This window comes from Pipistrellus kuhlii, unplaced genomic scaffold (genome assembly GCF_014108245.1).
Source record: "Pipistrellus kuhlii isolate mPipKuh1 unplaced genomic scaffold, mPipKuh1.p scaffold_m20_p_17, whole genome shotgun sequence".
Classification (NCBI taxonomy): domain Eukaryota; kingdom Metazoa; phylum Chordata; class Mammalia; order Chiroptera; family Vespertilionidae; genus Pipistrellus; species Pipistrellus kuhlii.
This window is the reverse complement of record NW_023425482.1, coordinates 142,410-214,498: the sequence shown is the minus strand read 5'-3', so window position 1 is coordinate 214,498 and position 72,089 is coordinate 142,410. Positions and strand designations below refer to the sequence as shown.

At 37.8% G+C, this 72,089-nt stretch overlaps 1 protein-coding gene and 1 pseudogene across 1 annotated transcript; one reads left to right on the top strand and one right to left on the bottom strand.

Moving 5' to 3' along the window:
* The window catches only part of LOC118720630, a 992-nt pseudogene extending 392 nt beyond the window's left edge, over window positions 1–600 (bottom strand).
* A 33,271-nt stretch (window positions 601–33,871) lies between these two features.
* LOC118720603 (zinc finger protein 14 homolog) lies at window positions 33,872–54,127 on the top strand. Its single transcript, XM_045582480.1, has 4 exons — window positions 33,872–33,972; window positions 35,857–35,983; window positions 37,689–37,784; window positions 52,437–54,127. Exons 1-4 carry the CDS (start codon window positions 33,943–33,945, stop codon window positions 53,801–53,803), a joined length of 1,620 nt encoding a protein of 539 aa, XP_045438436.1. The 5' UTR covers window positions 33,872–33,942; the 3' UTR covers window positions 53,804–54,127.
* Window positions 54,128–72,089: the final 17,962 nt, after the last annotated feature.

Genomic DNA, 72,089 nt, shown 5'->3' with positions numbered 1-72,089 from the left:
CTTGCTCACAGCCTTGGGAGCACCAGTAAAAGCAGGGCTGATGTTCTGGGAAGCCCGTTGGCCATCACATCACAGCTTCCCAGAGGGGCCATCTATAGTCTTCTAGGTGGCAGTGATGGCATGGACTGTGGTCATGAGTCCTTCCACAATGCCAAAGTTGTCATGGATGATCTTGCACAGGGGAACCAAGCAGTTGGTGATGCAGGAGGCATTGGTTACAATCTTGAGAGAGTTGTCATACTTATCATGGTTTACACTCATCACAAACATGGGGGCCTATGCAGAAGGGACATATAATGACCTTCTTGGCTCCACCTTCTCCATGTAGCGAAGACACCAGTTGATTCCATAACATACTCAGCACCAGCCTCACCCCATATGATGTTGGCAGGAACTCACTCTTAGAAGACGAGATGGACTTTCCAGTAATGATAAGCTTCCCATTCTCAGCTTTGACTGTGCCTTTGAACTTTACATGAGTAGAATCATACTGAAACATGTAGACCATGTAATTGAGGTCAATGAAGGGGTATTTTGCCAGAGTTAAAAGCAGCCTTGGTGATCAGGCACTCAATGTGGTCAAATTCCTACCTTCACCATCATGTCTCAGGATTGTGGCTGCTGGCACTGCATAGGAGGAGAGGGTGTCTGATGAACAGGAGAAGCAGAAAGCCATTTTTGATAAAACTTTCAGCAAAGTAGGAATAGAGGGAACATATCTCAACATGATAAAGGCCATATATGACAAACCTAGTGAACATCATACTCAATAGGCAAAAACTATAACCATTTCCCCTAAGAACAGGAAAAACACAGGGATGTCCCTTTTCACCACTCTTATTCAAATAGTACTGGAAACCCTAGCCACAGTGATCAGACAAAAAGAAGAAATAAAAGTCATCCAAATTGGAAAGGAGCAAGTAAAACTCTCATTATTTGCAGATGACATGATATTATACATGGAAGATCCTGAAGACTTCACCAAAAAACTATTAGATTTAATAAATACAGTTGACAATGTAGCAGGATACAAAGTCAACACTCAATAATTGATTGATTTTTTATACATTGATAATGAATTATTAGAAAGAGAAACTAAACAAACAATCCATTTACCAATGCAACAAAAATTTAAGATACTAAAGAATAAAGTTAACCAAGGAGGTAAAAGGCTTGTACTGGAAAAACTGCAGGATGTTGAAAAAAGAGATAGAGAAATATATAAATAAGTAGATGAATATACCATGTTCATGGACTGGTAGAATTAACATTATTAAAATGCCCATACTACGCAAGGCAATCTACAAAGTCAATGCAATCTCTATTAAAATACCAACACCATGTTTCACACACCTAGAACAAATACTCCAAAAATTTATATTGGAACCAAAAAAGACAACAGAGAGCTACAGCAATCTTGAGTAAAAAGAAAAAAGTTAGAGACATCAAAATACCAGATATCAAGTTATGCTACAAAGCCACCCTAATCAAACAAGCCTGGTACTGGCAGGAAAACAGGCATATAGATCAATGGAACAGAACAGAGAATCTAGAAATTGGCCATTATACTCAATTAATATTTGACAAAGGAGACAAGAGCATAAAATGGAGTCAAGACAGTCTCTTCAATAAATGATATTAGGTAAACTGGGCAGATACATGTAAAAACTGCAACTAGACCATCAACTTACACCATACACAAAAGTAAACTCACAATGGATAAAAATACATTGTGAAACCATAAAAATCCCAGAAGAAACCATAGGCAGTGATCAGGCAGGCAAAGTGGTTAGGGGCGATTAGGCAGGCAGGTGAGTGGTTAGGGGCAAGCAGGCAGACAAGTGAGCAGTTAGAAGCCAGCAGTCCTGAATTGTGAGAGGAATGTCTGACTGCCAGTTTAAGCCCAATCCACAGAGTTGGACATCCCCCAAAATGTCCCAGATTGTGAGAAGGTACAGGCCAGGCTGAGAGGGATCCCCTGCCCCTGTTCACGAATTTCGTCCACTGGGCCTCTAATTAGTTATAATAGCCAAGGTCTGGAAACAGCCCAAGTGTCCATCAACAGATAGTGTATACAAAAGCTTTGATATATTTATCTACACAATGTGAAACTATGTGGGTGGTAAAAGGAAGAAATGTTTACCCTTTGCATGGATGGACCAGAAGAGTATTATGCTAAGTGAAATAAGCCAGAATACCATATGATCTCACTAATTTGTAGAATCTAATGAGCAAAACAAACTGATGAACAAAAAAGAATGAGAAACATGGATACATGGAACAGATTGCCTTGTGCCAGAGGGGAGGTATGTGGAGATGATTGGATAAAGCAGGTGAAGGGATTAGCTCAAGAACATATGCATAGTCCATGGAAACAGACAATACTTTGTTGAAGGCCAAGGTAGGGGGAGGTGGACGTGAGTGAAGTGGACAAAAGGCAGGGAAAGGGAAACAACTGCAATTATGTCAAAATTAAAAAAATAATAATAAAGAAAAGGAATTATAGGCCAATATGCCTGATGAACATAGATGCTAAAATCCTCAACAAAATATTAGCAAACTGGACCCAGCAAAACATTAAAAAGTTTATACACCATGACCTCGTGGTATTTATTCTGGGGATGCAAGGCTGGTACAATCTGCAAATTAATAAATGTGATATATCTGCAGAACCCTGTTTGTCCCAGTGAATAGAGCATCGGCCTGCAGACTGAAGGGTCCCAGGTTCGATTCCTGTTATGGGCATGTACCTTGGTTGTGGGCATATCCCCAGTGGGGGGTGCGCAGGAGGCAGCTGATTGATGTTTCTCTCTCATCAGTGTTTCTAGCTGTCTATCCCTCTCTCTTCCTCTCGGTAAAAAAAAATCAATAAAATATATTTTAAAAACAATAACATTAATGTGATATATCATATAAACAAATGAAAGGTAAAAATTGCCTGATCATATTAATAGAGGCATTAAAAGTATTCAATAAAATCCAGCACCTACTTATGATAAAAACTGTCAGCTAGGTCAAAATAGAGAGATCATCATAATAAAGGCCATATATGAAAACCTTCAGCCAATATCATGCTCAATAGGTGAAAATTAAAAGCATTTCATTTCATATCAAGAAAAGATGGAGATACCCACTTTTACCATTCTTATTCAACATATTACTGGAAGTCTTAGACAAAGCAATCAGACAAGAACAAATAAAAGGCATCCAAATTTGAAAGGAGGAAGTAAAGCTGCCATTATTTGTAGATAAAATTATATTGTACATCAATAATCCTAAAGACTCCACCAAAATAACTATTAGATCTAATAAATGAATTCAGCAATGTGGCAAGTTACCAAAGTTATATCTAGTAATTGGTAGAATTTTATACATCAATAATAAGTAAATCTAAGAAAACAATCCCACTTACCATTGCAACAACAACAAAATACAGTACCTAAGGATAAATTTAACCAAAGGGTTAAAAGACTGATACTTGGAGAACTATATGACATTGAAGAAAGAAATTAAGGAAGATGTAATCAAATGGAAGCATAAACCATGTCCATGGATGGAAAAATTAACATGATTAAAATGTTCATACTACCAGAAGCAATCTATTATATATATTCAATGCAATTCCTATTAAAATACCAATGGCATGTTTTACAGATCTAGAACAAATATTCTGAGAAGACCCTGAATAGCCTTAGGAATACTGAGAAAGATAAAGTTGTAAGAATCACAATACCAGATATCATACTATAATACAAAGCCACTGTGATCAAAACAGGCTGGTACTGGCACAAGAACCAACATACAATTCAATGGAGCAGAACAGAGCTCAGAAATCAACCCATTCCTGTATGATCAAATAATATTTGACAAAGAGGGCAAGAGCATACAATGGAGTAAAAACGGTCTCTTTGTTAAGTGATGTTGGGAAAATTGGATAAGTACAGGGGAAAAAATGAACCTAGATCACAAACTTAAACTGTACACAAGAATAAACTAAAAATATAAGTTGTAAAATCACAAAAAATTCTAGAAGAAAAGATAAGCAGTAAAATCTTAGACACCTCTCAGAGCAATATTTTTGTCAATATGTTTCTAAAGAGAAGGGAAACATGATAAATCTTAAAAAACCAAGGAGTACATTAAACTACAAAGCTTCTTAACAGCAAAAGAAACTATCAACAAAATAGAAAATGAATCTATACTGTGCAGGAGAACATACTTGCCAATGATTCATCTGATAAGGGGTTAATCTCCAAAAGAACTTATACAACTCAACACCAGGAAGACAAACAATCCAGGAAAAAAAAATGGGCAAAGGGTCCAGCCAATGTTGCTCAGTAGTTAAACCTTGACTCATGAACTAGGAGGTCATGGTTCAATTACTAGTCAGGGCACATACCAGGGTTGTGAGCTTAATAACCAGTAGGGGTTGTTGTGCAAGAGGCAACGGATTGATGATTCTCTCTCATTATTGATGTTTCTATCTTTCTCTCCTCCTCCCTTCTTCTCTTTGAAATCAATAAAAACATATAAGTAAATAAAAATTTAAAATCAATAAAATACCTTTTTAAAAAAATAGGCAAAGGACCTGGTAGACATTTTCCAAAGAGCACATACTGATGGCCAATAGACATGTGAAAAAAATGACCAAGGTCTCTAATTATCAGAAAGATGCATATTAAAACTACAATGTGATATTACCTCACACCTATCAGAATGGCTATCAATAAATCAACAAAGACAAGTGCTGGTGAGGTTGTGGGGAAGATGGAACCCTTCTGCAATGCTGATGGGAATGAAGACTAGTATAGCCAAAAATTAAAAGTGTAACTGCCTTTTGACCCAGTTATCCCTCTCCTGGGTATGTATTCTAAGAATCCCCAAACACCAATCAGAAATAATATCTGCACCCCTGTGTTCATAGCAGTGTAGCAGTGTTGTTTACAATAGCCAAGATCTGTAGACACTTCAATGCCCATCAGTAGATGTGTAGATAAAAACTCTTTGGTACATTTACACAATGGAATAATACACAGAACTCTCACCCTTTGTGACAATGTGGATAGACTGTATATTATTTTTTAGACTGTATATTATTATGCTAAGTAAAATAAGCCAGCCAGAGAACAACTAATATGTGGAATCTCATGAGCAAAATAAACTGATGAACTGATGAGACATGGATACAGCAAAACAACTAACATATGTCAGGGGAGAGGGGTGTGGATAAAATAAAGTGAAGTGATTAGCTAAAGATCATATATGCTTTGACCGTGGGTATAGGCAATAGTGTGGTGAAGGCCAAAGAAGGAGTGGCAGAGGCTGGAGAAGGTGGGCAAAGGAGGTAGAATGGGAGGCATCTGCAATAGTGTCAACAATTAAATAATTAAGGAAAAAGAAGTTGTGGTATACATATATAATGGAATACTACTCAGCCATAAGAAAAGATGAAATACTGGCATTTGGAACAACATGAATTTACCTTCTGAATATTATGTTAACTGAAATCAATCAATCAAAAAAAGCTAAGAACCATATAATTTCACTCATATGTAGGAGATAAAACTGAAATTTATATATCCAGACAATAATATTGTAGTTATCACAGAGAATGGTGTGAGAATGTGGTAAAGGGGGTCAAATGTATGGCAATGGATTATGATTTAATTTTGTGTAGTGGGCACATAAAGTAATATACAGATCATGTGTCATAGAAATGTGCACTTGAAACCTATGTCACCCTAATACATTTAATTTTTTAAAAATTAATATGAAAATATCTATTAATAACCATAAAAAGTAATAATTGATTCTGGTAAGAAACATCAATAGATGCTAAAACTATTGGGTGAAAGTTTGATGAAAAACAAGATTCTCATATATTTTTAAGTGTTCCTCCACAAAGATAACAATTACAGTGAAGAAATAGGACAAACACCACCTTAATCAAGTAATCAATGTTATAACCATTATGGGACAAAATGACATTCTGTACCTCCTGACAGAACTCCTTTGATATTTTATTCCTGCCAAAGAGAATAATCAGAATCTAATTATGAGGTAATCACAGAAAAATGAAAATTGAGCAACGTTCAGTAAAATAACTGGTCTCCAAATGTGTTAATGTTAAAAAAAAAAAAAAAAAAAAAAAAAAAAGACAAAGCTTGGCTGCTTTTTTTTTTTTTCATCCTAGTGGATAAGGAGCAGGTCCTGGAATAGACTTCTTTTAAATTACCTCATTTTCTGGTAAGTGCTATCTTGTTACCAGTTCTGGAGAGCAGGAGGGGCGGCTGCCTTGTCCAACTTGCTGTTTCTATTTGTTTTGATAAAAAGAGTCCAAGTTAGGAGACCTTGTTTAGTCCAGAAGATTCTCTCACCAAAAGCAAAATAGGGTCTGCCTGTCTTTCATTTTTCTTGCCTTATTCTTTGTGTTTGTGGAGCCAGGATGCAGTTACCTGTATGACAGGAAAGGGACAGAGTGATATCCTTTGGGCTTGGGCTGGAACATGTTGCTGAACACAAAGCCTTTCAAGGTGGTTCTGCTCAGCATCTTTAGAATTCTTATTTTTTGGTGTTTTTTACACACAAATCCAAATGGAAAAGGTAGGGCAGCACTCTACTTCACCCCTGGCTGAAGCCCCCACCTTGTCCCTGATTCAGGAGCTGCTAGAAGAAGCCCCTGTTAAGCAGTAGAGGAAGCCACAGGTCCTAGGGTATCACACACGGTACATGCTAGAGTTGTACCAGTGCTCAGCTGATGTGCATGGGCAACCTAAGGAGAACCGCATAATTGGGACCACCATGGTGAAGCTGGTGAGGCCCTTGGCCAATGTAGCAAGGACTCTCAGAGACCTTGGTGTATTCAGACCCTGGACTTTCCTCTGAGCCCAAACCAGGTCACCTACCACCTAGTCAGAGCCACTGTAGTTTACTGCCGTCAACTCCAGCTTCCACCCTTCTTGCCACTCCCAGGAACATTAGGAACCTGAAAGTAACCAGTGCTCTGCCATTATTTCCAAGTCAGATTCCACCAGCTGATCTGGGACTACTGGATCATTACTACCAATCTCTATACCGCAAACTACTGTAAGAGAGCCTGTCTTTGGGTACAACACTCTGGTCTCAATTCTCTGAATCATGCCATCATTCAGAACCTTGTCAATGAGCTAGTAAACCAAAGTGTCCCTCAGTCCTTCTGTGCCGCTTATAAATATGTTCCTATTAGCATTTTTATGGCTGAGGCTAATAGAAGTATCTTGTACAAGGAGAATGAGTCCTTCACATGTAGGTGACAGCACAGGTAAAGGTAGCTTGGGGGTTTCCTAAGAAATTGGAGTAGCGTGTAAAAAATCCTATCTAACAAAGATGTAATATGCTAATTAACCCTCTTACTGTCTCAAAGATGGCAGCACCCACAGCCAATAAGGAGGGAATATGCTAATTGATTGCCTGACCCTCAGATATGGCAGTATCCCCAGCCAATAAGGAGGGGATATGTTAATTGACTGTCACATCCTCAAAGATGGCAGCGCCCATAGCCACAAGATGATGGTGTCCAGTGCCCTCAGCCCCAGCAGGGCGGTAGGCACACAACATGGCTAGGCACACCCCCAAGCGGGTCTGGCTGCTCCACATGCCTGTCTCAGGAGTCCCCCAGTCCTCTCAGCTCCCCAGTTGCCCAGGGTCAGCCTGAGGGATGACCAAACAACTGAACAAGCAGGCTGTGTGGGGTGACCAGGCTGGCAGGGGCGTTAGTGTGTCTGACCAAATGACTGAACAAGCAGGCTGTGTGAGGCAACCAGGCAGGAATTGGGATTAGTGAGGGATGACCAAACAACTGAATAGCAGGCTGCATGGGGCGATCAGGCTGGTTGGGGGGGGGGGGGCTCTGAGGGGTGAACAGGCTGGCAGGGGGGCATATGGGAATGACCAGTCCAGCGGGGGGGCTGTTGGGGTGACCAGGCCAGCATGGGGGACAGTGAGGGGTGATTAGGCTGGCAGGCAAGTGAGTGATTAGGAGCCAGCAGTTCAGGATTGTGAAAGGGATGTCCCCTGAGGGGTCCTGGATTGGAGATGGTGCAGGCTGCACTGAGTCCCATCCCCCCATGCACAAATTTTGTGCACTGGTCCTCTAGTTATTTTTATAAAAAGTTAAAACTTGAGGAATTATTTCAGATTAAAGGAATCTAAAGAGACATTACAATTAAATGTAATATATGATCCTGGACCAGAAATATATATATTTTTTTCTCTAAAGGGTTTTGGGGCCCCTGTCTAGAGTGCACTGGATGTTCAAGGCCACTCTGAGCATGGGAATCCTAGTCAGGATGTTCAAGGCCAAGTTTCCATAGGCAGGTGCAAGGACATAGCAGTTTCACTATATGCACTGCACAAGTGTTCCCTTCTATAACTCAAAAGATTGGTGTCACTATTTGGCATAAAGCCTCTTTTGTGTGAGCTTATTTGAGCTTGAATATAAGTTACCACTTACCAGCTGGTGTGAGGCTACTGTTATATGGGGCTGCATTATGGAAAAGATGTATTACTGACCAGTGGTGCATGACTGCTTGGTCAGGCTACTTTGTTAGCAATGGTCCCTGTGTTTGCTACTTTATTAGCAAGAACTGCTTTGTCTAATGGCTAGTTAGTACCAATGGCTACTTGGGTTGCAACAAAGACTCTCTTATATACCCATGACTTCTCATGTCTCTTCTGTCTCCTAAGACCTGGAAAGAAGTCTGGTCCCTGATAGAGGGAGTTGGACCAAACAGTTGGCATAGTGGAGCAGGTTCAAGGAGTTAGTGCTCCACAATTATAGCAGCAACCAAAGGCAAGGAAAAACTTACTCCCTATCAAGGATTTAGTGGAACAATTGTAAACTTTGAATAAGGTCCATAGATCAATTAAAAGTATCTGTTGAGATCCAAGATGGCTGCCAATGGGACAGCAGGCTACAAGATAGTGTGTAAGTAAGAGAACAAAAGGAGACTGCTTAGACATGTAGGAAGTGTGTTTGTGAGTGAGGGACAGCTATATTCCATGGGACTCTTGTGGACTGGCAGACCAGGCTCCCCTGGCTGGGCAGCCTCTACTGTTGCTGAAATCTCTCCTGGAGTAGCTGGCTCTTCCATAGAGAACTCACCATCTTGAAGGGGAGACCAGCTGTGATCGGAATCCCAGCCTTACTTTTAAGGAGAGAGACCAAATATACCTCCTGGGACCCTACAAACACAAAACACAGGGACCAGCTGCTACAGGTGAGAACCCACAAACACTGGGACTTCAGCCACTGCAATTGGGTGTGCCTAAAAAATCTGTTCAGGAGGAGACAAAGCTCGGCTGAATATGTAGACGGGCCTTGCCTTCTCACAGAGCAGATAGAAGGGACAACAAAAAAGAACAACACCTACCTGGAATTGGTGAATTGAATACTGCTGGTGAGGCAATCCATGGATGGGAAGGTCAGATATTGCCTAGAGAAAGGTGAGATCTGTGGTCCAGGCTAGAGGGAGAAACATGCATAATGGGGACTAGAGTCTCAGAAAAAGACAGCACCCAACAAAATCCATGGCTGTTTGGGTCAGTGTAGCCCTCAAATGTGGAATGAAGTCCACAGGGCTGCTCACAAAAGGGGACTAAAGATATTAGCCCAGAAAAGCAGCCTGAACTTCTGTACTGGCTGTGCAGTGCCAGGGGAAAAAGATTTCCTTTGGCTTTTTTACTTCTTACCTCATTGCTTTTGCTTGATAAGTCCAGTATGTAGGATCTTCCAATTAAAAACACTCACCGAGATTCAGGGGAAAGTTGTTTTTGTGGAAAATGAGGAATAGAGGGAGGAGAGATAAGCAGGAAAGCAACTGTGGGACAGTCTGTCCCTCCAACCCAGTATTAAGTAAGGCAGGAAAAGAACAATCTAAACACTGTGTAGAGGGCTTCTTAGTCCTGGATATTAATACAGAAACACTGCCACCGAGGAATTGTGTCAGAAATTGACTCTTGTGTAAATATAACTGAGAAACAAAGGAAGCAGAGATCCCGCCTGCTTGAAAACAGAGTTGTGGCTTACAACATAGAGGAGTGGTGAATCGCAGGGAACAAATTAACAAACAATCAAACAAAAAGACAGAAATAAATTTAAAAAATGAAGAAAAAATTTGGAAAGTAAGAATATTAAAAGTGGCCAGAGAGAGACAGAAGGATCCCTCAACAGATCCCTCAACCGATTTCTCAACAGTAGAGAGAGAGAAAGATGTTGAAAACCTTTGAAGGAGTAATGACCAAAAACATCCCCCACCTGATGAAAGAAATAGACTTACAAGTCCAGGAAACTCACAGAACCCCAAACAAAATGAATCCAAAGAGGACCACACCAAGATACATCATAATTAAAACGCCAAGGACAAAAGACAAAGAGAATATTAAAAGCAAAAGAGAAAAACAGTTAATTACCTACGAAGGAACACCCATATCATTTTCAGCTGATTTCTCAACAGAAACTATGCAGGCCAGAGGGAGTGGCAAGAAATATTCAAAGTGATGAATAGCAAGAACCTACAATCAAGATTATTCTAACCAGCAAATTTATCATTCAGAATGGTAGGTCCAATAAAGAGCTTCACAGATAAGAAAAAGTAAAAGAAGCTCATCCCTTCCTCTCTATAAAAAACCAATAAAATATATATATATAAAAAAAACCACTTTGGTACATCTACATAATGATACCTATTCTATCTAATTAAAGAGTAATATGCAAATTGACTGTATCTCTGCTAAGTCCACAAGCCAATTAGGCATGAGTATGCAAATTAACTCAACCAAAATGGCTGGGGTCACAGAGCCAGCAGGAGGCTTGGGTTTCCCCGGCAATGAAAAGAGCCAAGCTTTCTTCTTGCCCTGCTTTCTCTCAAGGCTACGAAGTTTCAATTATAGAAGGTAAATACCTCCCCCGCCAAACGTTCCCCCCCACAAAAAAAAAAAATGCTGTGGTCACAAAGCAAGCAGAAGGCTTGGGTTTCCCCAGCAATGGAGGAAGCTAAAATTCCTGGCCTGCCCTGGACTATGCTTATAGCTAAAAAATTTAAATTATAGAAGATAAATAAATCCCAACAAAAATGGCTTTATAAGAAAGTGACATCTGAAGAGAAACCAAGATGGCAGCATAGGTAAGTACTTAAACTGCTGCCTCTCACAAAAATTTCAAAACAATAACTAAAAGACAGATCAGACATCATCCATAACCACAGGAAAGGTGGCTGAGTAGAAATTCTATAACTAGAAGGAAAGAGAAAATCTCACGGATTATCAGAAGAGCCACAAAGGGCTGAGGTACGGAGACACACACACAGAGGAAGGGCTGCCGAGTGCCTGGCTGGCTTTCTCTGGTAAGAGGGGAAAGGAAGCCCCCAACTGCACTGAACCCCAGTTCTGGCAAAAACCCCATGGACCCAGGCTCATACAGGTGGATTCTGGACTGTCAGGTAGAGAGAAGGGCACACAGAGACTTGGAGACTCTGAGGAGCCATGGTGTGCAGGGGTCTGGAGGCATGCTTGTGTGAGTGAGCACAGAGAAAAGTCAGAGGATGCCGCAGGCTTTCCCTAGCAGAAGGGAGTCAGAAGCTCCTGACTGCACTGAACCCCAGTTCCAACTGCACTGAAACCCAGTTCTGGGTGAACTCCTGGAGCCCCATGCTCTTACAGAGGGAATCTGGACTGTCAGGCAAAAATTCAGGGGAGCCACGAAAGGCAGAGGTCTGGAGACAACTGCACAAGGGCAGGGCTGATGGGAAGCCAAGACTGTATGCTCAGCCCTGAGACCCTGTCCCATCCATGCTGAGCACAGAGGATTTTGCAATTTTGCAAGTCTGTCCTATAAGGCTGTCTCCAGCACAGCAGTTCTTCCATTGTAGACATAGTGGGTTCTCACAGCTAATTGGCCTGGAGGTCAATTCCTCCCAGTGATACCAACAACAATCAAGACTTGCCTACAATAAGACTGTGCACACAGTTCACAAAGTGGTGAACCAAGAGTGTCCACCTCAGGTAACTGGGGAGGCTGACCTACTGGGCCATATAGGAAAGCTAGCTACCCTACCAACTTAGGGAAGCAGCAAAAATGTGGAGGCAAAGAAACATATCACAAATGAAAGAAATAGAGGAGGACAGACGATTGGCTATAGAATTCAAAACCATGGTTAGGAGGTTTTTCAAGAATTTCCTAGAAAAGGCCAATAAATTTAGCCCGACCTTCAAGGATATGAAAAAGGACCAACTAGAAAATAAACATACACTGGATTAAATAAAAAATGTAGCAGACTAGAGGAACACAAGAATCAAGTCACAGATTTGGAATACAAAGAAGCAAAAAACACTCAACCAGAAAAACAAAAAGAAAAAAGAATCCAAAAAGTTGAAGATAGTGTAAGAAGCCTCTAGGACAACTTCGAGCTTACCAACATCAGAATTATGGGGGCGCCAGAAAAAGAAAAAGAGAGCAAGTTACTGAAAACCTATTTGAAGAAATAATGACTGAAAACTTTCCCCACCTGGTGAAAGAAATAGACTTACAAGTACAGGAAGTGCGAAGAACCCCAAACAAAAGAAATCTAAAGAAGACCACACCAAGACACATCATAATTAAAATGCCAAGGGCAAAAGACAAAGACAGAATATTAAAAGCAAAAGAGAAAAACAGTTAATTACCTACAAGGGAGCATCCATATGATTTTCAGCTGATTTCTCAACAGAAACTATGAAGGCCAGAAGGGAGTGGCAAAAAATAATCAAAGTGATGAAGAGCAAGAACCTACAACCAAGATTACTCTATCCAGCAAAGCTATCATTTAGAGTGGAAGGTCAGATAAAGAGCTTCATAGATCAGAAAACGCTAAAGAAGCTAATCACCACCAAACCAGTATTATATGAAATGCTGAACAGTATTCTTTAAGAAGAGGAAGAAGAAAAAAGAAAAGATAAAAATTATAAACAACAAATACATATCTATCAACAAGGAACCTAAAAATCAAGTGAATTAAAAATCTGAGGAACAAAATAAACTAGTGAATATAATAGAATCAGGGGCATAAAATGGAATGGATTGATAATTCTCAGGGGGGTGGGGGTTTGGGGATGCAGGAAGAGACTGGGCTAAAATCGTACACTTATGGATGAAGACAGTGTGAGGGAGGTAAGGGCGGAGGGTGGGGTGGAACTGGGTGGAGGGGAGCTATTGGGGGGAAGGAGAAACAATTGTAATAATCTGAACAATAAAGATTTTTAAATTTTTAAAAAAGAAAGTGACATGTGAAAAGCAGAATCATAAATACTAATGTCTGTCTATTAGGAATTCTAGGAGGAGAAACCAATAATAAGGAAAAAGAGGGAATTTGATGAAAAAATAATAACATTTCTTAAAGTTGAAAAAAGGGACAAATTTTCAAGTAAAATTTATAGAGCTCCTTCTATTTGAAAGAATTATTAAGAATGTTACATGTATTAATTATTCTTCATAACATGGTTATAATTGGATTCTCATGTGACAGACACAGGGGCACAAAGAGGTACTGTAACTTATCCAACATCACAGAGCACTTTCTTGGATGAGGCAGAATACAAACTTGCTTTTTGTTAATATAACTCTTTCTTTCTTTCTTTCTTTATTTATTTTTAAAATATATTTTATTGATTTTTTACAGAGAGGAAGAGAGAGGGATAGAGAGTTAGAAACATTGATGAGAGAGAATCATCGATCAGCTGCCTCTTGCACACCCCCTAGTAGGGATGTGCCCACGACCAAGGTACATGCCCTTGACCGGAATTGAACTCAGGAACTTTCAGTTCCCAGGCTGATGTTTCATCCACTGAGCTAAACTCTTGATTTTGAAATAATATCAAACTTACAGAAAAGTTGCAAGAATTGAACAAAAGAAATTCTGCACACTCTTTTAGTATATTCTGCAATTGATAACATTTACTCCATTTTCTTTATGAGTCATTTTTTTTTTCTGAATAGTTGGAATTTCACTCAGAAAAGTCAGTTGATATATAAGGCTCCTTTACTAAGAACAAAAACATTTCTTCCATAATCACAGTACAATAATAAAAATTAGGAAATTGACACTGATACTATTTTATACCATTCTTTTTTTGTTATCTAAAGTTTTACATATATCTTGTTTTTCCCCAATTGACCGCCCCCTCCTCCCTCCCAGCCATTCTCATCCTGGGCAAGCCCCCACCGTCCCAGTGTCTGTGTCCATTGGTTATGCTGATATGCATGCATACAAGTCCTTTGGTTGTTCTCTAATCCCCCCTTACCATTTATCTCTGGATCTATTCTTGTTCATCAAATTATGTTGATCATTTTATTGCACATATGAGTGAGCTCATATGGTATTTATCTTTTTCCGGCTGGCTTATTTTGCTTAGCATAATGCTCTCCAGTTCCATCCATGCTGTTGCAAATGGCAAAAGTTCCTTCTTTTTATAGTAACACTATAAAATTCTTTTGTACAGAGTTTTGGGAGAAACTCTAAGCTTGATTTTTCCATTCTTTAGAAAATTGGAGTTACTCTTCTACTGTCTCCTTTCTATTATTCAACCAAGCTATTGAATTATTTAATTCATGTGTTTAATATCCAAGAAAGCAGATTGTATGTCTTTTTAGTTCAGTTTGGATTTATGAAAACTTTTTCTTTTCTTATATTTCAGGGACTAGTATTGAAGTAGGGTGGGAGATGTAGAGGCCTAATTGGGTTTTAAGGGCTTTGTTCCAAATTCTTGAGGTCCAGCCACTTTTCTACTGTTGGGATCCTCGAAGCACTCTTGTATTCTTATGATAAATCTCACATTTTACTTGTTACTTCTTTTTTTAAAGAATATATTTTTATTGATTCCAGAGAGGAAGAGAGAGAGAGAGAGAGAGAGAGAGAGAGAGAGAGAGAGAGAGAGAGAGAGAGAGAGAGAGAGAGAGAGAGAAGTAATGATGAGAGAGAATAATCAATTGGCTGCCTCCTGAACGCCTTCTCCTAGGGATGAGCTTGCAACCCAGACATGTGCCCTGACCAGGAATTGAACCTCAACCTTCTGGTTCAACCTTCTGGGTCGACGCTCAACCACTGACTGGCCTCACTTGGTAGTTCTTAATTGAAATGGTCTCATGCAAGTTTCTTGTAACCAGTATTTTGTTCTATAACATCAAAGTTTATTTTTGCATCAATTTTTTGTTTAGAATAGTTTAAATTTACAAAAATGTTACTAAAGTAGTACAGAGTTCCTAAATAATGAGCACAGCTTCCCGTTTGTTAACATCTTGCATTACTGTCATAACTAATGAGCCAATACTAATACATTGTTATCAAATAAAGTCCTTATTCCTTAGTTTGTATTTAGTGTCCTTCTCACATTCAGAATACCATATTGCATTTAGTCATCCTGTGTCTTTATACTCCTCAAGACTGTGATAGTTTCTCTGCATTTTCTTATTTTTATGTCCCTGACTGTTTTGGGGAATACTGGTCAGTTGTTTTATAGAATGTCCTAAAGTTGGGATTGTTTAATTTTTTTTCCTAGCTAGACTGGGATTTGGATTTTTTTTTTTTTCTGAGGAGGAAGATCATGCTAAGTGCCATTCTTAAAATATCATATTCAAGGTACATGCTATCAACATAACATCACTAATTCTAACCTTGAATACCTAGCGGAGGGAGTGTTTCCAGGTCTCTCACTTCAGTCACTTTAACCCCTGGGAAGAAGACTAGCACAGAGACACTAAGGACGAGGAATGTTCCTGGAGAGGTGAGCCATCAGATGATTTAGAATCCTTCCATCTTGGAGAGCTTTTAATTCTCCCCCACTTATTTATTTATTTATTTATTTATTTATTTATTTATTTATTTATTATTTTATTTTCAACCATTTATTTTTATAAGGATGGACTCATGGATATATATTTTATACCTGGGTTATAATTCAATGCATAATACTGTGCATTAAGATTCACTATTTGTGCTGTGATGTTCTATGTATTTGGGCAAATGCATAGTGTCATGTATCCACTACTATAGTAACATACAGAATAGTTATCTATCTATCATCTATCTATCTATCTATCTATCTATCTATCTATCTATCTACCTACCTACCTACCTACCTACCTACCTATCATGTGTTGGGCTGCTACAATAAATATCATAAATACAAAAAATTAAATATCATAAATACAAAATATTTAAATACAAAAAATAAAATGATGGGATTTAGCCAAAGCTAAATTACTCTAGCTTTGGCATTGTGAACTCTCTCAGTTGGCTGTGTCGCTTTGACATAATCCCATCATTTTATTTTTTGAGCACTTCCTTTCCTTTTTGGTACTATAAGATATCCCAGGCATATCTAGTATATTCTGCGCCCACCTCTGAAATCATCCATTTTCCCACAGAATTCTGGTTTCTTTCACTATAGAATGGTATTAGAAACAAAGATCAAAGCACAGGGATTAATCATTTTTCCTGGAATGTCATTACTTCTAGACCCTCTCAGCAAAGAGAGCTAGAAATTATATTTGTAATATACCAGCCTAAGTCTATACACATATCTATAATCATTTATATATTTATACATGTATATATAAATTTAGTAACAGTTCATTCTAGCTTTTCCCCCTTATTGTTCTGGAACCTTCTATTCTAAGACAGAGAAACCTGGCTTCTGCTGTCTGCCATCCATTTGTTTATTTGTTCAATACTAGTACACATGTACAGTGATTTCAGAATTGTTTACCCATACACCTTTTAAACAACTTTATTAGAATACAGAGTTGATATACATTTGTCTCTAGACTTTCAGTTTCTATTCATTTCCAAAGTTACTCAGGTCTTCCCTCCATCCTGGAATCTTTCGGATTAACCTTCTAAATGATTTAAAAATATATATGTATGCATTAAGATTCACTATTTGTGCCATGATGTTCTATGGATTTGGGCAAATGCATAGTGTCATATATCCACTACTACAGCAACATACAAAATAGTTTCATCAATCTAAAATATTCCCCTATGCTTCACCATTTTCAACTCTCCAAAATCCTTAAACCTTTGGCAATCAGTAAACTATTTTATCTACTAGAGGCCCATTGTAGGAAGATTCCTGCAAGAACAGGACTTCCTGCGGACTTCCCTCCCACAGCCACTGTCCCTCCCCAGAGCTTTCCCTCCCACAGCTGCCTTGCTTTCCTCTTTCCCTCCCTCTTCCTTCTATGCTGTCTTCTGTCTTCACTTCTCCCTCCCTCAGCATATGCAAATAAACTGCCATCTTTGTTGAGTTAATTTGCATACTCACTCTGATTGGCTGTGGACATAGCAAAGGTATGGTCAATTAGCATTTTTCTCTTTTATTAGTGTAGATTGATTGCCTTTTTCAGAATTTTATATAATGGATCATATAGACTTTCCAAATTATATTCTTTCACTTAGCAATATTCATTTATGCATGTCACTTCTTTAAGACTTGCTATTTAATTGCTGGATCATATGGTACAACTATGCTTGGCTCTATAAGAAATTACTAAACTATCTTTTAGAGTAGCTGTACTTATTTTGCATTCCCTTTAGAAATAAATGAGATTCATTTCCAATGCTTTCTATCCTTACTAGCAGTTATTATTATATATATTTTTATTTTAGTAATTCTATTAGGTGATTTGTTATGAACTGAATGTTTATTTTCCCACAAAATTTATATGTTGAAAGCCAATGTAATGCTATTGGGAGGAGGAGACTTTGGGAAGTAATTAGGTCATGAGGGTTACTGAAGTCTTTGAAACTGGTGACTGGAAGATCTTTTAGATCTCCTAATTCAGTGACTATGAAAAGGTGGGTTTTTTGTTTTGTTTTGTTTTTTGGTTGCTTTAACACATATCACCTTAATTAGTAGCTGCCATGAATGTAATTATTACCCTTATAAGAAGAAACAGGAGAATATGCTTCAGGTCCCTCTGCCTTCCACTCTTACTAATAAAGGTGAAACAAGAAGATGATCATCTGAAAACTAGGAAGGAAACCCTTGCCAACTGTCTTGATTTTGATTTGTTGACAAGCCTCCAGAACTGTGAGAAATAAATGTTTACATTATGCAGTTTATGATAATTTATTGTAGCAGCCCAATCTAAGACAGTTAGTGATACATCAATGTTATTTTAATCTGCAATTCTCTAATGACAAATTATGTTGAGCATATTTTCATACATTTATTTGCCATCTGTATATTTTCTTTGGTGAGGAGTGTGCTCAAAGCTTTTGCTCATTTTTCAAATGGTTTGTTTATTTTCTTATTGTTGAATTTTAAGAGTTCTTTATATATTCTGGATTCAAATCATTATATAGATACGTATTTGCAAATATTTCCTTCAAGTCTATGGCTTGTATTTTCATTCCTCTTAGCAATGTCTTTTACACAGCAAAATTTCAGTTTTAATAAAATTTAACTCCTCCCCCCCCCTACTTTAGGTGTTGCATCTAAAAACTCATTCACAGCCCTGGACGGATGGCTCAGTTGGTTGGAGTGACCACCATACACCAAAAAGTTTCAGTTCAGCTGAAACCGGTTTGGCTCAGTGGATAGAGCGTCAACATGTGGACTGAAAGGTCCCAAGTTTGATTCAGGTCAAGGGCGTGTACCTTGGTTGTGAGCACATCCCCAGTAAGGGGTGTGCAGGAGGCAGCTGATCAATGTTTCTAACTATCTATTCCTCTCTGTAAAAAATCAATAAAATATATATTTTAAAAATATTCAGTTCATTTCCAGTCAAAGCACATACCTAAATTGCAGTTTTCATCCTCTTTTGGGGATGCACCTTTCTCTCTCTCTCTGTCTTTCTCTCTTAAATCAATAAAAACATATTCTCAGGCGAGGATTAAAAAAATTATAAAATAAAAAAAACCTTATTCACAAACCTGTGGTCACACAGATTTTCTCCAGAAGTTTTATAATTTTGTGTTTTATATTTAGGGCTATGACCCATTTTGAGTTAGTTTTGGTTTAAGTTTCAGGTCTGTGAGCCTAGTACAAATCATCTATCAACTGCCCACTGAAGCCAACACTTTTTTCTAAACTAAGGTGACCAGACATCCTGCTTTTGGCCGGACAGTCCCGATTTTTAACAATTTGTCCCCTGTCCCACGGCATTTTCAAAATGTCCCGATTTTTGGAAAGAATGCACGAAACCGGAAAGAATGCAGGTAAAGGCGGGAGAATCGAAAGGGAATATATGGTTTTCGGCGGCTATGTGGCTATTTAGCCAGGATATGAGTTTTATATTATTTTTGTTAATTTTATAATGTTAAACTTTAATAATATCAAATAATTGTTGAGAACTGTTTATCAAAGTTCTCATTGTTGATCAGTTGTTAGAATTTGACCACCATTGTTTGGACTTAATGAACAATGGCATTTTTGGGGATTGGCAACGATGAAAACATTTTGTAGCTGTCTCTCAGACGATACACATCATACTGCGTGCTAATAAGCTAGTTAAACAAGCGATGTCATTACAAATAAGCTATTCAGATAATTTAGGTAAGTAATTTATTTTTTATTTCATAAATACATAAATTTTCTTGAATTTAGCAGACAGTACTCGTATTATTTATATTTTATAGTGGCGGCAAAAAGTCTAGCGCTGGCCTTGAAAGTGAGACTATACATAATTTTTATTTATTTATTATATTTGTAAATTGTACTTATGTTGAAATTAAAAAAATATATTACAATATTATTTTTGCGTTCTATGAAAATTTTTGTTGCTCCATATAGACCAAATTTTTAACCAAGAAACTCCCTCCCTCCCCCCCCCCGTCCCCCCAACCTCCTCTCGGTCAATGGTGTCCCGCTTTACCAATGTTAAAATCTGGTCACCTTATTCTAAACCTGGTAGAGCTTCCTCTGCAAGGTACACAATCTTGGCCTTGCTGAGGGGGGCATCGGGGAAGCCTTGAAACCCTGCCCCAACTAGCCCATTCTCAAGCCCCGCGCTACTATGCCCCGCCTTTGCGCACTCCCGGCAACCCTTTGGAGCGGACATCAGGCCTTCCTCCCACAGACTACATTTCCCACAGGCCTCAGCAGATAATTTTGTAAGGGCTTCCTGGCTGGTGTGCCTCCAGGGGTGAGTAGGTTGCAGACTTCTAGGAAATGGGTGCGGGGGCGGCGCGGGGGCGGCGCGGGCCTAAGTGTGAACTCAGTTGCTGTGACTATGGAGTTTGGGGCGGTAATTGGGCTCTGGGAGCCCTGATGTGCCCTCTGCCCTTCCGCTTTAGGGCAGCATGGATCCGGCGGCCCAGAATGGCTGAGTTCAATTTATGAACCCCAGAGCGAAGGCCAACAAAAAGAGGCAGCCCTGAGAAAAACTATAGATCACAAAACCTTAGCTTAACCATTGCACCCTCCGGAGGAAAACGATGTGAACTTGGAGACACATTCCAGCCCTGGTCATTCTACGCTGGCCTTTCGGTGTGATACCGGGAAGGGGTGCGCGTTTACCCCAGGCTACCAGATTTCCCTCTAGTGTATGTGTGCTGTGTGGGCATGAGGCTGTGACCTGGATAAGCCAGCCTGGTCTGAGCTCCAAGAAAGGCTCAATGTCCCAAGATTCCTGTCCCCTTCTCCAAACCTGCTGAGCTTTAGGAAAGGAGGGAGAAAGGAAGATATATGTAAATTTATATGTAATGTAATCTATCGATATGCAGGGAGTCCCCAAAAATGTATACAATTGTAAAAGCTGAAAACTCAATTTTTAAAATGAAATATATTTAATAAACACTGCTTTTATAATTATTCAAAGTGTGAGTATACATTTTTGAAGAACATCCTATACTAGTATAGATTAATAGATAATAAGATGAGTTTCTTTTTCCCCTTTGTTCCATGAAATGTTATTTTTATTTTTCCAGACATGGGAATATTTGCTTCAGTAAAAGAGGGAAAATCAGCTCGGACTTAAAAGAGAAAAAACAGTGCTGTTATTAATCAGGCTGGGAGAGAAGAGGTAGATCAAGCCAGCTGCAAAATTAGAAAACATTATTTCTCCTGGTTGGGAGAAAGAACAGCACCAGATGTTAGATCCGTGGAGTCAGACTTGACCTTGGTTCAGCAACCTCAGTACTTGAGTTCTGGCTAAGAAAATTTTCAGAGCTAAGACTCAAAACTATAAGAGAAAGTTTATTTAGGAAGTCCCAGAGGTAGAAGAAGTGAATTGTAGAATAAATGGGCTCAGGAAGAGGCATAAGAGGGAGACAAGGAAAGTGCTAATGGGGGAAAGGGTGGGGAAAGGCCAGTGTGTGCTCAATAGAGAAAGCCAGACTGGGTCCTCCCTCTTGAGGGTATTTATCTGGAGGTCTGAGGGGAAAGTCCCAGTAGAGTATTTAACAGTTTTACAGGTGTGTCTTTCCTGGGTCATGGTTTCTAGGATTGGTTGTTGCCAAGACGGGATATTTGTCAATGTAGCTGGTCCTGACGTCAGCCATGGCCTTGCTTGTCTGTTTTTTTTGTTTGTTTGTTTGTTTGTTTGTTTGTTTTTCTTTTTTCTTTTTTTTCTTTCTTGCTTTTCTGGCTCTGGAGCTGAAACACAACTGAAGCCTAGATGTATTTGATGTGGGTCAGAGCCTCATTCTCCTGTGTGTTTAATGTGTAAGGGTTATTCTTTGGCCCCCTTGTGAGTTTTCCCTGTAAGGCAGCAGTAGCCAACCTTTCGGACCTTGCGGACCACCGGTTGGTGACTGCTGCTCTAAGGGATTCTAATCCACATGACTAGCAACATGCCAGGGGAGGAAAGGTCAGGGAGTCTAAACAGCATGACCCAGCTACATGCTAGGGGAGGAAAGGTTACCCCGGGGGTGAGTGAGGTTCTTGTTTTCCCCGTTGCTAGGCACCTTGGGGCCTTCTGCCTTGCTAACCTTCAGTACCTGGCCCATTATTTTTCTCTGCTCATGTATTTAACTGCTTACCACAAACTCAGATCATGCAGCAATTATAAAGTGCCATAACGAGTTTCTCTTTGAGAGATTACAGCTTTTTTACCAAGAAAGGGCTCCAGACTCACTTTTTTTATTGCTATTTTTATTTTATTACTGGGGATACCCAATCGCTAAACTACTCTCACTATATAGTAGTGCTCAACCTCAAGTTAATCCCTGCCTCCTATTCTCACCTCAGAAACAGTAAACATTCCAGAATTGTTTTCCTCTTCCTCTGAATCCTTTAGTTGGTACTCAAACCATTACCCAAGAGCTTCTCTCTCTCTGTTTCTCTCTCTCTCTCACCCATTACATTCCAATCGTTCCTGTGGAACTTGCTCCCTGTCTTGAGTAAATAAATCTGAATATATAGGTTTGTTTCATGTAGTCTTTAGCTAGTAAGGCTTTAATACCTAAACTACCTATTGATCTGGATCTTTGTTCTTCCTTCTCAGTGAATGATGGAGATGATGTAGGTCAGTGGTTGGCAAACTCAGTCAACAGAGCCAAATATCAACAGTACAATGATTGAAATTTCTTTTGAGAGCTGAAAACCAACTTCTGCGCCTGGACCACGAAGTTTCAATCACACTGTATGTTTGCGCTGGCAAGTGGTCTTCTGTGAGAGAGCCACACTCAAAAGGCCAAAGAGCCGCATGTGGCTCATGAGCCCATAGTTTGCCAACCACTGATGTAGGTAGGCATCCTGCCCCTCCTAACTGGGTATTACATGACCATTTGGCAATCATTTAACTTCTCCTATGAGCTGCTTCTTTCTAAATCCTTGCATGGTTTGCAAGGAATACTAACAGCAGAGCTTTATTTTAGGCTGTGATTTGTTGAGACTAGTTTAGTTGGACTCATACTAGATGCCTTTGATTTTCTCCACTGCCCTAGGTCAAAGCAGAGAAGGATAGGTAGTCTGCTTTTGAGGCTTTTAAGGACTGGTATTTTGGTAGGGCTTTTAAATGGAGATCTGTGTTAACAAGAGAAGTGATTCTTAGTAGAAGAGAAGCAAAGACATTAGTAGAAATTTGAGAAGAGTTTTGAAGCTTTGGACAGCATGCATTTGTTTCAGGCAAATTATTTATGTGGTTTTAAGGGAGGCAGTTTAGTATAGTGGCAACAGTATAGGCTTTGGAACGAAATTCCCAGGACTCTAATCCTACACCTGTCACTTAGAATTGGGTGAACTTGGCACATTTTTTTTTCATCTCTCTTTTGCCACAGTTCCTTCATTTGTAAAGGGAGGATAAAACCTACTTTATAGGATTGTTATCAATAGATGAAAAAATATAGTATGTAAAGTTCTTGGATAATGCTTTGGACACATAGTGCTTAGTACAGTGTTTCCCAACCTTCTCTCATGATGAGAATCACCTGGTGGAGTTGTTAAAACACAGATTCCTGAATCCCAACTAAGAAGTGCTAAACTAGAATTTTTGGGAACATATAGGTAAAATTGTATACTTAACTAGTGCTCTAAGACAGATTTTATATACAGAGCACTAAGTTAGGTATGCAATTTTACCTATATGTTCTCAAAAATTCTAGTTTAGCACTTCTTAGTTGGGATTCAGGAATCTGTGTTTTAACAACTCCACCAGGTGATTCTCATCATGAGAGAAGGTTGGGAAACACTGGCTTAGTAGATTTAGTTGTTACTATTATGTTGTAATTCCATGTTTTTTCCTATTACCTAACTCCAACAATTGTGAGGATTTTGCTACTTTTACTTCATCCATTCAAATAGCGTGCCTCCCCCCATTCAAATAGTGTCGTGTCCCCCGTGTTCTCCCCCCCACTCCACATCCCCGCCTTTTGTAAGTTGTTCCTTCGCGGCCTCAAGTCGCTCCGGAACTTCCAGGGAGTGCGCGCTGCAGGAGGCGGTGGGGACGCGGTCAGTCCTGCGTGGAGCCAAGGCCATGGCAGGGAAGCCTGGGCAGCTGGCGGCGCGGTGGGCCGGCGACCCCCGGGAGGGCGGAGCCCCAGCTGGCCGCCTTGGCAGTGGCGGAGGCAAGGTGTCAGCCTGCGTGCTCTCAGCTCCGATCAAACGGGGCCAACCGAACCCCCGAACCCCCGGGTGAGCCCACAGGCGGACGGACACGCCGCTGCTCCACTGAAAGCCCTTAGTGAGGCAAAAGCCGCCCACGAGGAAGTTTTCTACTGTAAAGTCACCAACGAGATCTCCCCGCCACTACAACCTCTCCATTCAGAAGGAATCATTTGTGGCTTAGAAACCAAGTATTACCGCAACCAAATCAATTGTGTGTAAGACGCGCCTTTTCTGAGTGGGGCTTGATGGTCCTAGTGCACCTGTCTGAGAAATGTGTGCCGAGGGAAGTTAGGGAAGTCGTTTCCTTTGAGCCCCTTTTCTTCAGCTCCACAGCAAGAATTACACAAAAATGTGTTGGATCTAGAGACGTTTTTCAGCAGGTAGTACTTTTTAATAGTGCACATCTCACCCTGCTCCTGTACAGACTTGTCTTTTACTTGTAACTATTTCAAGTGAACTTGGATTAGGTAACTTGACAAGGAAAATGCCTCCTTTTTCAAAGTTTTAAATTAAAATCCGCGGTAATAATTCCAGAATTTTAAAAAATTGTACTTAAGAATGACAACAAAATAGGAAAGGGGCTTAGATTTCAAACTGTTCTCTCCTTTGATATAAGCCATCTTACCTTTTTAAGAAGGTCTCACTTTATCAGGGTGCTCCACATGGATATTATCTTTTTAAATAAAATATTTCTCATATACTTTGGTTCTTGATAATCTATTCTTCATGGAGAAATTTGAAATGCCAAAATAAAGGAAGAGACTTTTGTTATTCCAAATGTAATACTTTCCATTAGTAAAGAACTGTGACATTAGGTTTTTAAAAAAGCACACACACACACACACACACACACACACACACAAAAGAAGAGCAGGGCTGAGAAGCTCATTTTTATGGAAAAAAAGAGAATTTTCTTTCTTTTTCTTTCTTTATTGATTAAGGCATTGCATATGTGACATTATTCCTCCATTTGCCCCCCTCCCTTCCCCACTCATTCCCTCACCCACCTGGTGTCTGTGTCCATTGGTTATGCTTACATGCATGCATACAAGTCCTTTGTTTGATCTCTCCCCCTTACCTGCACCCTCCTCTACTTTCCCTCTGGGGTTTGAGCAAATGATCGATGCTTCTCTGTCTTTGGATCTGTTTTTGTTCATCAGTTTATGTTGTTCATTATATTCCACAAATGAGTGAAGTCATGTGATATTTATCTTTCAAGAAGAATTTTTTTTAATTATGGGAAGAAGAACATATGGAATTTTTTATCTATAGTTGTGTTTCATCAAATTTCTATTTGCTATTTTAAGTATCTTCTTTAATCCTCAAAATAACCCTTTGGTTGAGAACTGGAATTACCAGCATTTTACATAAGAAGAAACTGGGGCTGAAAAATTAAGTAACATGTCCAAGATCACATGGGTAATAACTATCAGAGCTGAACTTTATATCCTAGAATACTGCAGCAAAAGCCTATATTAGTAATTACAAAAGTATACAAAGTCTCATCATTATACTTAAAAATTCTTCCTGTCTTAGTAATTCATCATAAAGGAGGGAGGAGATAGTAATATGATGTCAGCAAGCAATGTTCAGGTTTTCCTGAGGCTCTGTGAAGGGAAATGTATTTCCACAAGGGCTACACCAGTCTGAGTCCCCCTATCCCCACCCCCTAATGGTATACTAGGGTTTCCTTTTTCTCCACATTCTTGTTGTTTATGGATTTGTGGATGATAGCCATTCTGACAGGTGTGAGGTGATACCTCATTATCATTTTAATTTGCATCTCTGATGATCAGTGACTTTGAGCATTTTTTATATATCTCTTGGACATCTGTATGTCCACTTTGGAAAAGTGTCTATTTAGGACCTTTGCCCATTTTAAAAAAAAATAATTAAATCTTTTAAAAATACATATATTTTATTGATTTTTTTACAGAGAAGAAGAGAGAGGGATAGAGAGTTAGAGACATCGATGGGAGAGAAACATCGATCAGTCGCCTCCTGCACACACCCCATTGAGGATGGGTCTGCAATCAAGGTACATGCCCTTGACAGGAATCGAACCTGGGAACCTTGAGTTCACAGGCCGATGCTCTATCCACTGAGCCAAACTAGTTTTGGCTCTTTTGCCCATTTTTTAATTGGGTTGTTTGCTTTCCTTTTGTTAAGTAGTATGAGTTCCTTATATATGTTGGATATTAAGTCTTTATCAGATATATCATTGCCAAATATGTTTTCCCAGATAGTGGGCTCACTTTTCGCTTTGTTAATGGTTTCTTTTGATGTGAAGATGTGTTTTATTTTGATGTAGTTGTATTTGTTTATTTTTTTCCTTAGTTTTATTTGCCTTAGGAGACATATCAATAAACATTGCTATGAGAAATGTCTGAGATTTTGATGCCTATGGTTTCTTCTAGGATTTTTATGGTTTCCAGATTTGCATGTAAGTCTTTGTCCATTTTGAATTTATTCTTGTGTAAGGTATAGGTTGGTGGTCTAGTTTCACTTTTTAAAATCTATCTGTCCAATTTTCCCTACATTGTTTATTGAAGAGACTGTCTCTACTCCATTGTATGCTCTTGCCTCCTTTGTCAAATATTAATTGAGCATAATGGCTTGGCTCTATTTCTGGGGTCTCTCTTCTATTCCACTGATCTATATGCCTATTCTTATGCCAGCAATTGGCTATTTTGATTATGGTGGCTTTGTAGTATAATTTGATATCTGGTATTATGATTCCTCCACTTTGTTCTTCTTTCTCAAGATTGCTAAAGCTATTTGTGTTCTTTTTATTTATTTTTATTTTATTTTTTTTAATCAAAAATGGATCCTGGATTTTGTTGAATGCTTTTCCTGCAACTATTGATATGATCATGTGATTTTTTTCTTTCAATTTGTGATTTTGATGTATAATGCTTATTGATTTACAAATATTGTGCTAGTCTTGCATCCCTGGAATAATCCATTGGTCATGCTGTATGATCTTCTTAATATACTGGTGCATCTAATTTGCTAATATTTTGTTGAGGATTTTAGCATCTATGCTCATCAGAGATATTGGCCTGTAATTCATTTTCTTTGTATTATCTTTATCTGGTTTTGGAATTAGGATAATGCTACCCTCAGAAAAAGAGCTTGGAAGTGTTTCTTCCTCCTTTTTTTTTTTTTTTTTTTTTTTTTTTTTTTTTTTTTTTTAGTAGTTTGAGGAGTATAGGTGTTAGTTCTTCTTTGAATGTTTTGTAAAACTCCTTTGTGAAACTGTCTGGACCTGTTCTTTTGTGTGTTGGGAGTTTTTTGATTACTTCTTCTATTTCATCAATTGTTATTGGCCTATTCAGGTTGATCTTTCCTGATTCAGTTTTGGGAGATTGTATTTTTCAAGGAATTTGTCCATTTCATCAACATTGTCCAGCTTGTTGGCAAATAGTTGTTCATAGTATTTTCTTATAATCCTTTGTATTTCTGTGGTACCAGTTGTTACTTCTCCACTTTCATTTCTGATTTTATTTATTTGGGGGTCCTCTCTTTGTTTCTTGATGAATCTGGCTAAAGGTTCATTAAACACATTTATCTTTTCAAAGAACCAGATTTTAGTTTCATTGATGTCTTGTATTCTTTTGTTTTAGTCTCTATGTCATTTATTTCTGCTCTAATCTTTATTTCTTTCCTTCTCCTTTTGCTAGGGTTTTCTGTCTAATTCTTTGTGTTTTAGGTTTAAATAGGTCATTCCTCCTTCCCTCCCTCCTTCCCTTTCTCCCTTCCTCTTCCTTCCTTCCTTCCTTCCTTCCTTCCTTCCTTCCTTCCTTCCTTTTTTCCTTCCTTCCTTCCTTCCTTCCTTCCTTCCTTCTTCCTTCCTTCCTTCCTTCCTTTTTTCTTCCCTTCCTTCCTTCCTCCCTTCCTTCCTTCTTCCTTCCTTCCTTCTTCCTTCCTTCCTCCTTCCTTCCTTCCTTTTTTCTTTCTTTCTTTCTTTCTCTTATTCTTTCTTTCTTTCTTTCTTTTCTTCTTTCTTTCTTTCTTTCCTTTCCTTCCTTCCTTCCTTCCTTCCTTCCTTCCTTCCTTCCTTCCTTTCTTTCTTTCTTTCTTTCTTTCTTTCTTTCTTTCTTTCTTTCTTTCTTTCTTTCTTTCTTTCTTTCTTTCTTTCTTTCTTTCTTTTCTTCTTTCTTTCTTTTGAAGTAGGCCTGCAGTGCTCTGGACTTCACTCTGAAAACTGCTTTTGCTGTGTTCCAGAGATTTTCAGTTGTTGTGTATGCATTTTCATTTTTTCCAGGAAGATTTTTCTTGCTTGAGCTCATTGGTAACCCATTCATTTACACTAATAAAAGGAAAATATGCAAATTAACCATCACTCCACTATCAAGCCATGCCCACCAGCCAATCAGGAGTGAGTATGCAAATTAACCTAACCAAGATGGCAGTCAGCCACAGAGCTGGAGCAAGTAGGAGGCTTGGGTTGCCCCTGCAATGGAGGAAGCCAAGTTTCCTGGCCAGCCCTGACCTCTGCTCAAGTTTACAAACTTTCAGTTATAGAAGATAAATAAATCCCAACAAAAATGGTGGCAGCCACACAGCTGGAGAGAGCAGGAAGCTTGGGTTGCCCCAGTGATGGGAGAAGCCAAGCTTCCTGCCCACTGGCTGGCCCTGGCCTCTGCTCAAGGCTACAAAGTTTCAATTATAGAAGACAAGTAAATCCTAGATACTTGCTTCCAGCTGGCCCTGGCCTCCACTCAAGGAGGTACTGAAAAAAAAAAAAAAAAAAAAAAAAAAAAAAAAAAAAAAAAAAAAAAAGAAAGAAAGAAAGAAAGAAAAAAAAAAAAGAAAGAAAGAAAAAGAAAAAAGGAGGGGCTGGGATCTCCGGTCGCCAGGGGGTGATCAGGCCAGGATGGGATGGCAGGAGCCGTTGGGGGTAAGCAGACCACCAGGGGGGCCAGGTGGGGGTGAGCAGGTCATCAGTGGGGGTCAGTTGGAGGTGATCAGGACAGTGGGAGGTGAGGGGACAGTTTGGAATGAGCAGGCCAGCAGAGGGAGCATTTGGGGGCATGCAGGCCAGTAGGGTGGCAGTTGGGGGTGATCAGGCTGGCAGGGGGCATTTGGGGGTGAGTAGGCCAGTGGTGGGGGGCAGTTGGGGGCAAGCAGCTCGGCAAACAGAGTGGTTAGGGGCAATCAGGCAGGCAGACAGGCAGGTGAGTGGCTGGAGCCAGCAGTCCCGGATTGTGAGAAGGATGTCTAACTGTTGGTTTAGCCCCAATCCCTGTAAACTGGCAGTAGGACATCCTTCGAGGGGTCCCAGATTGGAGAGGGTGCAGGCCAGGCTCAACCTTCCACCTCCCGTGCACAAATTTCATGCACTGTGCCATTAGTTGTTTAATAACATGCTATTTTAGCCTCCATGTGTTTTTGTGTTTTTGAGTTTTTACTATAGTTGATTTCTAATTTAATTACATTGTGGTCTGAGAAGATGCTTGATATAATTTCAGTATTTTTGAGCATGTACAGACTTGTTTTGAATCCTAACATGTGGTTTATTTTTGTAAATGTCCCACTTGAGAAGAATGTGCACTTGAGAAGAATGTTGTTCTGCAGCTTTGGGATGAAATTCTATATACTAAAGATGTAACATGCAAATGAGAGAGAGAGAGAGAGAGAAAGAGAGAGAGAGATTGACATGAAAGAAACACATCGATTGTGTACCTCCTGCATGCACCCCCACCAGGGCTGGGGAACCTGCAACTAATGCCCTTGATTAAGAATTGAACCCATGACCCATTTGGTCCACTGGCCAACCTTCTAACCACTGAGCCAAACCAGCCAGGGTACCGTGACCTTGCTATTATGGGGCATCATCAGACTTTTAGGTCTCCCAATTTAGTTACTGTAAAAAGCTATTTTTGGGGGGTTGCTTTAATACATATCATCATAATTAGTAGTGAAGTTTAGTATATTTTGAAAGGTTATTTCTATTTTATAGTTAATTGTTCTTGCTTAGGTTTCTCTCAGTGAAGTGGAAATCTTAGCCTTCAGAGGCAAAAATCAAAGTTGAAAAGGTGGCTTTTTAGTTAGAGAAATGTAAATTCAAAACAAAATAACACTCTCACATCTCATAATTATATTGGGCAAATGATTTGACCCTAAGCATCAGTTTTATATTGAAAGGAGAGAAGAACTACAATGCAGATCAGTGCTGAGGATCAACAAGCATCCATAAGGCATATATACATCAATGCCTGTTTGTTTTTTATCAACTGCAGCTGTCATGTATCTCCTTCCTAGCTTAGATACTGGAAGAGAGGGAGTGGCAAAGAATGTCATGCTATGAGAGGTCCTAACTGGGAAACAGCATAGTGAGTTCCCTGGCTGGGGAAAGGCCAGTGCAGCTCTATAGTGGCAGGAGCTGCCAGGCTCAATCTGTGTGGTTGTTCTTTGTGTTTAGGAAATTCAGGCAGAATCCCAAGGGCTCAAAAGAAGTTCTCCTTCGTTGACGCGACCCTTTCTTGGGCCTGAAAAGTTGTACTAGAAGCAGGGGGAATTGCTCAGGACATGTTTGAATAATCTCATGTCAGGACCACATTGTCAGATGGCGAACTAATCAGAATTCCTGCAGAAATATCTATTCTTCTACACCAAGTCCAGTGTTGTTCATTGGATTTCTTCAGGGATTTTATTTCTTCAGACTCCCTAAAATCTCCTCTAGTTTGTAGGGGTATGTGATCAGTGTGGGTATAGTGGTGCAAAATAGATAGGAAACAGGAGGGGAAGGGGGAAAAAAGCTTATATTAACATAAGTAATTTTGGGAGCTCTGAGGCACATCTGATTTCCTGGCTTCTTTTTCTTCTTTCAGATCTGGTTTATATGGATTTTGCAGTTTTCCAGCAGAAATCTTGAGAAGCACTGACCAGTTCAAAACCATGGCCTTTGTAAGTTGATATTTTTAGATATTTTGTCATTTTCTAGGTCATGCATACATACTCATTTCTTATCCTAAAATTTTCTATTTAACAGAATCCCATTCATGAACCTGCTATAGTTTTTCTCATTCCCATGAGAACTGAGGACAAATAGTCTAGGATCCTCTTCATGTACTCTTTCTTTCTTCCTTCTCACCCCGCTAATGTGGACTATCTTCTATCTATAAAATCTGTCAGGAGCTATGAGGGTATAAAACCTTGATAAAAAAGCAGGTATTCTCTGCAGAATATTCCACATATTCACTTTTCCCAATAGAACAAGCTTTTGATTTTAATACTAAACTTCAGAGAGAGTTCTCTGAGTACAATGAGCTTTAGAGTAGTTTTATGAAGGAAAAATTTATATCCCCAACACACAATTTGACATTTTAAAAAGGTTTTTGAACTATTTATTTATTTTATTTTTATTTTTAATCCTCACTCGAGGATATTTTCCATTGATTTTTTTTTTAGAAAGGGTGAAAGAGAGAGGGAAAGACAGAGAGAAACATCGATGTGAGAGTAACATCGATTGGTTGCCTCCTGCACACATCCCAACCAAGGCCCAGGTTGAGGAGGGGCTGGCAACTGAGGTACAAGCCCTTGACTAGAATCGAACCCAGGAACCTTTGGTCCACAGGCCGACTCTCTGTCCACCGAGCCAAACCAGCTAGAGTGCTTTTTGAACTTTTTAATTGACATATAATGTATTAATATATAGAGAAAAGTGCACAAGTCCTAAGTGTACAGCTAAATGAATTTTTGTAAATTGAATGCATGTATGCTGCCAGTCCTCAAGCCAAGAAAGAATATTACTAGCACTTCAGATGTCCCCTCTTAGCCACTCCCTACCCACCCAGTCAAAATGTAACCTCTATTCTGATGCCATAGGGGCTTAATCACAAAGAACAACAACGACCTGTAATTATTGGAATCGAGAGTCTAGGTCAGTGGTCGGCAAACTCATTAGTCAACAGAACGGCAAACCTTGGCTTGTGAACCAAATACCATAAATTAATTTTGCCTATTTTTAGAACTTGGTAAGTGAAATCATATAGTTCAATGCAACATTTTTAAACAAAAAACAGTGTGCAGCAAGAGTCTTATTTTATTCCAAATGCAAGTGATAGACCATCAGAACCATCTGCAGATGTTTTGAAATACATGCAATTATTCTTAAAGGGAATATGTCTATCTGGTGCTGCTGATTTATAAAGGAGACATTAGACCATCATACTGAATGTGAGCCATTTCTGCCATTATGTTTTTGTTAGAAATGCATTTTCATAGTATACTTCATATGTAGCCTTTGTTTGTGCCGAGTATAAAATGAATTCCTAAAAAGTAGGAAAAAGTTAGAAGAAACTGAGGAGAAAGAAACAATTCAAGTGAGAAATAAGAGTTCAGTGAAATACAAAAACAAACACACACACAAAACATACACACACACACACAATGAAAATACTAAAGCCAAAGTACATCTGCACTAAACCCTGTGTACTATAATTGTATACGGGGGAGAAATATGAAGCTGTTGAGGGGTTGACATTGATGTATAATGCAATATAAATCTTTGATTTAAAATGATGGGAAAATAGTTAAATTAGTCAATAATGTAGTGATAAAATGCCTAACTTGGGGGAATGCATTATTGATAATAAGTGGGAGACTCCAGTTTTGGACTTTCTTTGAAGATCTATGATTTGATGAGAGAGAAAATCTTATCCTATTTGACTGCTATAGAGAAAATTCCAAACTTCTTCACATGAGATTATTATTGGCTGGTCTTTGTCTCTGTATGTGTTGAGGTCTTATTATATGTAAAGTTTTTACAATTTGGTTGATTAGGTAGGGATGTGATTATGGCCTTATGTTACAGGCCTAAAAGCAGTACATAAAATTTTAGGCTTAACCATTTCTCCCACTCTCATCAGATATGCTTGTCCTCCAGCAGGAAAGACTCCCTATGTGGTTAGTTCCCCTATCAGCCAGAGCAGCATCCATTCTGATTCTTTTTTTTTTTATTTTTAATTTTTTTAAATTTATTTTTCTTAATTAAATTATTATATGTGTACATATCTTACCATTGGCCCCCCCCCCATTCCCATACATGCCCTCCCTCCCCAGAGTTTTGTGTCTATTGGTTATTTGCATGCATATAAGTCCTTCGGTTGATCTCTTATCTTCCCCATATCTCCCTACACTCCCCACTGTAATTTGACAGTCTGCTTGTTGCTTTACTGTCTCTATATCTATCTTTTTGTTCATCAGTTTATAATGTTCCTTATTATCCATAAATGAGTGAGATCATGTGGTGTTTCTCTTTCATTGGCTGGCTTATTTCGCTTAGCATAATGTTCTCCAATTCCATCCAAGTTGCTGCAAATGATAAGAATTCCTTCTTTTTTATGGCAGATTAGTTTTCCATTGTGTAGATGTACCATAGTTTTTTTATTTAATCATCTGCTGATGGGTACCTAGGCTGTTTCCAAATTCTAGCTATTGTAAATTGTGCTGCTATGAACATAGGGGTGCATATATCCTTTCTGATTGGTGTTTCTATTGTAGTTTCTTGGGATATATTCCTAGGAGTGGGATTACTGGGTTAAATGGGAGTTCCATTTTCAGTGTTTTGAGGAAGCTTCATACTGTTCTCCACAGTGGTTGCACCAGTCTGCATTCCCACCAGCAGTGCACGAGGATTCCCTTTTCTCCACAACCTCACCAATAATTGTCATTTGTTGATTTGTTGATGTTAGCCACCATTCTGGTTCTTAATGTATTGGTTTTACTCCCCTGCCAGCCTGCAGAATTACTCAAGCCCTGTCACATCCTCTTGTGGGAACCAGGGAACCTCACCCTCTTGTTACTATACAGCCTGCCTCTCACAGACCCTGCTGATTCACTCTATTCCTGAGTGCAATCCCTGTGTGGCCTTGTATGACGTTTGGTGTTCTATTAAGCTGGGCTGTGAGTGTACATGACTAATATACTACTGGCAATCTCAACTATCTGGTGTTAGGTATTCAGCCTCTCATGCTATGTAGGGTGAGGGAATCCTCCATCTAATGAATGAATAGGAGGTGATCAGAGCAGGATTGCAAATAGAAATATTAACAACCATCTGGGAAATTCTGAGAGAAGAATGCCAGGAACAACTCATTGTGTAGTTTTATGGGATGTGCTGGTCTAGATCAGGGTTTCTCAACCTTGGAACTATTCATATTTTGAGCCAGAAAATCTTTTATTGTGGGGATTGTGCTCTGCATTTAGGATGTCTAAAGATATCCCCGACTTCTACCAATTAGATTCCTGTAATATACCTCTTCCCCTAACTTGTGATAACCAAAATTGTCTCTAGATATGGCCAGTTGTTTTCTGAGGAGTAAGGTCACTCCTAATTGAAAATCACTGGTTCAGAATGATATCTTCCCAATTCAGTATTCTCTGACTTAGGAATGAGGAAAGGTGGTCAGTGATGGGTAATGGATAATAAAGAGTAAGAAGGTCATCCAGATGTATTAATAAGTATTAGATAATACAGACTGTGAGGTTTGAGGAAGACTTTTGAATAAACCATCTAAATAGAGAAGAAAGATTGAATATCACATATTTAAAATGTAGACTACCATGTAGCAAGGTTTTGAAAATTTATTAAAAAATTGTTAATAACAGGGGAAAAATTTATAATAAAACGAATTCATGCACCTAGAAAGGAGCTTTGGGCTGCGAAGCTGTGGTGGGCACAGGTGTGGATCTCGGCCCATCCTCCATGCCCCTGCCCAGCCCCTCCCACCATGGCCCCCCATCTCCTGTCTGCTGGCAGCCCTGCTCCCACCTCTGCTGCATCCATGGGCTGATGGTGCTAGCCCCACTCGCATCAGCTGATGGTGCAGAACAATTGGGACAGGTGCTGGGCACTGGTAGCAGTTGCGAGCAGCGGCTTCAGTGTTGGCTGCGGGTGCAAGTGGGGCTGTCACCAGCATCGGGTACGAAAGGTGGCTGCTGGTCCCATTGCCCCTCAGGAACAAGGGGCGGTTAAGAAGCCCCAAAGGGTGATTGGGGCTGGCAGCCACTTTTTGCACCTACCTGCTTGCACCTGCTGACAGCACTGAGTGATCAGGGCTGTGAGCAGTACGAGCACCAAGCAAGACTGTGGTGCACGGAAGCAAAGAATTTTCAGTACCCACCAGAGTCTCGACCTGATCACAGCGACCGACGCCCTGCCTTGTTCTGGCACCCCCACTCACCTGCTGCACTATCCCACCATGGCCAATGCACACCATGTTCTGTGCTCTGCCACCTTCTGCCAGTGCCCGCCATGTCTTGCACACACCCCCTGGTGGTCAGCACACGTCATAGTGACCGGTTTTTCGGTAGTACTGCTGTTTGATCTATTTTCATATTAGCCATTTATTATATAGGATCTGACTTTATGGTGAACTTGAGTCTGTTTTCTTAGAGATTTTATAGTATATTAAAGAGAAATTGTTATCAATATATTTTTATGATCATTCAAAGAAAAATAAGGTAGAGAACCTTATATTTCTTAAGAATTCGTGGTGGAGATATAGCTAACAGAAGGCTGTGTGCACTATTTCATTTTATTGGGACTTTTTGGGGTTATTTTATTCATTTCAAGATGTATGTGGGTAAAATTTAATTTTATCTGCAGCCATAGTACTATTCAAGAGATGCAGCACTCTGCTTCAGGGATACCAATTTTCTTACTAACCCTTAAGCATGCCATATGTTTCTAGCCCCACTCTCTTCGCTGCTATGTGGCTCATTCTCTGCAGTGCAATCTTTGATCTTTTTTCCATTTAAAAAATATTTCATTTGTTTGTTTTTCAGGGTTCAGTGACATTCAGGGATGTGGCCATAGACTTTTCACCAGAAGAATGGCAATTCCTGGACTCAGCTCAGAGGGACTTATATAGGGATGTGATGTGGGAGAATTATAGAAACTTCATCTCTCTGGGTAAGGCTATTTATTCCAAATTATATTGGCTTTCTCTTCCATCAATTTCATGATTCTGTTTTGAGAAACTAGATCAATTTTGTCTCTCTATTCCAAAGCAATTGGTCAAGTGTTTTTAGTTTGGAAGTAGGCCCCTCCATTTCATACTTGTCACTCCCATCCTGTTAGATCCTTCAGACTTTCTTTAGGCTGTGTACCTCCCTTAATATCCAAGGGGCAGTATTTCAATTCTGGGTTGCTTACAACAGAATCATTGTTCAAGAAACCAGATTTCACATTGTATTTGAGCTCAGGATTAATGTAGATGATTAACATTCATTTCTAATCCAGCTGCAAGGAGAATACCTAGATACAGGGGTTCTGAGTATCTCTAAAAATCAGAGCCTATAGAACTTGTATAAAAAGGGATGGATCCATACAGTTTATTTAAAACTCAGTTAAATGGCCCTAGCCAGTTTGACTCAGTGGATAGAGCATCAGCCTCAGACAGAAGGATCCCAGCTTTGATCCCAGCAATGGTGTATTCCTCAGTTGCAGGCTCAATTCCCAGTCCTTGTCCAGGCAAGTGCAGAAGGCAACCAATTGATGTGTCCCTCTCACATCAATGTTTTTCTCTCTGTGTCTCTCCCCCTTCCTTCTATTCTCTCAAAAAAATCAATGGAAAAATATCCTCAGGTGAGGAATAACAACAATTAAAAAAAAAAAAAAGTTAAAACTCAGTTAAATGTTTAAATGTATTCTGTTTCCTAAAACAGGTAATTAATTCTACCTACTTTGTAGTTGAAATTTAAAATTCTAAGAACTTTTTCTTATAACATTGAATGAATATTCTAGAAAGGATATGAGAATATCACAGAAAGCAAAATTAAAATAAAAGTTAATACTAGTATAAATATATTATGTGTATCTGTACATATATAACTATTCTTTTTAAAATATATTTTATTGATTTAATAGAGGAAGGGAGAGGAAGAAAGAGATGTAAACATCAGTGATTAAAGAGAATCATTGATTTCCTGCCTCTTGCATGCCCCCAACCCAGACATGTGCCCTACTAGGAATCAAACCATGACTTCCTGATTCATAGGTCGATGCTCAACCACTGAGCCTCACTGGTCAGGCCATATATAACTACCGTGTTTCCCCCAAAATAAGACATCCTCCAAAAATAAGACCTAGCACATGGAAAGATAAGACATTCCCTGAAAATAAGACCTAGCGCAACTTTGGGAGAAAAAATTAATATAAGACACTGTCTTATTTTCGGAGAAACAGGGTAGTGTATAACTAGTCTAAATATTGCACATTATTGGTTAATCCTCACAACTCTATGAGAAATATATTATTTTTCTCCTCATTTCAAATGAGAAAACTTTGGCACAAGAGGTAATATAACAACAAAGGCAGTATTTGAATGCAGGCAGTCTGGATCCAGATTTTATTTTTTTAACCACTACTCAAGACTGCCTCTCAACAGAGCTTGTGTGAGTTTAAATTATGCTAAGGCCAATTCTTAACTATCTGGTGTCTATTCTTTGTGATCCTGAGGTTACCATAATATGAGTGTTCTTCAACTCCTTGCATTTCTTTGCTCTTAGACTTTATAAAATAACATTTTGGTCTAGAGTTTATTATAAATTTGAACAAATCGGAATCTAAAGACTTTTTGGCTTATTATTTCATGTCATATTTTTCTATTAAGCAGGACCTCCCATTTCTAAACCAGATGTGATGACATTATTGGATAAAGGGAAGGAGCCCTGGATGCTTATGAGGGAAAGGATAAGAAGACACTACCCTGGTGAGTGAGGCTTAGCAGGCATGGGAAAGTCATTACTGCAGGCAATAACTAAGCTGGTTAGGGTAAAGGCACAAACTTTAGGTTTTGTTGAGGCTATCTCTTAAAAAGCCCAAGGCTTGTGGAATGTGGAGGAAAGGCCTGAGACCTGGGAAGCAAATTAAAATATTTTAAGCCTAGACTCACAGAGGAACTTTCTATTGACCTTGTTACACCTCTCATATTTTTCTACCATTTCAAAGAGAGGAGATGTTCTCTGAAGAAAATGAAAGGATATATATAAAAGGTGAAATTAACAAAATAGGAAAAATCTGGAGAAAATTAATAGAGTCAAAGTTAATTTCTTGGAAAGATCAACAAAGTTGGTAAATAGTAAAATTGACTATTTAAGAGGAAAAGACAACATAAATTACTGTCAGAATTGGAAGGGAGGTTTTCAGTTCACATTTTATGGCCATTAAAAGAATAATAAGAAAATGTCATGAATAACTTTATGCTAGACAATTTGGCAATTTAAATGTATTGGAAAATTCCTTGAATAATGTAACTTATCAGAACTGACAGAAGATAAAAAGAAAATATGAATAATCTTATATCTATTAAAGTAATTGAATTATCAGAAATATTTCCACACAAAAAATGTCAGGCCCAGATGGTTTCACTGGTTAATTCTATGAAATATTTAAGAAAGTAAAGCAGAATTACACACATTTCTGTAGAAAATGTTCCAACTCATTTTATGAGACCATATAACTTTTATACTATGACCTGACAAAGATATTACACACATAAAAAGCAAATCAAATTCAGCAGATATAAAGATGATGATCAAGTAGGGTGTTTTCTAGGAACACAAGCTTGGTTTAACATTAAAAATTAATCATTGTAATTCTCTCTTCCTTTTATTAAGGCTACCAATCCTATCTGATTAGAACTTTATTCTTATGATTTTATTGGGTCGGCAAGTAAGTAATTGCGGATTTTTAAAAGAAAATCAAAGACAATTTTTTCATGGAACTAAATAACTTTATTCTGTAATGTATTGCCCATTTTGATCAATGACCTTTTGCCATCTTTCAGGCAGCATCATAATCCCACGTTCAAAAAACTTCTGGTTTTTATTAGCAAAAAACTGAATCAGGTACGATTTGACATCATCATCATTATTGAAATTTTTACCATTCAAGGAGTTTTGTAAAGATCGAAACAAAAAGTAATCAGATGGTGCAAGGTCAGGACTATATGGTGGATGTGGCAAAACATCCCAACCAAGCTCCATTAATTTTTGCCGAGTGACCAAAGATGTGTGTGGCCTTGCATTGTCATGATGGAATACAACACCTTTTCGATTTGTCAATTTGGGCCGCTTTTCTTCAACTGCATTGTTTAATTTCATTAGTTGTTCAATGTAGACATCAGAATTGATCGTTCGGTTGGGTGGTAAGAGTTCAAAGTAGACAATTCCTTTGTAATCCCACCAAACTGATAACAAAACCTTCTTTTGATGAATATCAGCTTTTGATGTTGTTTGAGTTGGTTCACCTGGCCTGCTCCACGATCTTTTCCGCTTGATATTGTTGTAAACAACCCATTTTTCATCGCCAGTTATCAGTCGTTTTAAAAATGGATCATTTTCATTACGTTTCTTTAGCAAATCGCAGCTGCTAATGCGTTGCGTTAACTGTGATTCTTTCAGTTTGTGAGGAACCCATGTATCGAGTTTTTGAACATAGCCAAGTTGTTTTAAGTGATTTTCAATGCATGTATGTGATACATGAAGCTTCTCTGCAATCTCACGTGTTGTACTGTGACAGTCCGAATTGATTATTGCTTTGATTAGGGCGTCATCAACTTCAACTGGACAACAGGAGCGTTTTTCATCTTTGAGTGAAAAATCACCAGAACGAAATTTGGCAAACCAATTTTGACACTGCCGTTCTTTTAAGGCTTCGTCACCATAAACAGCACATAACTTTTTATGAGCTTGCGATGCGTTTTTCCCTTTGTGGAAATAAAAAATCAAAATATGACGAAAATGTTCCTTTTGATTTTCCATTTTTCAACGAACGCCAAACGAAAACTACAAAACAGATCAAAAAACTTTTTTACTGATTAACAGCTGAATAGCCAACTATCAAATAACAAAATGTGTTTTACATTTTTACTACGTCTGCAAACCTAAAAATTCAACTGAAGCCATATATGTGTGAAACCCGCAATTACTTACTTGCCGACCCAATATTTAACCTTAACTGTATTATAAAAGCACCATCTTGAACTACAGTCACAATTGGGGTTAGGGTTTCAATGTATGAATTTGGGTAGAGGACACAATTCAGTTCATACCAATATCTATCTATTTGGGATCAAATTTTTTTTCCAACTTCTACTTGATTATTTGATTTATGGTTTTCATTGCCTAAAATATAGTCATTGATTTATCCAGCAAATACTTGAGTGCCCAATCTGAACCAGGCATTGTACTGTTGAATAATTGTGAACAAAAGTGATAGGTCCCTGCCGAGACCGGTTTGGCTCAGTGGATAGAGCGTCAGCCTACGGATTAAAAGGTCCCGGGTTCGATTCCGGTCAAGGGCATGTGCCTTGGTTGCTGGTGCATCCCCAGTAGGGGGTGTTCAAGAGGCAGCTGATCGATGATGCTCTCTCATCGATGTTTCTAGCTCTCTATTCCTCTCTCTTCCTCTGTAAAAAATCAATAAAATATATTTTTAAATAAAGTGATAGGTCCCAGGAGTCATATTGCTTACATTTTTTAAAAAAATCTTTATTATTTTTAAAATAAATATTTATTGTTCATATTATTACAAAAGTTCCTAATTTTTCCCCCTCCACCAGGTTCCCACCCCACCCTCTGCCCTTTCCCCACTCCCCATTGTCCTCATCCATAGGTGCACAGTTTATGTTCAATCTCTTCCCGCACCCCCCACTACTCTTTTTCTCGAGAATTGTCAGTCCACTCCCCTTCCGTACCTCTGATTCTATTATATTCAAGTTAATATTGTTCATCAGGTTTTTTAATTCCCTTGGTTTTTAGATTCACTTGTTGATCGTTACATATTTGTTGTTCATAGTTTTTATCTTTATTTTCTTCCTCTTCCTAAAGAACCCCCTTTAGCAATTCCTATAATTCTGGTTTGGCGGTGATGAACTCCTTTAGCTTTTTTTGTGTGTGTGTGAAGCTCTTTATCTGGCCTTTGATTCTGAGTGATAGCTTTGCTGGGTAGAGTTTTTTTGGCTGTAGGTTCTTGTTATTCATCACCTTGAATATTTCTTGCCATTCCCGTCTGGTTGAAAGTATTACCATAGATGAAGGTCTTCCTTCATCTCGCATTAACCTCAATCAGCTCGTTCCTGTTCACCCCCACCCCGGGCCTCACCACCCTACTGTCTGTGTCCACACATTATGCATATTTAATACAAGTTCATTGGTAGATCTCTTCCTACCTACCCTTCCCTTCCTTCCCTCTGAGGTTCAACAATCTTCATGCTTCTATGTCTTTGGGTCTATTTTTGATTATCAGTTTATTTGGTTCATTAGATTCCACATATGAGTGAAATCATGTGATACTTTTCTTTGACTGGCTTATTTCCCTCAGCATAAAATTTTCCAGGTCCATACATGCTGTTGCAAATGGTAAGAGTTCTTTCTTTTTTATTGCCATGGATTCCATTGTGTGAATATAACATAGTTTTTTTTTATCCACTCATCTGCTGATGGGTACTTAGACTGTTTCCAAGTCTTAGCTTAAATTGCACTGCTATGAGCATAGGGGTGCATATATTCTTTTTGATGGACGTTTCTGATTTCTTAGGATACATTCCTAGAAGTGGGATGACTAGGTCAGTTGGATTCCATTTTTAATTTTTTGAGGAATCTCCATACTGTTTTTCACAGGTTGTACCAGTCTGCATTCCCACCAGCAGTGTACTAAGGTTCCCTTCCTCTACAATCAAGCCAACACTTGTCATTGGTTGATTTTTGAGGATAGCCATTCTGACATGTGTGAGGTGATATCTCACTGTCATTTTGATTTGCATCTCTCTGATGATTAGTGACTTTGAGCATTTTTCATATATCTCTTGGCTTTCTGTATGTTCACTGTGGAGAAGTGTCTTAAATTTAGGTCCTTTGCCCAATTTTTAATTGGATTGTTTGCCTTCCTTTTGTTAAGTTGTATGAGTTCCCTATATATTTATTGGCATATATGTTCTCCCATGTAGTGGGCTCTTTTATTATTTTGCTGATGGTTTCTTTTGCAGTGCAGAAGCTTTTATTTTGATGTAGTACCATTTGTTTATTTTCTCCTTGGTTTCCATTGTCAGAGGAGATGTATCAGTAAACATTATCAGAAATGTCTGAGATTTTGGTGGCTATAGTTTCTTCTAGGACTTTTATGGTTTTACATCTTACATTTAAGACTTTTATCTATTTTGAGTTTATTTTTGTATACGTTGTATATGGTGTAAGTTGGTGGTCTAGTTTCTTTTTTTTTTTTTTTTGTATGTACTTGTGAATTTTCCTAACACTATTTATTGAAAAGACTATCTCTGCTCAAATGTGTGCTCTTGCCTCCTTTGTCAAATATTAATTGAGTTTAGTGGCTTGGGTCAGTTTCTGGGTTCTATATTTTGTTTCATTGATCAATATGCCTGTTCTTGTGCCAGTACCAGGCTCTTTTGAGTACAGTGGCTTTGAAGTATAACTTGATACCTGGTATTGTGAATCCTCCAACTTTGTTCTTCTTTCTCAAGATTGCTGCAGCTATTTGAGGTCTTTTTTGGTTCCATATAAATTTTTGGAGTGTTTGTTCTAGATATGTGAAATATGCCATTGCTGTTTTAATACGGAGAACATTGAATTTATAGATTGCTTTGGGTAGCATGGACGTTTTAATGATGTTGATTCTACCAATCCATGAACATGATATGTTCTTTCACTTCTTTATATCTTCCTCTATCTCTTTTTCAATGTCCTGTAGTTTTCCAAGTACAGATCTTTTACCTCCTTGGTTAAGTTTATTTCTAAGTATCTTAAATTTTTGTTGCAATGGTAAATGGGATTTTTTAAAGTTTCTCTTTCTAAGAGTTCACTATCTGTAATAATAAAAGCATAATATGTTAATTATACCAAACAGCTGAACAATCTTCCAGATGACCTTCAGATGAAGCCAGGGCTATGAGGGCCAAGCACCTTGCATGAATTTTGTGCATCATGCCTTTAGTTGGTGTATAAAAATGCCATGGATTTTTGGGTGTTAATTTTGTATTCTGCCATATTTCCAAATTCATTTATTAAATATAGTAGTTTTTTGGTAGAGTCTTTAGGGTTTTCTACATATAGTAACATATGTCATCTGCAAAGCATAAGAGTTTTATTTCCTCCTTTCCAATTTTGATGCCTTTTATTTCTTTTTCTTTTCTGATTGCTATGGACAGGACTTGCAGAATTATGTTGAACAAGAGTTGTCTTGTTCCTTTTCCAAGAGGAAATGGTTTTAGTTTTTGCCCATTGAGTGTGATGTTGGCTGTAGGTTTGTCATTTACAGCCTTTAATATATTGAAGTATGTTCCCTCTATTTCTACTTTGCTGAGAGTTTTTATCAAAAAGGGATGTTGGAGTTTGTCAAATGCTTTTTTTTCTGCATCAGTTGATAAGATCATGTGATTTTGTCTTGCAATCTGCTTATGTGCGATATCACGTTTATTGATTTGAGAATATTGTACAAGCCTTGCATCTCCAGAATAAATCACACTTGGTCATGATGTATGATCTTTTTAATGTATTATTGGATCCAATTTGCCAGAAATTTTTTAAAGGATTTTCACACCTATGTTCATCAGGAATATTGGCCTGTAAGTCTCTTTCTTTGTTGTATCTTTATCTCATTTTAGAGTTAGGTTAATGCTGGCCTCATAGAAAGAGTTTGAAAGTGTTCTTCCTTTCTTTTGAATATTTTGGAATAGTCTGAGGAATAGAGGTGTTAGTTCTTTTTTGACTAGTTGGTTAAACAATCCTTTGAATCTGTCTGGACCAGGGCTTTAGTTTGCTAGGAATTTTTTTTTTAATTGCTTCAATTTTATCAGTAGTTATCAGCATTTTTCAGGTATTCTGATTCTTTGTGACTGAATTTGGGAAGTTTTTATTTTTTTTAGGAATATGTGCATTTTGTCCAGGTTGTCCCGTTTGTTGGAATAAAGTCGTTCGTAGTATTTTTTTTTTTTTTTTTTTTTTTTTTTTTTTTACAATCTTTGTATTTCTGTGAGGTCAGTTGTTATTTCACCTCTTTTCTTTCTGGTTTTATTTATTTGGGTCCTCTCTGTTTCCTAGTGAGTCTGGCTAGAGGTCCATCAATCATGTTTATCCCCTTGAAGAACTTTTTTTTTTTTTTTTAATCTTTTTTTTGTCTCTATGTCATGTATTTCTGCTCTGGTCTTCATTAATTCCTTTCTTCTACTTGTTCTGGGCTTTTCTGGTTAGTCTCTTTCTATTCTTTAAGTTGTTCTGTTAGGTAACTTATTACCAATTTTTCTTGTTTTTTAGGGAGGGCTGTAGTTCTATGACCTTCCCTCTCAGGACTGCTTTCACTGTGTATATAAGTTTTTTATTATTGTATTTTCATTGTCATTTGTTTCCAGGATTTTTATTTCTTCTTTAATCTCTTTGGTAATCCAATCATTGTTAATGGGATGCTATTTAGCCACCATGTAGTTGATTGTTTTTATTGTAGTTGATTTCTAATTTTATGCCATTGTGATCTGAGATGATTGATGTGATTTCAATCATCTTTAAATTGGAGAGACTTAGCCTGTGTCTTAATATGTGGTCTGTCTTTGAAAATATACCATGTGCACTTGGCAAGAGTAAATATTCTGTAGCTTTGGGGTGAAATGTTCTGAAGTCAATTAATTCCATCTTATTTAATGAGTCATTTAGAATTGCTATTTCTTTGCAGATTTTTTGTCTAGAAAATTTATCCAGTGGTGTCAATTGGGTATGAAAAATCTCTTACTATGATTGCATTGCTGTTGATCACTCCCTAGATATCTTCCAGAAGTTTTTTTTTATGTATTTGGGTGCTTTTGTATTGGGTGCATAGACACTGAGTGACCAGATTATTATGATCTCTGAATGCATAATAGTCTGGCCACTCAGTGTATATCCTATATAATAAAAGGCTAATATGCAAATTGTCCCCTTGACCAGGAGTTCTAGCTGGACCCGACCATGCACGAATTAATGCATTGTGCCTCTAATATCTATATCTATATCTATATCTATATCTATATCTATATCTATATCTATATCTATATCTATCTATCTATCTATCTACATCTATTCTCTATCTATCTATATCTATCTATATATTTGCCATATATATATCTCACACTGTGTGGCCAGATTATTATGTATTCAGAGGTCATAATAATCTGGCCACTCAGTGTATGCTTACCAGAGTAATATCTTCTGGTTAAATTGATCCCTTTAGTATTATGAAGTGGCTTTACTTATCTCTTGTTATAGCCTTCACTTTGAGGTCTATTTTGTCAGATATAACTATTGCTACCTCAGCTTTTTTTTCATTTCCATTTATCTGAAACTTTTTTCCCCCATCGCTTCACTCTCAGTCTGTATTCTGAGGTAGGACTAGGTAGACTGAAAATATATGGGTCATATTTTCTTATCCATTCAGCTATCCTATGTCTTTTGGTTGGAGCATTTAATGCATTTACTTTTAAGGTTATTATTGAAAGGTTCTTGTTTGTTGCCATTTTTATTCTTTATGCCTGTGTTCCTTATTCCCTTTCTATTTCTTCTTATTATAGCAGTTCCTTTAGCATTTCTTATATTACTGCCTTGGTGGTAATAAAGTCTCTTATCCTTTTTTTTTTTTTTTTTTTTTTTTTTTCCTTGTTTGCACAGCTCCTGATTTCCACTTCAATTTTGAATGACAGCCTTGCTGGATAGAGTATTCTTGTATTCAGTCCCTTGTTTTGCTTCACTTTGTATACTTCATTCCATTATTTTCTGGCCCGATGTGTTTCTGTTGAGGAATCAGTTAATAGTCTAATGGGCGATCCCTTGCAGGTAACTTTTTCTCACCCTCCGGCAGCCTTTAAAATTCTTACTATGTCATTGAGGTTTGCCAATTCAATTATGATGTGTCTCTGTGTTGGTCTTTTAGGGTTCATCTTGATTGGGACTCTGTATGCTTCTTGGATTTGTATGACTTTTTCCTTCCCAAAGTCAGGGAAGTTTTCCATCATTATTTCTTTAAATAGGTTTTCTATTCCTTGCTTAGTTTCCTCTCTTTCTGCCCTGCCCCCCAATATGTGGATGTTGTTTCATGCCATGTTATCTCAAAACTCCCTTATACTCTTCTGCTGCTTTTAAAATTCTTTTTCCATTTTTTGCTTTGCTGGGTGTTTTTTCTTCTTTGCCTTTTAACTTGCTGATTCAGTCCTCAGCTTCGTCTAGTCTATTGTTGAAAGACATCCAGCTGTTTGAGCATCCTTATAGCCATTACTCTGAATTCTTTCTATGACAAATTGCCTGTCTCTATTTAATTTATTTCCTATTTTGGTGATACCTCCTTTTCTTTCATATGGGGGTTGTCTTTTTGTCTCCTAATTTTTGCTGTTTCATTGTGATTGCTTCTATTTATTAGGTCAAACTCTTATGCCACCCAGATTTTTTGAATTTGTCTTATGTAGTAGATGTTTTGTGGAACTCAGTGGTGCAGTTTTGCAGGTCTTCTGGGCTGGGTATTCTATAGATGCCCCCAATTTGAGATATTTGGGTTCTCTTAATGTACTTGCGTCTTGAAAGTTATTGTTCTATTTGTGAATGAAATCTCTTCTCAGGTATCTGGTTATGTGGCTCACTGTCTAACATGTCATGCCAACCATTGTGGAAGTACTGACCCAATAGCACAAAATACAAGACAACAAGACAGGATACAAAAGGAGAGGAACACAGATGTACACAAGACATGTATAACCCTAATAAGTGTAACCACCAGAGAAAAGAGTATTAGGAAAGAGAAAAGAGAGCAAATTTGATAGCAAGAAAAAGAAAAATGAATAGAAAGACAAAAAAGAATATGGGAGAAAACACAACAAATCAAACAAATAAACCAAAAAGTACAAACAAAAAACACCCAGAGAAAGGGGAGCAGAATCTGCAGAGGAAGAGCTTAAATACAGAAAATAAGGTTAAGGAATTGGATGAATAGAAGAAGGATTATGGTTAATAGAGAGGAGGGAGAATGACAATGAGTAGATATGACCAAAAAATAAAAATAACAAATATTTGTTTGTTTATTTATTCTTTTTAAAAAGAGAGTAGAGGAGAGAGCAGATATGCCTAAATTTAGAAAATGAAACTATTTTAAAAATTAGAAGAAAAGATCAAGAGAGGATTGGAAAAGAAAAATTGAGTAGTAAAGAAAGAGAAAAGAGAAGGGGATATGAAGTAGAAGCAAGGAAGAGGAAATGAGATATATGAATATATGAATAACAGAAATTACTATAATAATAACATATCAATAATGCAGGTAAAGAAGATAAATTTTTAAAAAGATAAAAAGAGCCCTAACGGGTTTGGCTCAGGTGATAGAATATTGGCCAGTGTACTGAAGGGCCCATGTTTGATTCCAGTCAAGGGCAAGTACTGTAGTTGCAGGCACATCTCCAGTAGGGGGTGTGTAGGAAGCAGCTGATTGATATTTCTCTCTCATCGATATTTCTAACTCTCTATATCTCTCCCTTCCTCTCGGTAAAAAGTCAATAAAATATATGTTTTTTAAAAGGTAAAAAGAAAGGAAAGAAAAAGTTATTTCACTTTTTTATTTAAAAAAAATTAGTATTGCTGAAACCGGTTTGGCTCAGTGGATAGAGCGTCAGCCAGTAGACTGAAAGGTCCCCAAGTTCGATTCTGGTCAAGGGCATGTACCGTGGTTGCAGGCACATCCCCAGTGGGAAGTGTGCAAGAGGCAGCTGATTGATGATTCTCTCTCATCGATGTTTCTAACTCTCTATCTCTATCCCTTCCTCTCTGTAAAAAATTAATAAAATATAGTTTTTAAAAAATAATAAAATTAATTTATTTCATTTTTTATTATTTTATTTTATTATTTTCTTCCTTGCTTCTCCCTTTTTCACCCTGTTTTTCTTTTCTTTGCCCCATAATGTAAATATCTGTGTTTTCCAATGGTCTTTGGCAACCCATAGGTTGAGAACTGCTGCTGTAGAGCCTAAGACCATTGGAAAACACAGATATTTACATTACAATTAATAACAGTAGCAAAATTACAGTTATGAAGTAGCAATGAAAATAATTTTATGGTTGGGGGTCACTACAACATGAGGAACTTTATTAAAGGGACATGGCATTAGAACGGTTGAGAACCACTGATCTAAATGATGCTGTTTCTGAATAATTTGTTACCTTTAGAAAATATTTAATTTGCTTCTGGCAGACCTATAGAAAAAGGGTTGATCACGTTCATCTACTCCAGAACAATTTGTTTATTGTTTGTTCATAATTCTGAGTATAGCCCTTTGGGATTGCAGCTGAAAATATTGGCTGAGTATCAAGATTCTTCCTCTATATGGATATTTCAACTCCAGTTTCTATTTCTGCAGCTCCTTGAGACTGCCAGAAGCAATACTTAGATTCTTAGCCTTTTAGAAGTTATTTTGTGCTTACTTTCTTGACCATGGTAGATATTCAACTTGAATCAGTGAATGCCTTAGGGAAAATTCTATGTAGGATATTGGCTTAAATCAATGGGTTGCTTTCAATCTAGGACCTTGGCTCTCTAGTTTTTGCTGCTTTGGTTGTTCATTAGTATTATCAAACAGTTTTTATTTTCATTTTTAGTTGTTTTCAGTGGGTTAGTCATGATACCAGCTTCCCCATCATAGCCAGAAACAGAAATCTCTTTTCCCACCTTTTGTTATATCAATAGTATTTCTACATTTTAAAGCAAATAACATGTAAATTATGTTTTGTAATTCTAATTCTCACATTAACAACACAGCGTGTTAATATTAGTAATAGAGTTCAAAGATTCAATGCTCATACTAATCCTTATAACTTAGTTTTCTTTTTCTTTCTTTCCACATCTCTCTTGCTCTTCTTTAGTTTATTCCTTATTGCATTTCTCAAGAAAGGTTTATAGGTCCTAGTGAAATGTTCATGTAACTTTACTTTATTCAAATACACATCCTCACACATATTTAAACTTCAGAATAACAATACCAATATATGTAGTTATCAACAGTATGTTTACTGAAATTTTTAAATATTTTATTGTGTTTTTTACATTTTTGAAGTTATTATTCTTGGTTGTTTATTTTTTCCATATAGATTTTTCAATCAACATGTTTAATTCTAGGGGATATAAGTCTATTTGTATTTTTTATTTGAGTTGCATTATTTTTGTGCCACCTCTCTTTTTGTATAATATTCATCTGTTGGAATTTACAGCAAGATGGCATTTCTCAGGGGCATTAAAGAAGCCAATCATGAGACTGGCATATTATTCTAATAAAAGACTCATGTGCAGTGCCAGCACAGCCAAGTTTTTGGTGAGCCTGAGGAGGGGCAGTGAAGGATTAAAGAAGACAGACGAAGAGAATATAGCTGGGGCTTTGTCAATCTCCATAATACAGAAGGTCTGGTGACATCTCAGCAGGACAACCAAAGAGATAAAGATACATCTCCACCTATATATAACTCCATTCTGCAGGGAATTTGGGGAGGTGCTCCAAAATGCTGCAACATAGGTGGAGTTGTATCTTAATCTCTTTGATTGTCCTGCTGAGATGTCCTCCAGACCTTCTGTATTATGGCAGCAACTGGTGTTACTCTAATAAATAGGGACTGAGAAGTCTCATGAGAGCTGACCTAGATTTAGAGTATCAGCTACTAAATCTTATCAGTGGTAACTGTATATATTTGTGTCTGGAAAACATGAAAGAAAAATATCTTCCTAAACTTTTAAAACATATACTTAAAAAGCCAACTATTCAAATGTACTTAAAATATAGTGTTTAACCCTGCCAGTGTTGCTCAGTGGTTAAGCATCAGCCTATGAATCAGGAGGTCACGGTTCAATTCTCAGTAGGCACATGCTTCGGTTGCAGGCTTGATCCATAATGGAGGCACGCAGAAGGCAGCCCTCAGCAACCCAATGTTTGCATACAAGTTCATTGGTTGATCTCTTCCCACCAACCCTCCCCTGCCTTCCCTCTGAGATTCCAATAGTCTGTTGTTCATGCTTCTATGTCTCTGGGTCTATTGTTTTAAAATATATTTTTATTGATTCCAGAGAGGAAGAGAGAAGAAGAGAGAGATAGAAACATCAATGATGAGAGAGAATCATTGATCGGCTGCTTTCTGCACTTTCCTCATTGGGGATTGAGCCCACAACCAGACATGTTGCCTTGATTGCAATCAAACCCAGGACCCTGCAGGCCAGTGCTTTATGCATTGAGCCAAACCAGATATGGCTGGGTCTATTTTTCATCAATTTATTTGGTTCATTAGATTCCATATATGAGTTAGATCATGTGATACCTTTCTCTGACTGACTTATTTCACTTAGCATAATACCCTCCAGCTCCATCCATGCTGTTGAAAATGGTTCTTTCTTTCTGTATGGCCACATAGTATTCCATCGTATAAATGTACCACCATTTTTTTTTTATCCACTCATCTGCTGATGGGCACTTGGGTGGTTTCCAGATCTTAGCTATTGTAAGTTGTGCTGCTATGAGCACAGAGGTGCATATATTCTTTCTTACTAATGTTTCAAGTTTCTTAAGATATATTTCTAGAAGTGGGCTTTCAGGTATCTAGAGGTTTTTTTGGTTAACATTCAATGCAAAAGTAGTACTGTGTTTCCTCAAAAATAAGACATCCTCCGAAAATAAGACCTACTTACAGGTTTCCTTCTGAGTGAAATATAAGGCATTCCCCCGAAAATAAGCCCCCTCCCCCCCAGGCTAAACATGAGACATTTGGTCCACTGATTCTGAAAGAAATGGAGTCACAAGAAATTCACCAGGAAATTCAGGAATTGGATTGTTATGATGATGTTCCAGAAGATGATGACATGATTGTCATTGAATAAATGAGTAAATTCTTGATATTGTAGGATTCACAGTTTGTCTGGTTTGTGTTGACAAATACTGTACTACCATACCGTATAAAGGTAGTAAATTTCCTTTATTTTCATTTAACAATAAATGTGTACCATATTCTTCATGGAAAAATAAGACATCCCCTGAAAATAAGACCTAGCGCATCTTTGGGAGCAAAAATTAATATAAGACACTGTCTTATTTTCGGGGAAACAGGGTAGATGATTGAATTTTAAGGGATTTCCCATATGTATACTATCATTTTATCTGAAGTAATAAGTAAACTATTATCTTTAAAGTGCCTGAATCAGAAAATAAATAAATTAATACCTTGTATAATTTTAACAAATCAGGTGATTCTTATCCACACTTAAATCAGGTCCTCGCTGATTTAACTTCTTTCTTTAATTATGGGATTCTCTTCCTTTCCTTTACTTTCCTTGTTCTTTTTTTTTTTTTTTTTGCCCCCTTTTTAATGTTTGAGAATATAGTCTATTTCATAATATAACTAATACACCATAATACAAATTAGCTGAATAGTGCTATGAAATAGGGAATGATATCAGTATAATGTTGAAGTTAGTTGGTTCACAAGCAATATTCTTATTTGAATGGAGCCAGAATACTAGTATATTTATAACATTCAGAAGGAAAGGCAAAAGACTTCAGTTTGCTGTGTTGATATGCGCCCTTCCATACCTATATGAAGAAAATTAATAATAAATGCTTACATCCAGGGCTCCCTCCTCAGAAACATATACAATCAACTTACATAGCTTCTAGCTAAACGCCATGCACTTCACCTGATTCCCACCTTAATATTAGCCTCACTGGCCCAGGGCTTTATTTTATGTGCAACATTTCAGCACCTGAAGTCCAGCATTCCCACTTAATTTTTATGCATTTTTTATTTTTTTATTAATTTCAGAGGGGAAGGGAAAGCGAGATAGAAACATCAATGATGAGAGAGAAACATTAATCGGCTGCTTTTTGCCTGCTCCCTACTGGGGATTGAGCCCACAACCAGGGATGCGCCCTGACTGGGAACAGAACTATGACCTCCTGGTTCATAGGTCCATGCTCAACCACTGAGCCATGCTATTGGGACAATTTTTATGCACCTTAATACCCACAAAATGGCCTTCAGCCATATGGAGCTGCTTTTTGGGTTCCCTTGAGGTCCCTATTATATTACTAGTAGTTAATGCTCTGCTAATACAGTTGCATAGATTTGAGTGTTATTTTCCAGCCCTACTTTCTTCATAAACTAGTTTTTGATGTGTAATTTTGAAGGAGTTAGTTTTTATAGGTATACATATAGTATTGTAGCACAAATACCTATGTTCTAGAGATATCTAATTCATTCACTTATAATAGGCATTATTTTAGGTTCACTTTATTTCTCTGAAAAAGTTTTTTTCCTACTGGAAAACAAACAAACAAACAAACAAAAACACATGTGTTTGCTTTCTTCTTTTCTTTCAGATTTGGAATCCAGATACAAGACTAATACTTTATCTTCAGAAAAGGATATTTGTGAAATATATTCATTCCAATTGGAAGTAATGGAAAAAATTAAAAGCTATTGCCTTCAGAATTCTATTTTTAGAAATGATTGGGAATGCAAAAGTAAGATCGAGGGGCAAATGGAACCACAAGAAGGATGTTTAGAGCAAGTGAAAATTACTTCTGAAAAAATGACCACTTACAAAAAGCATAATTTTCTTGCTGAATATCAGAGAGTTCATAATAGGGAAAAGTTATATGAATGCAAGGAATGTAGGAAGACCTTTATTCGTCGCTCAACGCTTAGTCAACACCTGAGAATTCATACTGGTGAGAAACCTTATAAATGTAAGGAATGTGGGCAGGCTTTTAGACAGCGTGCACATCTTATTCGACATCACAAACTTCATACTGGTGAGAAACCCTATCAATGTAAGGAATGTGGGAAGGCCTTTACAGTGCTCCAAGAACTTACTCAACATCAGAGACTTCATACTGGTGAAAAGCCCTATGAATGTAAAGAATGTGGAAAGGCCTTTAGAGTACATCAGCAACTTGCTCGACATCAGAGAGTTCACACTGGTGAGAAACCCTATGAATGTAAGGTGTGTGGGAAGTCCTTTAGACAGTGTACACACCTTACTCGGCATCAGAGACTTCATATTGCTGAGAAGCTCTATGAATGTAAGCAATGTGGGAAAGCCTTTGTGTCTAGTCCAGACCTTCGAGTACATCAGAAAATTCATTTTGGTGAGAAGCCCTATGAATGTAAGGAATGTGGAAAGACTTTTAGGATATGCCAACAACTTACTGTCCATCAGAGTATTCATACTGGTGAGAAACCCTATGAATGTAAGGAATGTGGGAAGACTTTTAGATTAAGACAACAACTTGTTCGTCACCAGAGAATTCATACTCATGAGAAACCCTATGACTGTATGGAATGTTGGAAGACCTTTAGTAGTTACTCACAACTTATTTCACATCAGAGCATTCATATTGGTGAGAGACCTTATGTATGTGAAGAATGTGGGAAGGCCTTTAGACTGCTTTCTCAACTTACTCAACATCAGAGTATTCATACTGGTGAGAAACCCTATGAATGTAAGGAATGTAGAAAACCCTTTAGACTACTCTCGCAACTTACTCAACATCAGAGTATTCATACTGGTGAGAAACCTTATGAATGTAAGGAGTGTGGTAAGGCTTTTAGACTTTATTCATTTCTTACTCAACATCAGAGAATTCATACAGGTGAGAAACCCTACAAATGTAAGGAATGTAAGAAGGCCTTTAGACAGCATTCACACCTTACTCAACATCAGAAAATTCATAATGGAATTTAGTACAAGAAAGCCTTGATATGTACATTATGTTACAGAATATCACAAAGTTCATTTTTGAGAATTGTTTACATGCTATAGGAAAATATTTGCTTTAAAAGTCTTCCTTCACCATTCAAATATTGCCCCTGGCAAATGTATGTCAGAGAATAATACAATTAATATAAGAAAAACTTTAGCTTTCTTTATCATTGTCTCCATTTCACTACTTTTTTACAACTTTGTTACTGGACAAAGTACTTAAACTTCTGTGCCTCATCTTGTTCACTTGTAAAATGATGATACTATGTATATTATTTATTGCTATATAATAAATTACCACAACTTTAATTAATACCTTAAAATAATACATATATATTATTTTACAATTTCTATGGATTGGAAGTTTGGGTGTTAGTTGGGTTTTCTGCTTCAGAATTTCCCATGAGGCTAAAATCAAAATTTTAGCTAAGGCTGGGTCTGATCTGAAGGCTTAACTGGGAAAGGGATCTACTTCCAACCTCATATGGTTGTTGGCTGAATTTATTTTCTTAAGGGCTACTGCACTGAGGTCCTAAGTTTCTGACTGTTGTCAAAAGGCTGACCTCAGTTTCTTGCCACATAGGCCTCTTCAACATGGCTGCTTCATCAACAAATAGTCTGCTAGAATCTTAAAACTTAAAATCTTGTGTAGTATAATCACTGAAGGAATATTTCATCACTTTGTGTCTTCTACTGGCTAGAATCAAGTTTCTAGATTGCCTACACTCAAGGTAAGTGGATTCAATAAGATTGTGAAGACCAGGAGGTAGGAACTCCTGAGCCAGTTTAGAGAAAGCCTATGTACACTGTAATTAAATTGTAAGGATTAAGTAGTTAATACTTAGAAAATTAGCAGCCACATAGCATGTTTAGTGTACATATTACCTGTAATTGTTATCATTAGTATTAGTAAATTCATGTGAAAGGAATTTCCTATGGGAGTAAAAAATTGAGAAATGCCTATTACTGCTCAGGATGTATCTAATTTATTCTGGATAAAACCTAGAATGTTATATTGAATGTGAAAAGTTCATCATTTAAGCTGCATCAGAAATTTAATGCTGAAAAGAAAGCCTTAAAAATTTCATGAATATTATGTTAAGAGTACAACTATGGAAAACTCAAAGAGAAACATGAAATTATTTCCTCATAATAAATTCCTGAAAGTGAAGATTTATTATCTCTATTGTCTGAGTACCATTCAAAATTAATTAGAAACTATCAAAAAGTGGCAAAAAGGAAATAAATCATTTGGAAATTTAATATTGTATGTGCATATGCATGTGTGTTTGTGTTTGTATGCATAAAACACTTGTATAAAAGGAAAAAAATATATTTATTTATTTTTTTACAGTCAGTATAACTTTTGGTGCTCAAATTGTCCCATCTTCAACCACTGGAAGTTGGGTCTTTTGAAATGACCTCCCTAATAGGTAGTTTACTTGGTTATGGCTATACAATTTGTCAGCTATGGATGGTGCCTATGCACCAACTCATCCTGAAAACTGACAAGGGTTAAATAATTTATTTTGTTTTTCCCTTTTGAAAAAGTTTTATAACCAACAAAAGCTCATCAAATTAAAATAATTTTTAAATCTAGAAAATACAGAACAATTCATAAGATTAGAAAAAATCACTACTTTCTAGTTTCCTAATGGAATAATGGGTCCAGAAGGTAATCAGTAAATATTACAACTATTAAGTGAAAGATTTTAGAGTGAGTATGCTAGAATGATTTTGGCAAGCTGACCACCTCTGAATCTGTACATCAATTTTAGCCTCTATAAAAGTGGGACTATCAGACTATTCATCTCCTGAAAGAAGAATGCATCACTACTTATAAAACCTTATTTCCAACATCATGAACTTAAGGAATTAAAGCGTTACATCAAATTATTTTAAACCAAGAATTAGTAGAATAGATGAATAAAATAAATGGCAACACAACCAAGCAGCCAAACCGATCTAGAATGTGTAAAATTCTACAAAATAACCTACTTTCTTCAAATAATGAGTGGCATAAAAAAAAGGGGGGGGGCAACTGTTAGGTTAAAAGACAAGAAACATATCAACTAAATTTAGTGTGTGGGCATTACTTGGACCTACTTTGAACAAAATGTAAAAATATTTTAGAAACTGGAGGAAATATGGACATGCACCGAGTTAATTAAATAATATTTAGAAATAACTTTGTTAAGGATGATCATGTCAATGTGGTTATTAAGAAATATAAGTGTTCCTGTGTGTTAAAGATACATGCTTATATGTTTATGAAATGACTAGAGACTTGGTGCATGAAAATTCATGCACTGGAGGAGGGGGTGTCACTCAGCCCAGCCTGCCCCCTCTCACAGTCCAGGAGCCCTCAGGGGCAGGCTATCAGAGGAATATGATGTCCCATCACACTTCTGCTGCTGCCACTGCCGGCAGCACAAGCCTCAGCCTGCCCTGGTTACCTGAGACTCAGGTGGCCTTGTATGGCTGGGCAGCTGCCATCTGAGGATTGCCTGTGCCTTGGGCCGGCCCTGGGCAGCTGAGGGGCTGAAGGGACTGGGCACCACCTTCTTGTGGCTGTAGGAACCACCATCTTTGAGGGTATGGCAGTCAATTAGCATATTCCTTCCTTATTGGCTGTTGTCAGTGTGAGGGTCAATTAGCATATTCCCTCTTTATTAGATAGGATAAGATATCCAGATTTACATTAAAATACTCCAGCGATAGAAAAAGAATGAAAGAGAACTGGAAAGGAGATTGACAAAATGTTGAAAACTAATGAAGTGGAGTGGTTCATATATGGGGGTTCAAAATAATATTTCTACTGTTTGTTTTTTAATGTTTTAATAAAAATATTTAATATCAAAACTGAAATTATAGACTACGTAGAAATTATTGTTAATGAGATGCCTGTATATGTAAACTTGTCAGATATCTCCAAAGTTCTGTTCAGGAAGAAATGAATATCCTTTAATAAGTTAAGGAAACTGCACTGGATACAGTCTTGATCTTTTTCACTTATCCACAGCAGTCAAATCTGGATCTCTCACATCCATAAATGTATTTGTGTTTAAGGAATGAATAAGCATTTACATAAAGACATCAGAAACAACAAAATAAAACCAACACCAGAGAAGTACAATTAAAAAGTAGAAATTAAGAGACTAGACAATATAGTAGACTTAATTGAATGTTTTTTAAGTTTTTTTTTTCAATTACAGTTGATATTCAATATTAGTTTCAGGTGTACAGCATAGTGGTTAGACATTTATATAACTTAAGAAGTGATCCCTCAATAAGGCTTAGTTCCCACCTAATAACACACATAATTATTACAATACTACTGGCCCAGTGCACAACATTTATACACGGGTTGGAGTGTTCCTCAGCCCGGCCTGCACTCTCTCCAATCGGGGACCCTTTGGTTCTGGCTCCTAACTGCTCACCTGCCTGCCTTTCTGATCAACCCTAACTGCCTCTGCCTACCTGATCTACCCTAACTGCCCTCCCCTGCAGGCTTGATCTTACTCCCAACTGTCCTTTCCTGTTGGCCAATCTTGCCCCCAACTACCCTCCCCTGCCGGCCTGATCGCCCCTAATGGCCCCTGCCTCAGCCCCCTCCACCATGCCTTTGTCCAGAAGGAAGTTGTATGTCTGGAAGATGGTCAATCTGGTCTAATTAGCATATTACCCTTTTAGTAGTATAGCTAGATTACATAGGATAGGATTGCTTAAATGGAAGGGGGAAGCCTTTTTCATCAGGAGGAGATGCTCTTGGCAGATAAAAATAAATAATCCTTATATCTGGACTGATAGCCAGCCATATGCACTATACTGCCAAAGCAGTCATTAAAATATTGAACCACTTTTTACACCTTACAGCAAACAGCTGTTGTTCTTAAAATCCCTCCTCAGCCCCCACCTTAGGTTCTGCCTTTGCAGTTCACCCAGAGTAAGTTTTGATTGGCCAGTTTCTATGCCAGTGTCAAAAGCTTCACCTCCTAGGCAGCCTTTGGCTACTCACACTTCACCTAGATTTGGTTCTGATTGGTCAGTTTCTATGCCAGTCAGCATCTCCAGGACTATCAACAGGCCTGGTCAGAGAGGCAGAGCTGAACAGCAGGCCCAGTGGAGGCCCAAGAGAAAGAGAGGTGCAGCTCTTGGCCAGGCCTGGAGCAAAAGAGAGATGCAGCCAAAATTGGTTTGGCTCAGTGGATAGAGCGTCAGCCTGCAGACTGAAAGGTCCCAGGTTCGATTCCAGTCAAGGGCATGTACCTTAGTTGCGGGTGCATCCCCAGTAGGGAGTGTGCAAGAGGCAGCTGATCGATTATTCTCTCTCATCGATGTTTCTAACTCTCTATCCCTCTCTCTTCCTCTCTGTAAAAAAATCAATAATATATATATATATATATATATATATATATATATATATACATACATATATATATACATATATATATATATATATATATATATATATATATTTTTTTTTTTTTTTTTTTTTTTTTAAAGAGAGAGATGCAAGCGGTGATCAACAGCTGCCATGGAGGCTATGGATCAGACGCTATTTGTCTCTCCAGGCCTCTCTGGACCTGATCCACAGCCCCCTCAGCAGCCGAGCTGGGTGGGTTGCCCAGAGCACAGCAGTCAGTGCTGGGTCACCATGGCAACCCACCACTGACTTCTGGTTGGTCAAGCCTTAGGTCATCTAGGTTGTTACAGACTCTGATTTTTTTTTATATATTAGGATTACTAACTATATTTTCTATGCTGTACTTTACAGCCCTGTTACCTTTTGTAACTGCCAATTTGTACTTTTTCCCTTAATTTTTTCATCCAAGCTTCCAACCCCCTCCCATCTGACAAACATCACTTCTCTTATCATGAGCTCATTTCTGTTTTGTTTGTTCACTTATTTTTGTTTTTTAGATCCATATATAAGTGAAATCAGATGGTATTTGTCTTTCTCTGCCTGACTTATTTTACTTATCATAATAATATCTTCTAATTTGTTACAGATGGCAAGATTTCATTCTTTCTGGCAGAGTAATATTTCATTGTATATATGTACCACATTTTTTAAAGACATGCTACTATCTATCATCTATATTTTATTTATTTATTTATTTATTTATTTATTTACTTATTTATTTATTTATTCCTTTATTTGTTAATCATCACCTGAGGATATTTTCCCATTGATTTTTATGTATTTATTTATTTTTAAATATTTTTTTTTATTGATTTCAGAGAAGAAGGAAGAGGGAGAGAAAGACAGAAATATCAACAATGAGAGAGAATCATTGATCAGCTGCCTCCTGCAGCATGTGTCCTTGACAGGAATTGAGCTTAGGATGTTTCAGTCCTCAGATTGATGTCTATCCACTGAGCCAAACCAGCTAGGGCTCCATTGATTTTTAGAGAGAGTGGGAGGGAGGGAATGAGTCAGAGAAACATTGATGTGAGTGTTACAAATTAATTGGTTGCCTCCCACATGTGCCCCAACCGGGGCTGGGGATCAATCCAGCAACCAAGATACATGTCCTTAAATGGAATAGAACCTGGGACAATACAGCTATGGGCTGACACTGAGGCAAACCGGCTAGGGCCTATCAACTTCTTTATCCATTTGTCTACTAATGGAAGTTTTGTTGCTTCCATATCTTGGCTATTGTAAATAATTCTGCAATGAAAACATGGGTATATATATCTTTTTAAATTAGCATATTAGATTTCTTTGAATTAAATACCCAGAAATGAGATTGATGGGTCATCTGGAAATTATATTTTTACTATTTTGAGGAGCCTCCATACAGTTTTCAATAGTGGCTGCACCAATTTGTATTTTCACAAACAGTGCACAAGCCATTTTTTCCCCCCACATCCTTACCAACACTTATTGTTTGTTGATTTATTGATGATGGCATTTTGACAAGTGTGAAGTGATATCTCGCGATTTTAAGTTTTTTTCTTCTCTGATGATAGGTGACATTGTGCATCTTTTCATATCTGTTACCCATCTGTATGTCCTCTTTAAAAAATGTCTATTCAGATCCTCTGCCTATTTTAAAATTAGATTGTTTAGTTCTTTATATATCATATTTGAGATATCAACCCCTATCCAATGTGTAATTGGAAAATTACTTTTCCCAATTGATAGTTTGACTTTTTGTTTTGTTGATGGTTTTTAGTGCAAAAAATATTTAGTTTGGTGTAGTCCCTTTTATTTTTTTCTTTTGTTTCCTTTGCCTGAGGAGACCTACACACACAAATTATTACTAAGAGCAAGTCAGAGTTTACTACCTATGTTTTCCTCTAGGAGTTTTATGGTTTTGGGTCTTACATTTAAGTTTTTAATCCAGTTTGAGCTTATTCTTATAATATATGGTGTATGAAAGTGGTCTTGTTTTCTTTTTTTGCATGTAATAATTCAGCTTTCCCAACACTATTATTAAAGAAATTGTATTTATCACATTGTATATTTTTGCTTCCTTTGTCAGAAATTAATTGACTATGTAGGCAGCAATTAATTTCTGGGGTCTTTAATCTGTTCCATTGACCTATGTATCTGTTTTTATGCAGGTAACATGCTGTTTTGATTATTCTAAACTTGTAGTACAATTTGATATTCGGTAATGTGATCCCTTCAACTTTGTCTATCTCAAGATTATTTTGGCCAATCAGGACTATTTGTGGTTCCATATAAATTTTAGGATTATTTATTCTAGTTCTGTGAAATAGGTCATTTGTATCTTGATAGGAATTATGTTGAATGTAGAGCTTGCTTTGAATTGTACAGACATTTTAGTGATGTTAATTTTTCCTTTTCATGAACACACTATGTGCTCTCATTTATTTGTATATTTTCCAGTTACTTTCTTCAATGTTTCATATTTTTCTGAGTACACATCTTTTTTCCTTCTTGATTAGATTTATTTCTAGGTATTTTATTTTTTGATGCAATTTTAAATGGGATTTAAAAAAAATATTCACCATAGGACATATTGTTCAAAGGGCCAATAGCATTCAAGACTCAACATCTTAAAACTAGTAAAGGAGAGGGAGAAGGAGAGAGAGAGAGAGAGAGAAACATTGATGTGAAAGAAACACAGGGACTGTTTGCCTCCTGTACACACCTCAATGGGCTAGAGATGGAACCAGCAACTGAGGTTCATACCCTTGACCAGGAGTCAAACCCATGACCCTTAGGTCCACAAGCTAACACTAATCACTGAGCTAAACTGGCCAGAGCTTGGTTTTCTTAATTTCTTTTTCTGATAGATCATCATTGGTTTATAAAAATTCTAGTTGTCCTCCTACTTGCAGATCAGGCACTTAATGAGGGGAAAGTGGCCCCTTGTTTAAAGCTAAACCACTCAATCTCTTAGAGTCTCCAAATCTAGTTCTCCCTAGAGGGGGCTCACTACAGGTTCAATTTGGGTAAGGTAAAGATTCCCCTCTGCAGGAGCAAACACAGCTATCCTGGACTCAGGGGATAGGTCAAAACCGTTTCCTATTGGGGATGTTGCTGAACACTTTGTCCCAGTCCCAGACAATAGCTTCTGAGGGTCTCACACTTTAAATGTCCTCATTCTGAGCTGCTCTCCCTTTTATAGTTCTGCATGGAACTACTTCCAGCAGAGATATCAAGACTTGGCAGAACTGATCCAAACAGTCTCCTGGGGATGGTGCCTGAAAACCCACCAGCTCTGTCCTACTGGCCCTGTTGGCCCACCCTATTGAGCTCTCAATTTGTGGAAGGGGGTGTGGATCCTAAATAGCCAGAGTTCATCATATAGTTTTTCTTTGGTAGGCTCTAGAGGAAGTCCAGGCAACCTCAGGGGGATATGGAGCAGCTCCCAAGTAGTGGCAGTTTTCAGGGAGTCTTCAGCCCTTTAACAGGTCTGATCCAGCTTCTTTTTATACAAATGGTCCCTCCTAAGTACACCCTGGTCCAGTAGTGGCAGACACCAACAGTAAATAATATTGTTTCTCCAGATAGCTCAAGGCTAATTACACACATCTTACAGTGACCTGTACTTAAACCCTACTCTCAAGTGGACCCAGAACTCACACAACCAATGATGGACTTCAGACCACACTAGACCTCAACACAACTAACCATACAAGCGGCACACCCAAACGGGGATTCCAGAATGCATTAGGCTCTGCTGGGAACAATTCTACCTCAAGGAGTTGGGGGCAGCTGTTGCATGGCATATCACAGGTTATGGAGGTTTATCAGATAGTCACTCAGCCTGAACAACTAACTCCATCCATAAAAGGGCCAATAACATTCAAGACTCAACTACAGGGGTGTACACAACTCATAAGAAACATCTTTGAAGCATGGGCTCAGGTGATATGCAGGTTGTGCCACTGAGCCCAACAAGACATCTTCATTATAAAACCATCATAACAAGTTTGGGAATCATAACAGATCTACCTAACAGTCAGAGAATAAATAGTAAGACAAAGTAAATTCCCCTGAATAAAAGAGAAAAAAAAATACCCAGAAAAATAATTAAATAAAATGGAAGCAACCAAAATATAGATCCAGAGTTTAAAACAATGATTATAAAGATGCTCAAGGACCTTAGAAGAATGAATGATCTCAGTGAGAATTTAAAGGGATAGTAAGCATTAAAAATGACTTGGAAACCACAAAAAAAAAAAAAACAGAAATGAAGAATATAATATCTGAAGAATACACTAGAAGGAATCTACAATAGATTAGATGAAGCAGAGGATCAAATCAGCAAATTAGAGAACAAGATAATACCGTGTTTCCCTGAAAATAAGATATCCTCCGAAAATAAGATTTACTTACAGGTTTTTTTCTGAGTGAAATATAAGGCATCCCCCCAAAAAATAAGGCCTATCTCCAGACTCTTATGTTCAGTCTCTTCCCGCATCTCAAGCCATTCAAAGACAATTTGTTCATGGAAATTGACTACATTGAAAATAGAATGGAGAGAAATCAGCATGGAAACTTTGTGAAACCTAAAGTGCAAGAAATTGTGACTTGGGTGAAGAATTCATGGGAGAAAATCACTGACAGTTGCATTGCAAATGCACTGCGAGCAGGCTACCTTGACAAAAAGTACTCATTTAAAGACAGTGCTATTGCTAAACATGAGAGATTTGGTCCACTGATTCTAAAAGAAATGGAGTCACAAGAAATTCACCAGGAAATTCAGGAATTGGATAGTTATGATGATGTTCCAGAAGATGATGACATGATTGTCATTGAATAAATGAGTAAATTCTTGATACTGTAGGATTCACAATTTGTCTGGTTTGTGTTGACAACTACTGTACTACCATACCGTATACAGGTAGTAAATTTCCTTTATTTTCATTTAACAATAAATGTGTACCGTATTCTTCTTCATGGAAAAATAAGACATCCCCTGAAAATAAGACCTAGCGCATCTTTGGGAGCAAAAATTAATATAAGACACTATCTTATTTTCGGGGAAACAGGGTAGTAAGCACCCAAGCAGACAGACCATAAAAAAGAAAAGAGAATTAGTAGAAACGAGGAACATCTATGAAATCTCTGGGACAACATCAATATCCACATACAATTTAAAAGTAGGCAGTGGACCTGAATTGACAATATCTGCATCATAAGGATACCAGAATGAGGAGAGTGAGCAAGGGATAGATAACCTGTCTGAAGAAATAATGGTGAAAACTTCCCTAATCTGGTGATGGAAAAAGTCAGACAAGTTCAGGAAGCAGAGTTTCAATCACGATGAGCCCAGAGAGACCCACACCAAATAAATTATCATTAAAATGGCAAAGGTTGAAGATAAAGAGAAAAATTTAAAGGCAACAAGAGAGACAGTTACCACCAAGAGAGTTTCCATAAAGCTGCCAGCTGATTTCTTAACAGAAGCACTTTGGGCCATAAGGGATTGGCATGAAATATTCAAAATGAATAAAAGCAAGGACCTGCAACCAAGACTACTCTATTGACAAAGGCTACCATTTAAAATTGATTGGTTGCGGGCATATCCCCAGTAGGGGGTATACAAGAGGGAGCTGGTCGATGACTCTCTCTCTCATCGATGTTTCTAGCTCTCTATCTCTCTCCCTTCCTCTCTGTACAAAATCAATAAAATATATTTAAAAAAATAAAAAAATAAAATTGAAAGCAAAAGAAAGAGCTTCCCAGATAACCTCCCCCCCCCCCCCCCCACACACACACACAAAGAGAGAGAGAGAGAGAAATGCTAAAGGAGTTCATTACTACTAAACCAGTATTACAAGAAATACTAGTCTTTGGTGATATTTGAAGTAAAGGGTTGTGGGTTCTTTTTTTTTTTTTAAGTGTAAGTGAAGCGGAGAAGAAAAGGTATCTATTTTGGGGTAAATCCAGTTACACTATCAGCTTGCCAGAACATGTAGTAGAGAAATTTTTATTTAGCACAGCATATGTCAAACTTATTTCATTATAGAACTCTCAATGTGAGCCACTTTGTTAGATGCTGCCATAACCATAGTGAATGTCTTTAAGGGAGTCATTTCAGACACTATGGTGAATAGATTGTGTTGGACAGGGGTAAGAAAGGACTTACCCCTTCATATTCTAAAAGCAGATTCCTGCTTAAATAGAGGGTTAGTGCTTTGGTATAGATGGGAAAAAATCAGGCTGGTCATTGATATGTATTAGTATATAAATTATTTTATTATAATAAAATACTATAATGAATACACTTTGTGTATTTTCTTATTTCTTTAGAATTAAGAATCTCTAAGATACATATCTAGGAGTAAAATTATTCACCATAGGCTATATATAATTTTAGTTACACATATTACAAGATTGTTGTTTCATCAGTGCACCAATTTTGAATGTTTTCAATTATTTAATGTGAATTCCCATATTTTCCTATTTCTGCTATAAGTTTTATTTTATTATTTTTAAAATAAATCTTTATTGTTCATATTATTACAAATGTTGCTCATTTCCCCCCCCTCTCCATTGCTCCCCTTCACCAGGTTCCCACCCCATCCTCTGTTCTTTCCTCACCCCCATTGTCCTCATCCATAGGTGCACAGTTTATGTTCAGTCTCTTCCCTCAATCCCCATTCCCCTTTTCCCAGAGAATCGTCAGTTCACTCCCCTTCCATACCTCTGATTCTATTATATTCACCAGTTAATATTGTTCATCAGATTTTTTAAAATTTTTTTGTTTTTAGATTCACTTGTTGATAGTTATGTATTTGTTGTTCATAATTTTAATCTTTATTTTCTTCCTCTTCCTAAAGAATCCCCTTCAGCAATTCATATAATTCTGGTTTGGCAGTGATGAACTCCTTTAGCTTTTTTTAATTAGTGAAGCTCTTTACCTGGCCTTTGATTCTGAGTGATAGCTTTGCTGGGTAGAGTATTTTTGGCTGTAGGTTCTTGTCATTGATCACCTTGAATATTTCTTGCCATTCCCATCTGGCCTGCATGGTTTCTGTTGAGAAATCAGCTGACAATTGTATGGGTGCTCCTTTATAGGTAACTACCTGCTTTGCTCTTTTGCTGCTTTTAATATTCTCTCTTTGTCTTTTGCACTTGGAATTTTAATTATGATGTGTCTTGGTGTGGTCCTCTTTGGATTCATTTTGTTTGGGGTTCTGTGTACTTCCTAAACTTGTAAGTCTAATTCTTTCACCTGGTGGGAGATTTTTGTCACTATTTCTTCCGGTATGCTTTCATTATCTTGCTCTCTCTCTTCTTCTGGGACCCCCATAATTCTGATGCTGGTTCGCTTGAAGTTGTCCCAGAGGTTTCTTACATCATCTTTAACTTTCTGGATTCTCTTGCCTTCTTGCTTCTGCAGAGGAGTCTTCTGGCTCTTTATGTTCCAAATCTTTGACTTGATTCTTGTGATCTTCCAGTCTGTTTTTAGGACTCTGTATAATATTTTTTATTTCAGACAATGTATTCTTCATTTCTAGTTGATCCCTTATTATTTCTAGTTGATCCCTTTTCATATCCTCATAGGTCTCCTTTATTTTATTGGCCTTTTCTAGGAGATTCTTGAAAAACCTTATAAGCATGGTTTTGAACTCTATGTCCAATCGCTTTTTGTCCTCCATTTCTTTCGTTTGTGATCTGTTTCCTTGTCTCGGCATTTTCGCAGCTTCCCTTTGGTAGCCTTAAAAGTCTCTGTGTTCAGCTTCAGGGTGGAGTGGAGTTTCAGGGTGGAGCCTACAGCCTTGGCTTCCGCAGCCCCACCCTATGAGATTCCTGAGTCTCAGTGTTCCTCAGTGTCCTTCAGTATTGGCTGCAAGCACCTCTGAGAGAAAGGTGCTCTTGAGTTTCACCCGCCTCCAAACAGTATAAGCTATCCCCCAATGAGCCTGGAACTGGGGTTCAATTCAGTTGGAAGTGGGGTTGGAAGTGGGGTTCAGAGCAGTCTGGAGCTTTTGTCTCCTTCCCACTAGAGTAATCCAGCTGCACAGTCTCTATGCACAATGTGCGCGCCTTCGGGACTTCCTTTTGCCACTCCCCTGAGTTTCCGCCTTACAGCCTGGGTCCCCAGGGTCTGGCATAGAACTGGGGTTCAGTGCAGTCGGAACTGGGGCTCAGCACAGTCTGGAACTTTTGTCTCCTTCCCGCTAGGGCAATCTAGCAGCAGAGTCAACAGTCTATCTTCTGCGCGTAATGTGCGTGCCTCTGGGACTGCCTTTTGCAGCTCCCCTGAGTTTCCGCCTTACAGCCCAGACTCCCTCCTTATGTGTCTGGGTCCCCAGGGTCTTGCCCAGAACTAGGGTTTAGTGCTGTCTGAACTGGGGTTCAGCACACTCCGGAGCTTTTATCTCCTCGCTAGGGAACACCATCCAGGCACTCAGCCTCCCTATCCTCTCCGGCTCTGTCCTCTCTGTGCACCTTAGGCTTTTATAACTTTTATAGTCTCCGTACCTTAGGCTTTTATAGCTCCTCTGATTTTCCTTCTGGTTTTCTCTTTCCTTCTAGTTGTATTATTTCCAGTCAGTTGACTTTCTTGTAGTTCTGGGTAATGTCCATTTTGTATTTTAGTTGTATTTTTTTTTGAAATTGTTGTGTGAGGCTGCAGTTAGGTGTTTACCTATGCTTGGTGTCTCTCTCTGCTATAGGTTTTAATATTTAGTTTACAAGTGTGTTAAGCATCTGTTTTGTCATATGCATTTATTGGCCAATCATCTTTTTCTTAGTATGTTTATTTTTTTGTTTTGTTTTATTGTTTAAAGTCTTACATATATTAGTACATATATCTCCTCCCCACCCCATTGAAACTCCCCCCAGTCTCCCATACTTTCTGTCGCATGCCCTCACCCTCCCCCCCCACCAGGGTTTTATGTCTATTAGTGTGCTTATATGCATGTATACAAGTCCTTCGGTTGATCTATTTCCCTCAATCCTCAACACTCTCCAACCTTCCTGTTGTAATTTGTTTAGTGCTTTACTGCCTCTGTCTCTATCTTCTTATTCATAAGGTTATAATGTTCTTTATTTCCCATAAATAAGTATTTTTCTTTCATTGCCTGGCTTATTTCACTTAACTTAATTCTCTCCAGGTCCATCCATGCTGCTGTAAATGGTAAGAATTTCTTCTTTTTTATAACAGAATAATATTCCATTGTGTAGATATACCATAGTTTTCTAATCCACTCATCTGCTGATGGGCATTTAAGCTGTTTAAAAATCTTAGCTATGGTGAATTGTGCTGCTATGAACATAGGGGTGCATATATTCTTTCTGATTGGCGTTTCTAGTTTCTTGGGATATATTCCTAAAAGTGGGATTACTGGGTCAAAATGGGAGTTCCATTTTTAGGTTTTGAGGAAACTCCATACTGTTTTCCACAGTGGCTGCACCAGTCTGCATTCCCATCAGCAGTACATGAGGATTCCTTTTTCTCTGTACTTGTCCTTTGTTTATTTGTTGATGATTGCCATTGTGACAGGTGTGAGAAAATACCACATTATCATTTTGATTTGCATCTCTCAGATAATTATTGACTTTGAACATGTTTTCATATGTCTCTTTGCCTTCCTTCTGTCTTCTTTTGAAAAGATTCTATTTAGGTCCATTGCCCTTTTTTTATTGGATCATTCATATTCCTTTTAAAATGTTGTATAAGTTCCCTGTAGATGTTGGAGATTAAAACTTTATTAGTGATAACATTTGCAAATATGTTCTCCCATACAGTGGGCTTTCTTGTTAATGGTTTGAAAAAGCTTTTTTTTTTCCTTTTTTTTTTTTTTCTGTGAAAAAGCCTTTTATTTTGATGTAGTCCTATTTTCTTATTTTCTCTTTAGTTTCCATTGCCATACGAGCGGTATTAGTGACTAAATTGCTTTGGCACATGTCTGATATTTCTTTGCCTGTGGATTCCTCTAGTATTTTTATGGTTTCCCATCTTATGTTTAAGTCCTGGGTAATGTCCATTTTGAGTTTATTTTTGTGTATGGTGTAAGTTGGTTATCTAGTTTCATTTTTTTTGCATATATATATGTCTAATTTTCCCAACACCATTTATTGAAGAGACTGTCTAGACTCCATTGCATGTTCATGCCTACTTTGTCAAATATTAATTGAGTATAGTGGTTTGGGTTGATAACTGGATTCTTTATTCTATTACATTGGTATATGTCTGTGCTTGTTCCAGTACCAGGCTGTTTTGAGAACAGTAACTTAGTAATACAGCTTGAAATATGCTATTGAGATCCCACTTACTATGTTCTTCTTTCTCAGGATTGCTGTGGCTATTTGGGGTCTTTTTTTATTCCAGATGAATTTTTGGAGAATTATTTCTATGTCTGTGAAATATGCCATTGGTATTTGAATGAGGTGTACAATGAATCTATAGATTGCTTTGGGTAGCATGGACATTTTGATGATGTTGATTCTACCAATCCATGATGTTCTTCCATCTGTTTATGTATTCCTCTATTTTTTTTTTTTCAGTGACCTGTAGTTTTCCGCATATAGGTCTTTTACTTAGTTAGATTTATTCCTAAATATCTTAATTTTTTTTGGTGTGATAGTAAGTGGGATTGCTTTTTTAGTCTCCCTTTCTGTAAGTTCACTATTGATGTATAGAAATACCATAGATTTATTGGCATTAATTTTGTATCCTGCTACATTGCCAAATTCATTTATTAAGTCTATTAGTTTTTTTATAGAGTTTTTTTTTTTAAGTGTACAATATCATGTCATCTACAATAAGGACATCTTTACTTCTTCCTTTCCAATTTGGATGCCTTTTATTTTTTCTTTTTGTCTAATTGCAATGCATAATACTTCCAGTATTATGTCAAACTGGTTTGATATGAGTGAGCATCCCTGTCTTGTTCCTGTGCTTAGGGGAAATGGTTTTAGTTTTTGCCTATTGAGTATGATGTTGGCTGTAGGTTTGTCATATATGGCTTTTATTATGTTGAGGTATGATCCTTCTATTCCCACCTTGCTGAGAGTTTTTATTAAGAAAGGGTGTTGGATTTTGTCAAATGCTTTTTCTGCATTAATTGATATGACTATATTATTTTTATCTCTCAATTTGTTTATGTAATGCATCATGTTTATTGATATGCAGATATTGTACCATTCTTGCATTCCTGTGATAGATCTACTTGGTCATTGTGTATGATATTTCCAATGTACTGCTGGATCCGATTTGCTAGAATTTCCTTGAGGATTTTGGCATCTATGTTTAAGAGGGATATTGGCCTGTAATTCTCTTTCATTGTGTTGTCTTTATCTGATTTTGGTATTAGGGTAATGCTGGCTTCATAGAAGGAGCTTAGAAGTTTTCCTTCCTCTTGAATTATTTGGAATAATCTGAGGAGGATACGTTTTAGTTCTTCCTTGAATATCTGCTGAAATTTCCCTGCAAAGCCATCTGGCTCTGGGCTTTGTTTGCTGGAAGCTTTTTGATGATTGCTTCAATTTCTTCCATAGTTATTGGCCTATTGAGATGTTTAGCTACTTCCTGATTGAGTTTTGGAAGGTTATCTTTTTCTAGGAATATGTCCATTTCCTCCAGGTTGTTCAGTTTGTTGGAATAGGATTGTTCATAGTATTTTTTTTAAACAATCCTTTGTATTTAGGTGGGGTCTGTTGTTATTTCACCTCTTTAATTTCTGAATTTATTTATTTGGGTTCTTTCTCTTTGCTTCTTCATTAGCCTGGCTAGAGGTTTATCAATTTTGGTTATCCTTTCAAAGAACCAGCTCTTGGTTTCATTGATCTTTTTGTTTTGTTTTGTTTTTTGGGTCTTGATGTCATTTATTTCTGCCCTGATCTTTATTATTTCCTTTCTTCTGCTTACACTGGACTTTTTGTCTTACTCTCTTTCTAACTATTTCAGTTGTAGGATTGGGTAATTTATTACCATTTTTATTTTTGCAGTAGGCTTCTAGAGCTATGAACTTCCCTATCAAGACTGCTTTCACTGTGTCCCATAGATTCTTTTCTTCTCTTATTAGACTTTTATATTTTCTGCCATGTAGTCATGGCATCTGCAAATTGAAATAAGTAGTCTCAATTTTATATATTATTTAGTTTATTTAAGTATCTTATTGCAGTAGCTGGAATTTTTTGTGAATAAAGTTACCAGTGGAAATACTATTTTGGTTTTATCCAAATATATATCTAGAATTGGGATTGTAATGTCATAATGTGTTGTATCATAAATCAGTGAACTACAATAGATATCAGATGCCTTAACTAACCAACCAATTAGGAGTCATTTATTGTGTTTGTGTTCAGAACAGAATACCTCTGTCAAAATCTGAACCAACACATAAAGGAAGTTCTCTCTATTTGTTCCTTTTTGAGTCCTTTGTCTGCAGATTTTACAAAGAGCTCTGTGTGAGTTATTTTTGAAGACAGTTTGTAACCTTAGATACATAATGAACAAACACTTGGCATGAGAATATGGGAATTATTATTAGTATCAGCATTAGCCTGTCATGTCAGATGGCTAGCTTGCAAGGTCAGACAGTTGAGTTTTATCTTTTTCTATTCAAACTAAAACAGTTATTTTACAGAATAAGGGACTATCTAAAAATAACAGAGTTGACCTACAGAATAAGAGATTGTCTAAGAATAACAGAGCAGTTTAAACAGCAGTTTTCTAAAGGAGAAATTACTATGCTTCATTCCCCACTAGTTTTATGTAAATAAGTCAAATCATTGACTTGTGAGGGTCGTGATTGGGTAGAAAGTCATACAGGCTCCCGAGGACCATAAGCTTGATAGAATTAATTTATTGTTGAATAAAGTTAATAAACCAGTTCATAAGGCAGGGGCCCAGAATGAGGGCCAGGAATATACGGGAGAGTCTCAGCTTTCATGGGTTTGATGGAGAGTCTTAGATTTTTTTATTCTGCCTGGACTGCCTTAAGCCAGGTGTGATGAAACCACAGTGGGATCCTGCCGACCCTGACTTCTGTGGGAATGGTCAGGATGATGGTGTGTGGTCTCCTCCAGGTAGGAGTCTTTCCCAGGGCAGTAAATTTCTTTACCTAAACAGTCACCAGGTTGGAAGGGATGAACTGGATAAGAAGTTGGTACAGGCAGAGCATCTCAGATATGCTTCTGGATTGTTTCCCGGGTTTACGGTAAAGCCTGTAAGAACTTGAGTAAAGATTGGTTATGGATTTCAGCTTTTATTATTATTTTTTCTAAATCTGGGGACTATTTTTTGGAGTAGCTTCTTAGCTGCTATGATGGCTGTTTCTTTCTTAGTCAGGTAAGTTAGAGTCTAGAAGTCACTAGAATCTTTATAGGGGTCCCACTGGTTTTAGGGCAGCCTCCCAGGCCACTTCATTTGCAGCTCGATTCCCTCTTGCTTCTGGGGAATCTCCTTTCTGGTGTCCCTTACAGTGGAACAATGCTACTACCTTAGATAGCTAGATGGCTTCTAGTAGTGCTAGAATCTCTTCCTTATTTTTTATGTCCTTCTTGGCAAAAGTCCCTGTTCCTGCCCTGACTGGCTTGGCTCAGTGGATAGAGCATCAGCCTGTGGACTGAAGGGTCCTGGGTTTGATTCCAGTCAAGGGCATGCTCAATTTGGTTATGGGCACATCCCCAGTGCGGGGGAGGGGGGGTGAGGAGACAGCTGATTGATGTTTCTCTCTCATCAATATTTCTGACTCACCCTCTCTCTTCCTCTCTGTAAAAAAAAAAAATCAAGTATTTATATAGTTCCTGTTCCTTGGAAATAGCACTGTGTATGTGAGCCATTGCTAATGCATACGTGCTATCAGTATAAATTGTTAC

Bases quoted from the DNA above. Each gene is read 5' to 3' on its own strand.
- LOC118720603 (XM_045582480.1), top strand. From the start codon at position 33,943: ATGACGTTTGGTGTTCTATTAAGCTGGGCT. The intron at 33,973-35,856 runs GTGAGTGTACAT...TTTGTTTTTCAG, and splicing joins GTGTTCTATTAAGCTGGGCT to GGTTCAGTGACATTCAGGGA. The intron at 35,984-37,688 runs GTAAGGCTATTT...TCTATTAAGCAG, and splicing joins TAGAAACTTCATCTCTCTGG to GACCTCCCATTTCTAAACCA.